The 71,829-nt window shown below is 47.1% G+C and overlaps 2 protein-coding genes across 2 annotated transcripts; one reads left to right on the top strand and one right to left on the bottom strand.

Annotated features, from left to right (window-relative positions):
* Nucleotides 1-28,269: 28,269 nt before the first annotated feature.
* LOC139540510 (serine/arginine repetitive matrix protein 1-like) lies at nt 28,270-29,894 on the bottom strand. The gene is made up of 2 exons (XM_071344396.1): nt 28,956-29,894; nt 28,270-28,899 (listed from the first exon to the last, which is right to left on the bottom strand). Exons 1-2 carry the CDS (start codon nt 29,892-29,894, stop codon nt 28,270-28,272), a joined length of 1,569 nt encoding a protein of 522 aa, XP_071200497.1.
* A 20,958-nt stretch (nt 29,895-50,852) lies between these two features.
* nppc (natriuretic peptide C) lies at nt 50,853-56,800 on the top strand. The gene is made up of 3 exons (XM_071342378.1): nt 50,853-51,087; nt 52,589-52,881; nt 56,353-56,800. The coding sequence occupies exons 1-2, from the start codon at nt 50,995-50,997 to the stop codon at nt 52,856-52,858; spliced, it is 363 nt and encodes a 120-aa protein (XP_071198479.1). The 5' UTR covers nt 50,853-50,994; the 3' UTR covers nt 52,859-52,881; nt 56,353-56,800.
* Nucleotides 56,801-71,829: the final 15,029 nt, after the last annotated feature.

The following is a 71,829-nucleotide window of genomic DNA, read 5'->3' as shown; positions in this document are numbered from 1 at the left end:
AGCTCTACCGGGTGATAAGGGGGAGATTGGTAGTGTTTGAGCAGCTTTGACACTGAACTATGATGACTGTGCAGAAACGAAGAGGCCTTGAGGAGCCGTCAGTCAGAGGACCAGGCAGGGGAGGTGTGGAAGATCCCCCTGGGAGGATAGGGCTGGGCAGGAGAGAACAGGGCGAAGACAGCAGGAGCCCTGGAGAAAATGGCCCGCCGCCAAAGAACACTTTGGTGGACCAGCGACTGACACAGCGACGGGCTGCCAGGACACACAGATTCCCTTTGGTTTAGGGTTTAGTGCCTTCTACAGGAGCCAGCCGCGTGATCTCACTCACACAGATCAGGATGCGAAGATCACAAACCTCGCTAAACACTCATGCTCACTGCTAGCAGTCATGAAGCTCTATATTGACAGGTAGGGTAAATAGATTGATTAAATGCTTTATGTAAGTGCAGATTTAATCTTTTTGGCTTCTGGTAAGGCGCTAGCTGATGTCTGACTGACAGCTTTGATGTCTTCGTGTGTTTTAGGAATGGTTGCTGCAAATGTAACCCAATTTGAAACAATACAAACTCCGCCTGTCAACGTATTTATCAGGACAGTAACCCATTTGCACTATTTCAAGAGGATTATCAACAGACGCTCTTGAACTGTAGTTTGAATCCAAGAGCTAATTGCAATACCACCGTAGACACAATGTAACACTATTAAATGTAGCACTATTTAATCCTATGGACTAGCACCCTGTTCAGAAGGTGTACTTGTACATTAAGCTTCCTCACGCTACGGTAACAGGACTTAGGCTCTATGGGCCATTCTGTCTCGGACAAGGCCATTTACTTATAAGAGCATAAGCACCACTAGCTTGAGGTCCCAGACTTAACTAAGTAGGATTAATCATGTCATTCAAACGGAGTAAAGTAACATTATGCTGAATATTGTCTTTGTAGATCATTCGTTTTTCTTAATAAGTATGATATTATTATGATGCATCACTTTGTCCTGAGTCAACCCTAAATAACTAAGCAATGTTCTATCCAAGAGCATCGTTCTTTAACCATCTGTCATATAATTATTCAACAGTCACTCCACTTAACAAATTATTAAAAGTTCTTCCACAAAAATGTTTCCATAGTAACAATAAACATTGCCCACATATGTTTGACTGAATCAAACCCCTAATTTAGGAAACTCTGTATTGTAAACATTACCTTTTACATAAATGATTGACATCATTGACAATGACATGAGCGTTAAATGAACTGCCAAAAAACACATCCTGCAGATCCAAATGAGTTGTCTTTGGCCTGTGTGCAAAATAACATTTTACATAACATATATATTTTTTTATATTAATTAATTATTTCACAATACATGTACAGCAGTGTATGGACACCCCTTCAACTGAGTGGCTTCGGCTATTTCAACCACACCCGTTGCTGACAGGTGTATAAAATTGAGCACACAGCCATGCAATCTCCATAGACAAACAATGCAACAGCCTTATCATGCTGAAGCATGAAGTGATGGTGGCGGATGAATGGCATGACAATGGGTCTCAGGATCTCATCACGGTATCTCTATGCATTCAAATATCTAACGATAAATGCAATTGTTTTCGTTGTCCGTAGCTTATGCCTGCCCATAACATAGCCCCATCGCCACCATGTGTGATGTGGTGCGGTAGGACCCAGGAGCAGAGAATGAAATCAGACGAGGAACCAGTGGTTTAGAATAAACTTAAATACTTTACTGGGTAAAACTTTGTCCCTGCTGTTGGAAAACAACAAACCCTATTACTCGATATTTCACTCAGGAGACAAATGCACACTGCAAATGAATCAAGCTTCTACAAAGGGTAACAGAAAACACACCTCTCTAAAAGGAAATCATAATTAGTAACTGAAAACAGTGTCATTATAGTCTCTAGGGCAGACTCTGCTGTCCTCTGGTGACAGGTGGAACCATGAAAGTACCCCCCCTTCTAGGAGCGTCTCCAGCAGCGGAGCCAGGGTGACCCCCAAGTAGTTGGTTGAAGTTCCGAACAAGTACCGGGTCCAGGATGTCCCGGGCAGGCACCCACGCCCACTCTTTGGGCCATAGCCCTCCCAGTCCATCAGGTAATGCATGGTAACCTGGACCCGACGAGCCTCCAGCAGACGGCGGACGGTGTAGGCCGGGCGGCTGTCAACCAATCGAGGGGGTGGAGGGCCAGGTGTGCGGGTGGAGAAGGGACTGGTCCTTACCAGCTTCAGACGGGAGACATGGAAGGATGGACAGACTCTCATTGACCTGGGGAGCTGGAGATGATAGGTGACCGGGTTGATGCAACTCAGGATCTTGAATGGTCCGACATAGCAAATGGCGAGCTTCCGAGATTCCACTTCTAAGGGAAGATCACAGGTGGACAGTCACACCCATTGACCTGATCAGAGGAGCTACTGGAGCCTTCAGTGCCGGTTTGCCTTGTGTTGTTGTTGTACAGAGGAGCGGTGCAAGGACAATTGTGAAGAACCCCCGTTTCGATCTCTTGTTCAGGAAACAGGGGGTGGGGGGGACCACGGTCCGAAACAATGTCCTTGGGGAGTCCGTGTAGTCGAAAGACATGGTTAATCATGAGGTCGGTTGTCTCCTTGGCCAAGGGCAAATTGGGTGGGGAGATGACATGGGCTGCCTTAGAGAAGCAATCGACGACCACCAGGATAGTTGCAGGTATGGAGGTAACCCCGTGATTAAGTCTAGGGACAGGTGGGACCAGGGCCGGTTGAGGATGTGCAGAGGATGGAGCAGGATCTGGGTCTGCCGGGTTAGGGCTGTGAGAGGCATTGCCAACGCACCAAAGTTGAGTATAAAACGTCAGTAAAAATTGGCAAACCCGATGTCCATTTGGATAGAGATAATGTGGCCCAGGACGGAGACTTGGGATACATGGAACTCACACCTCTCTATTTTGACGTATAGGTGACTCTGCAGGAGGCGTCTCAGGAATTGGCAGACATGCAGGAGGTGTTTTGGAAGCGTCTTGGAGAAGATCAGGATGTCGTCAAGGTAAACAAAGATGAAACGATTCAACATGTCCCGAAGAGTGTCATAGACCAATGCTTGGAAGACATATTCTTAGTGGCCACTAGGGGTGTTAAAGGCAGCTGGCTGCTGCGTCAGGAGCCGAGAGGGAGTAAAGTGGGGAGGGGTGAAGCCAGGTAGGAGCTCTATGGTGCAGTTGAGGGTCGATGAGGAGGGAGGGTGACGGTTTGCATTTTACTCAAGGCTTGCTGGAGGTCGACATATTCGAGAGGGAGAGTGGAGAAGTCTTGGGCTTCAATGGATGCAGGGGGGGGGGGGTGTGGCAAAGCTTGGTGGGGTCTTATGCATTTATTCTGGCGGTTCTTTCCCCAGTCTAGTAAGTGTCCCGTGGACCAGGAGAATAGGGGGTTATGTTGCACTAACCAGGGGTACCCTAGGATAAGGGGGATTTCGGGAGAAGTTATCAAAAGAAAGCTAAGAGTCTCTGAGTGGTTCATCCTGACCTGCAGTTGAATGGGCTTGGTCTGATTTTCCACCTGGCCGAAGCCGATAGGGCGTACATCGAGGGCTTGAATCTGCAGAGGGATGGGGCATTTCACGCAGGGGGATTTGTAATTTTCTGGTGAGGCCCTGATCAATTAAATTATCCGCGGCCCCCGGAGTCCAAGAAGACTTGAATTTGGTGCTGACGGTTGTCCCAGTGGAGGGTCGAAGGTAGTGACAGATGGTGACTGGGTAGCCTGGGAGTCCCTGCACAGCTCGTCAGGGTCTCCCCTTGTCGTGGCGAACCACGCCGTTTCCAATCAGCTCTGGGCATGTAGCACGAAGATGGCTGAGGCCTCCGCCATAGAGGCAGCAGCCTTCGTGCATGCGCCTGTTTCATTCCTGTGGGATCAGACGTGTGCGTAACATCTGCATGGCCTCCTCAGTGCTTGGCTTAGGGGGCTTGGGGTACTCGGGAAACCGGGATAATGGGGTGGTGTCAACTGGACGTTGTCTCACTCGATCTCGGATGCCGTTGTCAATCTTGATTGCCAGCATTATCAGGAACTCGAGGTCCTCTCCCAGTTCCCGAGAGGCCAGTTCATCCTTGATAGAGTTAGACAGATCCTGGTGGAAGGTGGTGACCAGTGCCTCTGTATTCCACCCACTGTCGGCGGTGAGGGTACGGGAATCATGGCGAAATCGGCCATTGGTCTGGCCCCTTGGCGGCGGTTGAATAGCCAGATCGACACTTCTCGTCTGCCGACTGGATGGTTGGAGACTCGTCGTCGAAACTCGGAAATGAAGGCTGATATGGAGCTGCAGGTTGGTGGCTGCTGTTCCCACACCTCCGTTGCCCACGCCAGGGTTTTGCCCAAGATTACAGAGACGATATAGGCTATCGTGTGGAACGAGGAGGGCTGTAGCTCGAACACCAGAGAGCACTGATTGAGGAACCTCTTGCATCTTCCCAGATGGCTGTCATACTGTTCGGGAGCTGGTATTTTGGGTTCCCGGTGCAGGTTCGCTGGGGGGTCTACAGCGTTGACTGGTGCACTGGGCACTGAGACTTGGGCAGTGGCTCCACCTGGGTTGGGGGTGTGCAGTGGTTGTAGGGAGTCGGTAAGTGCCCAGAGAGTCTCTGATATTTGGGAGAATTGTTCTTGCTGCCACCCCAGCAGTGCTCCTTGGTGGGTTATAACGTTCTTGATCTGGTCGATCTCTGCTGGGTCCATGTGGTGAGGTAAGACACAAGAGCAGAGAAGGGAACCAGGTGAGGAACCAGTGGTTAAGAATAAACATAAATACTTTGCTGGGGGAAAACTTCAAAAGTAAGTATAAAGTAAAACTTGGGAAAACAACAAACATTAAGACTTGATAACTACTCAGGAGACAAATGCACACAGCAAAAAAAAATCAAGCTTTTGCAAAGGGTAACAGAAAACACGCCTCTCTAAAAGGAAATCATAAATAGTAACTGAAAAAGCCTGAGTGTCATTATAGTCTCTGGGGTTTTCTCTGACAGGTGGAACCATGACACCATGGGGCACATTGTTCACAACGTTGACATCAGCAAACCGCTCGCATACACAATGCCATACACGTGGTCTGCAGTTGTGAGGCCGGTTGGGCGTACTGACGAATTCTCTAAAACGACATTGGAAGCGGCTTATGGTAGAGAAATGAACATTAAATTCTCTGGCAACAGCTCTGGCGGACATTCCTGCTGTCAGCAGGCCAATTGCACGCTCCCTCAAAACTGTGGCATTGAGTTGTGTGACACAACTGCACATTTTAGAGTGGTCTTTTATTGTCCCCAGCACAAGGTGCATCTGTGTAATGATCCTGCTATTTAATCAGCTTCTTGAAATGCCACACCTGTCAGGTGGATGGATTATCTTGTAAAATAAGAAATTGTTACTAACAGGGATGTTAACACATTTGTGCACAACATTATAGAGAAATAATATTTTTGTGTGTATGGAACATTTCTGGGATATTTCATTTCAGCTCATGAAACATGGGACCTGTTGCGTTCATATTTTTGTTCAATGTAGTTTTTAGCGTTCATAGGGCTCATAGAGTTATTAGCGTTCATAGGGGATCATAGAGTTATTAGTGTTCACAGGGGATCATAGAATCATATGGGATCATAGAGTTATTTGTGTTCACAGGGGATCATAGAATCATATGGGATCATAGAGTTTTTAGTGTTCATAGGGGATCATAGAGTTATTAGTGTTCATAGGGGATCATAGAGTTATTAGTGTTCACAGGGGATCATAGAATCATATGGGATCATAGAGTTTTTAGTGTTCATAGGGGATCATAGAGTTATTAGTGTTCATAGGGGATCATAGAGTTATTAGTGTTCATAGGGGATCATAGAGTTATTAGTGTTCACAGGGGATCAGAGAATCATATGGGATCATAGAGTTTTTAGTGTTCATAGGGGATCATAGAGTTTTTAGTGTTCATAAGGGATCATAGAGTTATTAGTGTTCACAGGGGATCATAGAATCATATGGGATCATAGAGTTTTTAGTGTTCATAGGGGATCATAGAGGTTTTAGTGTTCATAGGGGATCATAGAGTTATTAGTGTTCACAGGGCATCATAGAATCATATGGGATCATATAGTTTTTAGTGTTCATAGGGGATCATAGACTTTTTAGTGTTCATAGGGGATCATAGACTTTTTAGTGTTCATAGGGGATCATAGAGTTTTTAGTGTTCATAGGGGATCAGAGTTTTTAGTGTTCATAGGGGATCATAGACTTTTAGTGTTCATAGGGGATCATAGACTTTTTAGTGTTCATAGGGGATCATAGACTTTTTAGTGTTCATAGGGTTCCTAAAAAAATTACATTCATAGGGCTCAGAGGGTTTTTTTTAAGTCCCAGACTTTGTATTGGAAATGCATATTTGCAAGATTGTTCAGGATATCTATACAAATCTATATAAATATATTTGAGTTATTAATGGCAAATAAGGCGGCTTTATCCCGTTTGCGGGACACTGAGCCCCAAGAGGTTTTAATGGTAAATAAGGAGTCAGGAGAGCTTTAAGGTAATGTGCTGTCCAGGGGAGACAGCTGGCTGGTTGCTCTGTGAGGTAAGGCTGACTAATAGCTGGGTGGTTGTTCTGTGAGGTAAGGCTGGCTAATAGCTGGGTGGTTGCTCTGTGAGGTAAGGCTGGCTAATAGCTGGCTGGTTGCTCTGTGAGGTAAGGCTGACTAATAGCTGGCTGGTTGTTCTGTGAGGTAAGGCTGGCTAATAGCTGGCTGGTTGTTCTGTGAGGTAAGGCTGGCAAATAGCTGGGTGGTTGTTCTGTGAGGTAAGGCTGGCTAATAGCTGGCTGGTTGTTCTGTGAGGTAAGGCTAGCTAATAGCTGGATGGTTGTTCTGTGTGGTAAGGCTGGCTAATAGCTGGATCGTTGTTCTGTGAGGTAAGGCTGGCTAATAGCTGGCTGGTTGTTCTGTGAGGTAAGGCTGGCTAATAGCTGGATGGTTGTTCTGTGAGGTAAGGCTGGCTAATAGCTGGCTAGTTGCTCTGTGAGGTAAGGCTGGCTAATAGCTGGCTGGTTGCTCTGTGAGGTAAGGCTGGCTAATAGCGGGCTGGTTGTTCTGTGAGGTAAGGCTGGCTAATAGCTGGATCGTTGCTCTGTGATGTAAGGCTGGCTAATAGCTGGGTGGTTGTTCTGTGAGGTAAGGCTGGCTAATAGCTGGATGGTTGTTCTGTGAGGTAAGGCTGGCTAATAGCTGTCTGGTTGTTCTGTGAGGTAAGGCTGGCTAATAGCTGGATGGTTGTTCTGTGAGGTAAGGCTGGCTAATAGCTGGCTGGTTGTTCTGTGAGGTAAGGCTGGCTAATAGCTGGCTGGTTGTTCTGTGAGGTAAGGCTAGCTAATAGCTGGCTAGTTGTTCTGTGAGGTAAGGCTGGCTAATAGCTGGCTAGTTGCTCTGTGAGGGAAGGCTGGCTAATAGTGGGTAAGGCTGGCTAATAGCTGGCTGGTTGTTCTGTGAGGTAAGGCTGGCTAATAGCTGGATGGTTGTTCTGTGAGGTAAGGCTGGCTAATAGCTGGCTAGTTGCTCTGTGAGGTAAGGCTGGCTAATAGCTGGCTGGTTGCTCTGTGAGGTAAGGCTGGCTAATAGCGGGCTGGTTGTTCTGTGAGGTAAGGCTGGCTAATAGCTGGATCGTTGCTCTGTGATGTAAGGCTGGCTAATAGCTGGGTGGTTGTTCTGTGAGGTAAGGCTGGCTAATAGCTGGATGGTTGTTCTGTGAGGTAAGGCTGGCTAATAGCTGTCTGGTTGTTCTGTGAGGTAAGGCTGGCTAATAGCTGGATGGTTGTTCTGTGAGGTAAGGCTGGCTAATAGCTGGCTGGTTGTTCTGTGAGGTAAGGCTGGCTAATAGCTGGCTGGTTGTTCTGTGAGGTAAGGCTAGCTAATAGCTGGCTAGTTGTTCTGTGAGGTAAGGCTGGCTAATAGCTGGCTAGTTGCTCTGTGAGGGAAGGCTGGCTAATAGTGGGCTGGTTGTTCTGTGAGGTGAGGCTGGCTAATAGCTGGGTGGTTGTTCTGTGAGGTAAGGCTGGCTAATAGCTGGTGGTTGTTCTCTGAGGTAAGGCTGGCTAATACCTGGCTGGTTGTTCTGTGAGGTAAGGCTGGCTAATAGCTGGTGGTTGTTCTCTGAGGTAAGGCTGGCTAATACCTGGCTGGTTGTTCTGTGAGGTAAGGCTGGCTAATAGCTGGATGGTTGTTCTGTGAGGTAAGGCTGGCTAATAGCTGGATGGTTGTTCTGTGAGGTAAGGCTGGCTAATAGCTGGATGGTTGTTCTGTGAGGTAAGGCTGGCTAATAGCTGGATGGTTGTTCTGTGAGGTAAGGCTGGCTAATAGCTGGATGGTTTTTCTGTGAGGTGAGGCTGGCTAATAGCTGGCTAGTTGTTCTGTGAGGTAAGGCTGGCAAATAGCTGGATGGTTGTTCTGTGAGGTAAGGCTGGCTAATAGCTGGATGGTTGTTCTGTGAGGTAAGGCTGGCTAATAGCTGGGTGGTTTTTCTGTGAGGTAAGGCTGGCTAATAGCTGGATCGTTGTTCTGTGATGTAAGGCTGGCTAATAGCTGGGTGGTTTTTCTGTGAGGTAAGGCTGGCAAATAGCTGGATGGTTGTTCTGTGAGGTAAGGCTGGCTAATAGCTGGATGGTTGTTCTGTGAGGTAAGGCTGGCTAATAGCTGGATGGTTGTTCTGTGAGGTAAGGCTGGCTAATAGCTGGGTGGTTTTTCTGTGAGGTAAGGCTGGCTAATAGCTGGCTAGTTGCTCTGTGAGGTAAGGCTGGCTAATAGCTGGATGGTTGTTCTGTGAGGTAAGGCTGGCTAATAGCTGGGTGGTTTTTCTGTGAGGTAAGGCTGGCAAATTTCCCGGGGGTGACAATGGCGTCCCATAACTGCCCCTTTGCTGTATGTATGAGTGTGTCACCAAAACGGAACCGACCAGCATTGGCCGCTCCAACAGTCCGCACTGTTTTAGGAATCATCTGCAACTTCCCAGGCTGGCAGCAGGCCGCTAATGTGATGACAAATTACTGCAATAATTTGGGGAAAGCTCCTCCCAAATGTGATGGCAGCCCCATGTCTTGTAAAGTGAAGAACTCCGGGATTTTATTAGCGCCCACTTGCCTGGTCACTGAAAGGTTTCCCTTCCGTTCCTCAAGTATTTACTTTGTTGGAAAACCGCGTATTAAAGGAGCCAGGAGCAGGGTTTTTTTTCTCCTCAAATGTGGTTGTTGGACTCTGAATGAACGAGCTATTGTAGGACGAGCTACGAATGACTCATGGAACAAAGGGGGATGAAAAAAAAAAACGATCTATCCAACCATATGTGGTCATCGAAGATGAATTCAGCAGTCCATTAATGGAAAAGACACATTTTGGAAATGCGGGGAATGAATCGGAATAGAAATATCAAAATGGAGGAATAAAAATTGAAATATATCTTTGTAGAAGTGCCATTAGAAAAAATGTGATGTCTTTTTAATGTGAGATATAGCTCAATGTCATCTTAAAACGGTCTCATCTTACTTGTGTGTGTAAATTCTTTCATTGTGTATGAGAAAATGAAATACTATCCAAATGAACTACGCAGGGAGTGCTCCGGATTTGCCTCAGACAAAACCCCGACAAGTTGTCTTGGTATCGCTTTCCCAACATTCAGTCGGTTGAATTGTCACTTCTGTCACCTTTCCCTTTGACACTAATTACCTGTTCATACCTTCAAAGGAGGGCCACATGACTAAGAGCCCTTTGACAATATAAAGCATTGTACAAAAGCCACAGAATTAGAAGTGGAGTTGAAGCAAATCAGGATCAGGTTGACTTTCCTCTACTTGTCTCGCTTTCAAGTTTGCATGACATGGCTTTGATGTCAATACTTAAATTGTCCAGTTTTGTTAGAAACATACATTTGTCCCTGACACACACACACACACACATACATTTGACCCTGACACACACACACACACACACACACACACACATACATTTGTCCCTGACACACACACACACACATACATTTGTCCCTGACACACACACACACACACACACATACATTTGTCCCTGACACACACACACACACACACACACACACACATACATTTGTCCCTGACACACACACACATCGCAAGGTAAAGGGTCAATCGCAATACGGTGCCCCTGGAGCAGTTTTAGGGTCAAGTACCATGCTCAGAGGCACAACGGCAGTGAATGGTGCCTGGAATCAGAGTCCAGCAACCCTGTGGTTGCTAGTTTAGTTCCCACTTTATGCCTGACCCAGGATTGGAAACTGCGACCTCCCGGGTACTGGTCCGCTCTCTATCATATAGGCTACCTGTCGATCTAGCTGGTGCATGGCAGGTGACATTCAGAACCAAGCATTTCAACATTACATATACTGTAGCATATACTGTAAATCTAGAAATAGGAACCACTAAGATACACTTCGCATCACTGTCACACCCCACATCTTTATCATCGTCTTTACAGAGTGACATGTGATACTGGGTACTTGGACCAATCAGAGCAAAAGGTAGGCAAATAGTGATTCAGCTCCAACAAACAAATATATATAATTTACACTGAGTGTACAGTACAGTGTAAATGACAGACTGACCAGGTGAATCCAGGTGGAAGCTATGATTTCTTATTGATGTCGCTTGTTAAATCCACTTCAATCAGTGTAGATGAAGGGGAGGAGACGGGTTAAAGATGGATTTTTAAGCCTTGGGACAATTGCCCTGACGAATGGAGGGCAATAGGGGGAGGGGGTTCAACTCAATATTAGGAAGGTGTTCCTAATGTTTGGTATACTCAGTGTATTAAACAAAGATAATATGTAACGTAAAAAATAATATACATACATACATACATACATACACATACATACATACATACATACATACATACATACATACATACATACATACATACATACATACATACATACATACATACATACATACATACATACATACATACATACATACATACATACATACATACATACATACATACATAAAATGTATTTATAAAGCCCTTCTTACATCAGCTGATATATCAAAGTGCTGTACAGAAACCCAGCCTAAAACCCCAAACAGCAAGCAATGCAGGTGTAGAAGCACAGTGGCTAGGAAAAACTCCCTAGAAAGGCCAGAACCTAGGAAAAAACCTAGAGAGGAACCAGGCTATGAGGGGTGGCCATTCTTCTTCTGGCTGTGCCGGGTGGAGATTATAACAGAACATGGCCAAGATGTTCAAATGTTCATAGATGACCAGCATGGTCAAATAATAGTAATCATAGTACATACATACGTACCCATACGTACACATACATACATACATACACACACTACCGGTCAAAAGTTTGAAAACACCTACTCATTCAAGGGTTTTTCTTTATTTTTACTATTTTCTACATTGTAGAATAATAGTGAAGACATCTAAACAATGAAATAACACATATGGAGTCATGTAGTAACCAAAAAAAGTGTTAATACAAATCAAAATATATATTTTTTTTGAGAATCTTCAAATAGCCACCCTTTGCCTTGATGACAGTTTGCACACTCTTGGCATTCTCTCAACCAGCTTCATAAGGTAGTCACCTGGAATACATTTCAATTAAAAGGTGTGCCTTCTTCAAAGTTAATTTGTGGAATTTCTTTCCTTCTTAATGCGTTTGAGCCAATCAGTTGTGTTGTAACAAGGTAGGCAGACTGTACAGAAGATATCCCTATTTGGTAAAATACCAAGTCCATATTATGGCAAGAACAGCTCAAATAAGCAAAGCGAAAGGACAGTCCATCATTACTTTAAGACATGAAGGTCAGTCAATGTGGAAGATTTCAAGAACTTTGAAAGTTTCTTCAAGTGCAGTCGCAAAAATCATCAAGCGCTATGATGAAACTGGCTCTCATGAGGACCCCCACAGGAAAGGAAGACCCAGAGTTACCTCTGCTGCAGAGGATAAGTTCATTAGAGTTACCAGCCTCAGAAATTGCAGCCCAAATAAATACTTCACAGAGTTCAAGTAACAGACACGGGTCTAATGGACATTAGACCGGTGGAAATGTGTCCTTTGGTCTGGAGTCCAAATTGGAGATTTTTGGTTCCAACCGCCGAGTCTTTGCGAGATGTGGAGTGGGTGAACGGATGGTCCCCACATGTGTATTTCTGTCACGCCTGCTCCGGCTCTCCCTCTCTGGCGCTTGAGGGCGCCAGGCTACCTTTCATTACGCACACCTGTCACCATCATTAAGCGCATCAGCGCTCATTGGACTCACCTGAACTCCTTCGAGTTTTGATTGCCTTCCCTATATCTGTCTGTTTCCTCTGTTTCATTGTCGTTTCCGTATCCCCTGTCCAGACGCTGTCCGTATTCTGTATCTGTTTGTGGTTATTAAATGTTCACTCCCTGTACCTGCTTCTCGTCTCGTCTCCAGCTTCGATCCTTACAGACCTTGCTGACACCTCTAAAAGGAGAGGAAGGAGGGAGTTTTTGTTTTTTGTTTTGGTTAGTGACATCTGGTCCGGGTGCCGTCGCCGATGGAACCGGGGTTGCCTCAGCTAACTCGTTGGGCTTCCAAGCCTTAGCTGGCTCGAGAGGTCTTCTTGCCTCAGTTGGCTCGGCAGACGCCCACCCCACGTCATGCTTCAGCCGGCCCATCATGCTTCAGCTGGCCCATCAGGCTCCCACACCTCAGCCGGTTCGTCAGGCTCAAACGCCTCAGCGGGATTGTCAGGCTTTCCCGCCTCAGCCGGATCGCCAGGTTCCAAAGCCTCTGCCGGCTCGTCGGGCTTCTACGCCCCAGCCGGCTTGTCCAGCGCCCATGCCTCAGCCGGCTCATCAGGCTCGCCAAGGTGGGACGCCAAGTGGCGCCCCTATAGGCGAGGGTACTGTCATGCCTTCTCCCTCTCTGGCGCTCAAAGGTGCTAGGCTGCCCTTCATTACGCACACCTGTCACCATCATTACATGCATCAGCGCTCATTGGACTCACCTGGACTCCTTCACGTTTTGATTGCTTTCCCTATATCTGTCTTTTTCTTCTGTTTCATTCCCATGTCAGCATTCACCCCCCCCCCCCCCCGTACCTGTTTCTCGTCTCCAGCGTCGAGCCTCACAATTTCCAATCATAAAGCATGGAGGATGAGGTGTTATGGTGTGGGGGTGCTTTGACGGTGACACTGTCTGTTATTTATTTAGAATTCAAGGCACACTTAACCAACATGGCTACCACAGCATTCTGCAGCGTTACACCATCTCATCTGGTTTGGGCTTATCCACTATCATATGTTTTTCAACAGGACAATGACCCAACACACCTCCAGGCTGTGTAAGGGCTATTTTACCAAGAAGAAGAGTGATGGAGTGCTGCATCAGATAACCTGGCCTCCACAATTCCCCAACCTCAACCAAATTGAGATGGTTTGGGATGAGTCGAACTGCAGAGTGAAGGAAAAGCAGCCAAAAAGTGCTCAGCATATGTGGGAACTTCTTCAAGACTGTTGGAAAAGCATTCCAGGTGAAGCTGGTTGAGAGAATGCCAAGAGTGTGCAAAGTTGTCAAGTCCAAGGGTGACTATTTGAAGAATCTCAAACATAAAATATATTTTGATTTGTTTAACACTTTTTGTGTTAATATATGATTCCATATGTGTTTTTTCATAGTTTTGATGTCTTCAAAATGATTCTACAATGTGGAAAATATTTTAAAAATAAAGAAAAACCCTTGAATGAGTAGGTATTCTAAACCTTTTGACCGGTAGTGTACGTATATATATAACAAAGATAATATATTAAACAAAGATAATATGTAAAACAAAGATAATATATAAAACAAAGATAATAGCTAACATCAAGAAAATATTTTAATATCTTATTTTTAGACAAATACTGTCCTGATCATTCCTTAGGGTTGTCTGTAGCCTAATTCTGTCTTATAAATTTGCTGTTTCCCCAGAAATGTCAAAATATAAGGGTGACCCAGGGTTAAAATAAAAACATTTTTACTCACTGGGGGGGTCAATGTACATATAAAAATGAAAGATGTAATGTCTAAGGACGAGCTACTTTAAGGATATGTTGTAACCGCTCCCAACAACCTCTGAACTAAAAATCCAGGGCCCCAGGTGCCTCATGTGAGTGAACGTTCCATTCTTTTCTCAAAACAACTTACAGGGAATTCAAAGACTTGATAAGCTTAGTATTATTATTTTTTGTAAAAGCCTTTCAGTTTTACGCAGTGGAACATTTGTACATGTTTTTTGCAAGGAGGACAGACCAATCAGAATGCCATCAGAAGGAGTTGAGGCAACGTGCACCTATGTGGTTTTGAGGGTGCCACTGAGAGAGAAAATCTAATACTTTTACAGTGTTTTGAAGTGGGAGAAACTAATTTATACAAAATATTTGGCAGAGAGGACAGACCTGAATGGTCTTAGAATGATATTGGAGGCATCTACTCATGTCCAAATTCAATGTCTGTTCATTTGATCTTGGATAATTTGTCCTAGAAATGGATGCTACGGAGGCCTTCACTCAGATTCAATGGGCCTGCCGCATGACTGTATAAAATAATTATAAAAAGACATATACTGTACAGTTTTACTGTACAGAAAGTATATTAGGGCCCAGAGATACATTTAGAAAAGCTTTACATCAGGCAATAATGGACATTCTAAAAAAGTACAGTATTGCTGTGTATCTGCGTTCCTGTTCAAGACAGTGGTTGGAACAGAAAGCATTGCATGATATTATGAATTAGCTGACTGCGAGGAGAAGTAGCCTGTACTACTCCAGTAAGTATGATGTGCAAATGAGAGATCTTTTGATTATGACTGAACTGTATCTCCTAGATGCACATTAGCCTGTTCCCAGATCAGTTTGTGCTTTATAGCCAACTCCTATGGTCATTGCCAAGACAGCCTAAACAGATCTGAGACCAGGGTAGATGCATGTATCCACCTATGCTACTGTTGATAGAATGGACCATTCCTTTAAAAGGCACAATCTGGACGATAGAATGGACTGTTCCTTTAAAATGTGCAATCTGGACGATAGAATGGACTGTTCCTTTAAACATGTACAATCTGGGGGCCTCCCAAGTGGAGAGCAATTTCCAACCAGACCAGAGGTTTGAGGAGTGACGTGCTAGTTAGGTACACAATGCTGAAAAAGCGCCATATGCCTCTGATTTAGCGAAGGACTGTGACGTCAAGCTAGGTAGACCTGCATACAGGCCACACAGGTGTGTAATGACCAGTCTTGCGGTGGGAGAAACACACAACCGTTTTATTTACTTTTGAATCAGTCATTTGCACGTCACGCGATACACAATAAAAAAAAACGTTTGTGTTTCTTGCCGTAATTGTGAGTATTATTTAGACTAGAGTTTAGAGTTAAATTAACATACATTTGTACCGTTTCTTGTTTCATTGTGCTCAGGCACGACAGCGACTCTTCAGCCTCGGGATGCTGAGGAAATTCAGCCTATCCCAGAGGGCCTTCACAGTGCTCTACAGGAGTACCATCGAGAGCATATTGTCAGGCTGCATCACAGCCTGGTACGGCCGCGGACCACACGGTGCCTCAGAGGGTGGCACCCACAGCCGAACACACCATTGGGTGTTCAATGCCTGCCCTCCAGGACACCTACCACACCAGGTGTCGCAGGCATACTCTGCATACATTTGATCTACTATGTTACTAATTTCATATTTTACTATATTGTAAGTTGTTTATCGTTGAATATTGTTCCAGATCGATGCCATAATTCAACTCTATGTGAGATGGCTCCTCAGTGTCAAGGCTGGGTGAAAAGCTCTCTCCCTCTCTGCTTTAATCTTTGTTTCCACTCAAAACCAAACACTCCAGCTAAGATGACTGAGCATTTAGAATCTGGCGATAATTCAATAAGGCTCTCTTTTCAGCGAGGGCCCTTTTAAGACGAAGCCTCAAAGTGAGGAACACAGGTTTGCCTGCTCTTTTCCGTTTCTAGAATAACAGTGAGGTGGTAGTTTCTCCAGGGCATTGTGACTGGCCTCGTGATACCACCATTAGACTCTGTCAGAGTAATAAGGGAAAAGAGTAGTGCAAATACAAATGAAAATAAAAGTGTGACTCATTTCTTCTTTCTGACTTTGTCAAACTGCTTTTCATACTGCCGCTACCTAGTTCTCGAGTCACCGGTTTATGGGGGACTTCAATGTATGGGACCTTCACCCTCTGGTGACCTGTTTAGAGGAGGGAGACACCTTCACCCTCTGGTGACCTGTTTAGAGGAGGGAGACATTTTCACCCTCTGGTGACCTGTTTAGAGGAGGGAGACACCTTCACCCTCTGGTGACCTGTTTAGAGGAGGGAGACACCTTCACCCTCTGGTGACCTGTTTAGAGGAGGGAGACACCTTCACCCTCTGGTGACCTGTTTAGAGGAGGGAGACACCTTCACCCTCTGGTGACCTGTTTAGAGCAGGGAGACACCTTCACCCTCTGGTGACCTGTTTAGAGAAGGGAGACACCTTCACCCTATGGTGACCTGTTTAGAGGAGGGAGACACCTTCACCCTCTGGTGACCTGTTTAGAGGAGGGAGACACCTTCACCCTCTGGTGACCTGTTTAGAGCAAGGAGACACCTTCACCCTCTGGTGACCTGTTTAGAGAAGGGAGACACCTTCACCCTCTGGTGACCTGTTTAGAGGAGGGAGACACCTTCACCCTCTGGTGACTTGTTTAGAGGAGGGAGACACCTTCGCCCGCTGGTGACCTGTTCAGAGGAGAGAGACACCTTCGCCCTCTGGTGACCTGTTCAGAGGAGGGAGACACCTTCACCCTCTGGTGACCTGTTTAGAGGAGGGAGACACCTTCACCCTCTGGTGACCTGTTTAGAGGAGGGAGACTCCTTCACCCTCTGGTGACCTGTTTAGAGGAGGGAGACACCTTCACCCTCTGGTGACCTGTTTAGAGGAGGGAGACACCTTCACCCTCTGGTGACCTGTTTAGAGGAGGGAGACATTTTCACCCTCTGGTGACCTGTTTAGAGGAGGGAGACACCTTCACCCTCTGGTGACCTGTTTAGAGGAGGGAGACACCTTCACCCTCTGGTGACCTGTTTAGAGAAGGGAGACACCTTCACCCTCTGGTGACCTGTTTAGAGGAGGGAGACACCTTCGCCCTCTGGTGACCTGTTTAGAGAAGGGAGACACCTTCACCCTCTGGTGACCTGTTTAGAGGAGGGAGACACCTTCACCCTCTGGTGACCTGTTTAGAGGAGGGAGACACCTTCACCCTCTGGTGACCTGTTTAGAGGAGGGAGACACCTTCACCCTCTGGTGACCTGTTTAGAGGAGGGAGACACCTTCACCCTCTGGTGACCTGTTTAGAGCAGGGAGACACCTTCACCCTCTGGTGACCTGTTTAGAGAAGGGAGACACCTTCACCCTATGGTGACCTGTTTAGAGGAGGGAGACACCTTCACCCTCTGGTGACCTGTTTAGAGGAGGGAGACACCTTCACCCTCTGGTGACCTGTTTAGAGGAGGGAGACACCTTCCCCCTATGGTGACCTGTTTAGAGGAGGGAGACACCTTCACCCTCTGATGACCTGTTTAGAGCAGGGAGACACCTTCACCCTATGGTGACCTGTTTAGAGCAGGGAGACTCCTTCACCCTCTGGTGACCTGTTTAGAGGAGGGAGACACCTTCACCCTCTGGTGACCTGTTTAGAGGAGGGAGACACCTTCACCCTCTGGTGACCTGTTTAGAGGAGGGAGACATTTTCACCCTCTGGTGACCTGTTTAGAGGAGGGAGACACCTTCACCCTCTGGTGACCTGTTTAGAGGAGGGAGACACCTTCACCCTCTGGTGACCTGTTTAGAGAAGGGAGACACCTTCACCCTCTGGTGACCTGTTTAGAGGAGTGAGACACCTTCACCCTCTGGTGACCTGTTTAGAGAAGGGAGACACCTTCACCCTCTGGTGACCTGTTTAGAGGAGGGAGACACCTTCACCCTCTGGTGACCTGTTTAGAGGAGGGAGACACCTTCACCCTCTGGTGACCTGTTTAGAGGAGGGAGACACCTTCACCCTCTGGTGACCTGTTTAGAGGAGGGAGACACCTTCACCCTCTGGTGACCTGTTTAGAGCAGGGAGACACCTTCACCCTCTGGTGACCTGTTTAGAGAAGGGAGACACCTTCACCCTATGGTGACCTGTTTAGAGGAGGGAGACACCTTCACCCTCTGGTGACCTGTTTAGAGGAGGGAGACACCTTCACCCTCTGGTGACCTGTTTAGAGGAGGGAGACACCTTCCCCCTATGGTGACCTGTTTAGAGGAGGGAGACACCTTCACCCTCTGGTGACCTGTTTAGAGCAGGGAGACACCTTCACCCTATGGTGACCTGTTTAGAGGAGGGAGACACCTTCACCCTATGGTGACCTGTTTAGAGGAGGGAGACACCTTCACCCTATGGTGACCTGTTTAGAGGAGGGAGACACCTTCACCCTCTGGTGACCTGTTCAGAGGAGGGAGACACCTTCACCCTCTGGTGACCTGTTTAGAGCAGGGAGACACCTTCACCCTATGGTGACCTGTTTAGAGGAGGGAGACACCTTCACCCTCTGGTGACCTGTTTAGAGAAGGGAGACACCTTCACCCTATGGTGACCTGTTTAGAGCAGGGAGACACCTTCACCCTATGGTGACCTGTTTAGAGGAGGGAGACACCTTCACCCTCTGGTGACCTGTTTAGAGAAGGGAGACACCTTCACCCTTTGGTGACCTGTTTAGAGGAGGGAGACACCTTCACCCTCTGGTGACCTGTTTAGAGCAGGGAGACACCTTCACCCTCTGGTGACCTGTTTAGAGCAGGGAGACACCTTCACCCTCTGGTGACCTGTTTAGAGCAGGGAGACACCTTCACCCTCTGGTGACCTGTTTAGAGCAGGGAGACACCTTCACCCTCTGGTGACCTGTTTAGAGCAGGGTCTATAGTATGAAGAGGGAGACCCACAGACACATTCTCCTGTGGTGACAGTGGTGTATAATATTTTTATTTTTATTGTTTAACCTTTACTTAACTAGGCCACTGTCTTATTGGCAAGGACTAAATTACATGCCTAAACAGGCCCTAAACAGTGTCCTCTAATTGCTGGTCTAGGATCAGTTTTCCCCAACCCAATCTTAACCTTAAACATTAAATGTTAATCAACTGAACTTGCCCTGAACCAGTGCTTGAGATAATTTACATAGGCCTGTCTAGTCCATATTGTACTGTGTGAAAGTGGCATTGTCAGTTTAGGACATCTTAAGCATCTTTGTAGAGCCATGGGGAAGGGGAGGGGCCATGGGAAAGGGGAGGGGTAGAGCTATTACCCAAGGGAGGGGCCATGGGAAAGGGGAGGGGTAGAGCTATTACCCAAGGGAGGGGCCATGGGAAAGGGGAGGGGTAGAGCTATTACCCAAGGGAGGGGCCATGGGAAAGGGGAGGGGTAGAGCTATTACCCAAGGGAGGGGCCATGGGAAAGGGGAGGGGTAGAGCTATTACCCAAGGGAGGGGCCATGGGAAAGAGGAGGGGTGGGGCTATTACCCAAGGGAGGGGCCATGGGAAAGGGGAGGGGTAGAGCTATTACCCAAGGGAGGGGCCATGGGAAAGGGGAAGGATAGAGCTATTACCCAAGGGAGGGGCCATGGGAAAGAGGAGGGGTAGAGGTATTACCCAAGGGAGGGGCCATGGGAAAGAGGAGGGGTGGGGCTATTACCGAAGGGAGGGGCCAGGGGAAGGGGAGGGGTAGAGGTATTACCGAAGGGAGGGGACAGGGGAAGAGGAGGGGTAGAGTTATTACCGAAGGGAGGGGCCAGGGAAAGGGGAGGGGTAGAGATATTACACAAGGGAGGGGCCATGGGAAGGGGAGGGGCCATGGGAAGGGTAGGGATATTAAGATTAAGATGGCGCCGATGGAGACGGCAGCATCGCGACGAGCTCTTAGAAAACTTTGCAGTATTTTTTATTTTGTATGTACAATTTTTTACATTATTAGCTCAGGAAATGTTTTGTGTCATTACATACAGCCGGGAAGAACTATTGGATATTAGAGCGGCGGTAACTCACCAGAACTACCAGCATTACGACCAGGGATACGACTTCCGTGGAGCAGATCCTTTGTTCCCTCTCCCCAAAGCAATTTAACTTATTCCAAAGGTCGACCTAAAACATCGCACTCGAGGCGGCCTGCACACCACCCACCGCTTCCGAGTATATTACTAGCTAATGTTCAGTCTTTGGATAATAACGTTGATGAGCTTAGAGCAAGGATTACTTTCCAGAGAGACATCGGGGCCTGTAAAATACTTTGTTTCACAGAAACATGGCTCTCTCGGGATACTCAGTACAGGATTCAGTACAGGATACTCAGTACAGGATTCAGTACAGGATACTCAGTACAGGATTCAGTTCAGGATACTCAGTACAGGATTCAGTACAGGATACTCAGTACAGGATTCAGTACAGGATACTCAGTACAGGATTCAGTACAGGATACTCAGTACAGGATTCAGTACAGGATTCAGTACAGGATTCAGTACAGGATTCAGTACAGGATACTCAGTACAGGATTCAGTACAGGATACTCAGTACATCGCGCAGACAGAAATAAATATCTCTCCGGGAAGCAGAAGGGCAGGGGGGGGGGGTTGTGTTTCATGATTAACAACTCATGGTGTAATTCTAGGAAAAAGTAATTGTCACGCCCTGACCACAGTAAGCTGTTTTTTTCTGTGTTGGTTGGGGCGTGATAGTGACTAGGGTGGGTCATCTAAGTTTTTGTATGTCTATGTTGGCCTGATATGGTTCCCAATCAGAGACAGCTGTTTATCATTGTCTCTGATTGGGAATCATATTTTAGGTAGCCATTTTCCCCATTGTTAGTTGTGGGATCTTGTCTACAGTAAGTTGCCTTTGAGCACTCTAGTAGCGTCACGTTTCGTTTGTGCTTTTGTTGTTTTGTTTAGTGAGTTTCTCTTTATTAAAATTATGTGGAACTCTATGCACGCTGCGCCTTGGTCTCATCATTACAACGATCGTGACAGAAGATCCCACCAAAAATGGACCAAGCAGCGTGTACAGGAGGAGTGGAATTGGGAGGAGACCCTGGATGGAAAAGGACCCTGGACGCAGGCCGGGGAGTATCGCCGTCCTAAGGAGGAGATAGAGGCTGCGAAAGCAGAACGGCGACGATACGAGGAGATAGCTCAACGGAGCAAGCACGAGAGGCAACCCCAAGAAAAAAAATTGGGGGGGCACATTGAGCCAGTCAGGGAGTCGAGTGAGGAGCTCGACGCAAGATTCCTGAAAGAGGTGCTGGCATTGAGATCGCTGCAGTGTGGGCGTGCTGAGGTGTGTGTCATCAGCCCGGTGCCACCTGTACCGGTCCCACGCATCAGGTCTCCAGTGCACCTTCACAGCCCTGTGCGTCCTGTGCTAGCTTCCCGCACTTGCCGGGCTGGAGTGAGCATCCAGTCAGGAAGGGTTGTGCCAGCTCTGCGCTCTAGACCTCCAGTGCGCCTCCACAGTCCAGTACGTCCTGTGCCTCCTCTCCGCACTCGCCCTGAGGTGCGTGTCATCAGCCCGGTGCCACCTGTACCGGTCCCACGCATCAGGTCTCCAGTGCAACTCCACAGTCCAGTACATCCTGTGCCTCCTCTCCGCACTCGCCCTGAGGTGCGTTTCATCAGCCTGGTGCCACCGGTACCGGTCCCACGCATCAGGCCTCCAGTGCGCCTCCACAGTCCAGAGCTTTCGGCGACAGTTCCCAGTCCAGAGCTTCCGGCGACAGTTCCACAGTCCGGAACCTCCTGAGACGGTCCGCGGTCCGGAACCTCCTGAGACGGTCCGCGGTCCGGGACCTCCTGAGACGGTCCGTGGTCCGGAACCTCCTGAGACGGTCCGCGGTCCGGAACCTCCTGAGACGGTGAGTTTCTCTTTATTTTATTTATTCTCTTTATTAAAAGTATGTGGAACTCTATGCAGGCTGCGCCTTGGTCTCATCATTACAACGATCGTGACAGTAATTTTGTTCACCCGACCTAGAATACCTTACAATTAAATGCTGACTTTATTATCTCCCAAGAAAATTCCCCTCTGTCATCGCCAAAGCCGTTTACATCCCACCTCAAGCCGAAACCTCGACAGCCTTCAAAGAACTTCACTGGACTTTATGCAAACTGGAAACCACATATCCTTAGGCTGCATTTATTGTAGCTGGGGATTTAAAAAAGCAAATCTGAGGACTAGGCTGCCAAAATTTCACCAACATATTGACTGTCCTACTCGCGCTACTAAGACTCTCGACCATTGCTATTCAAACTTCCGGGATGTTTAAAAGGCCCTCCCCCACCCTCCTTTCGGCAAATATGACCCCGACGCCATCTTGCTTCTCCCGTTTTAAAGGCAGAAACTCAAACAAGAAGTGCCCGTGCTTCGTATTTTTCAACGCTGGTCTGACCAATCGGAATCAAAGCGTTGGGATTGTTTTGATCACATGGACTGGGATATGTTCCGGATAGCGTGAAAAAATTATCTAGACGCATACACGGATACGGTGCCTGAGGTCATAAGGAAGTGTATAGGAGATGTAGTACCCACTGTGACTATTAAAACCTACCCTAACCAGAAACTGTGGATAGACGGTAACATTCGCGTGAAACTGAAAGCGTGATCAACCGCATTTAACAATGGCAAGGCGACTGGTGACATGGCAGAATATAAACAGTGTAGTTATTCACTCCGCAAGACAACCAAACAAGCTACACGTCAGTATAGAGATAAAGTGGAGTCGTAATTCAGCGGCTCAGACACGAGACGTATGTGGCAGGGACTACAGACAATCATGGACAACAAAAGGAAAACCAGCCACGTCGCCGAGACCGACGTCTTGTTTCGGGACAGGCCCTCTGTGAAAGGCTTTCTTCGCACGCTTTGAGGATAACAGTGCCACCGACACGGCCCGCTACCAAGGACTGTGGGCTCTCCTTCTCCGTGGCTGATGTGAGTAAAACATTTAAAAGTGTTAACCCTCGCAAGGCTGCCGGTCCAGACGGCATCCCCAGCCGCATCCTCAGAGCATGCGCAGACCAGCTGGCTGGTGTGTTACGGACATATTCAATCTCTCCCTATTCTAGTCTGCTGTCCCCACATGCTTCAAGATGGCCACCATTATTCCTGTACCCAAGGTAAAGGTAACTGAACTTAATGACTATCGTCCCGTAGCACTCACCCCTGTCATCATGAAGTGCTTTGAGAGACAAGTCAAGGATCATACCTTACCTGCCACCCAAGAACAACTTAAATTTGCTTACCGCCCCAATAGATCCACAGACAATGCAATCGCCATCACTCACCTGGACAAGAGGAATACCTATGTAAGAATGATGTTTATTGTCTATAGTTCAGAATTCAACACCATAGTACCCTCCAAGCTCATCATTAAACTCGAGGGCCTGGGTCTGAACCCTGCCCTGTGCAACTGGGTCCTGGACTTCCTGAAGGGCCGCCCCCAGGTGGTGAAGGTAGGAAACATCACCACCACTCCGCTGATCCACAACACTGGGGCCCCACAAGGGTGTGTGTACCTCAGCCCCCTCCTGTACTCCCTGTTCACCCATGACTGCGTGGCCAAGCATGCCTCCAACTCAATCATTAAGTTTTCAGACGACACAACAGTAGTAGCCTTGATAACCAACAATGATGAGACAGCCTACAGGGAGGAGGTGAGGGCTCTGGGAGTGTGGTGCCTGGAAAATAACCTCTCACTCAATGTCAACAAAACAAAGGAGATGATCGTGGACTTCAGGAAACAGCAGAGGGTGCACCCCTCTATCTACATCGACGGGACCGCAGTGGAGAAGGTGGCAAGCTTCAAGTTCCTTGGCATACACATCACTGACAAACTGAAAATGGACCACCCACACAGACAGTGTGGTGAAGAAGGCGCAACAGAGCCTATTCAACCTCATGAGGGTAAAGAAATGTGGCTTGTCACCTAAAACCCTCATATATTTTTACAGATGCATAACTGAAAGCATCCTGTTGGGCTGTATCACCGCCTGGTACGGCAACAGCACCACCTGCATCCACAATGCTCTCCAGAGGGTGGTGCGGTCTGCCCAACACATTACCAGGGGAAAACTAACCGCCCTCCAGGACACCTACAGCACCCGATGTCACAGGAAGGCCAAAAGATCATCAAGGACATCTACCACCCGAGCCACTGCCTGTTCACCACGCTTTCAACCAGAAGGTGAGGTCAGTACAGGTGCGTCAAAGCCGAGAGACTGAAAAACAGCTTCTATCTGAAGGCCATCAGACTGTTAAACAGCCATCACTAGCACATTAGAGGCTGCTACCTATAGGCATAGACTAGGAATCACTGGCCACTTTAAGGAATGGAACAAGGGTCACATTAATAATGTTTACATATCTGGCATTACTCATCTCATGTGTATATACTGTATTCTACACTATTCTATGGTATCTCAATCACTAAATAATGCTTACATATCTTGCAATACTCATCTCATATGTACGTATATACTGTTTTTCTATACTAAATGTCCTCTCACTGTCAAATGCCTTAATTTTCAGCAAATTTAACATGTGTAAATATCTGTATGAACATAACAAGATTCAACAACTGAGACATAAACTGAACAAGTTCCACAGACATGTGACTTACAGAAATGTAATAATGTGTCTCTGAACAAAGGGGGGGGGGGGTCAAAATCAAAAGTAACAGTCAGTATCTGGTGTGGCCACCAGCTGCATTAAGTACTGCAGTGCATCTCCTCCTCATAGACAGTACCAGATTTGCCAGTTCTTGCTATGAGATGTTACCCCACTCTTTCACCAAGCCACCTGCAAGTTCCCGGACATTTCTGGGGGGAATGGCCCTATCCCTCACCCTCCGATCCAACAGGTCCCAGACGTGCTCAATGGGATTGAGATCCGGGCTCTTCGCTGGCCATGGCAGAACACTGACATTCCAGTCTTGCAGGAAATCACGCACAGAACGAGCAATATGGCTGGTGGCATTGTCATGCTGGAGGGTCATGTCAGGATAAGCCTGCAGGAAGGGTACCACATGAAGGAGGAGGATGTCTTCCCTGTAAGGCACAGCGTTTAGATTGCCTGCAATGACAACAAGCTCAGTCCGATGATGCTGTGACACACTGCCCCAGACCATGACGGACCCTCCACCTTCAAATCGATCCATCTCCAGAGTACAGGCCTCGGTGTAACGCTCATTCCTTCGATAATAAACGCGAATCCGACCATCACCCCTGGTGAGACAAAACCGCGACTCTTCAGTGAAGAGCACTTTTTGCCAGTCCTGTCTGGTCCAGCGACGGTGGGTTTGTGCCCATAGGCGACATTGTTGCCGGTGATGTCTGGTGAGGACCTGCCTTACAACAGGCCTTCAAGTCCTCAGTTCAGCCTCTCTCAGCTTATTGCGGACAGTCTGAGCACTGATGGAGGGATTGTGCGTTCCTGGTGTAACTCGGGCAGTTGTTGTTGCCATCCTGTACCTGTCCTGCAGGTGTGACGTTCGGATGTACCGATCCTGTGCAGGTGTTGTTACACGTGGTCTACCACTGCGAGGACGATCAGCTGTCCATCCTGTCTCCCTGTTGCACTGTCTTAGGCGTCTCACAGTACGAACATTGCAATTTATTGCCCTGGCCACATCTGCAGTCCTCATGTCTCCTTGCAGCATGCCTAAGGTACGTTCACGCAAATGAGCAGGGACCCTGGGCATCTTTCTTTTGGTGTTTTTCAGAGTCAGTAGAAAGGCCTCCTCAGTGTCCTAAGTTTTCATAACTGTGACCTTAATTGCCTTCCGTCTGTAAGCTGTTCGTATCATAACGACCCTTCCACAGGTGCATGTTCATTAATTGTTTATGGTTCATTGAACAAGCATTGGAAACAGTATTTAAACCCTTTACAATGAATATCTGTGAAGTTATTTGGATTTTTACTAATTATCTTTGAAAGACAGGGTCCTGAAAAAGGGACGTTTCTTTTTTTGCTGAGTTTATTCTACTGTATCTTAGTCCGTTCTGCTCTGACATCGCTCGTCCATATGTATATAGTCTTAATTCATTCCTACTTTGATTTGTGTGTATTGGGTATGTGTTGTGTAATTTGTTAGATATTACTTGTTAGATATTACTGCACTGTCGGAGCTAGAAGCACAAGCATTTCACTACACCCGCAATAACACCTGCTAATCACGTGTTTGTGACCAATAAAATTTTATTTGATTTGGGTAGAGGTATTACCCAAGGGAGGGACCAGGGTAAGGGAGAGTGAAGCATTACTCTCATTACTCTGGGTATGGCCAGTCACCTTAGCAAGGTTTTTACAGTAGAGGTATTACTCTGGGTATGGCCAGTCGCCTTAGCAATGTTTTTACAGTAGAGGTATTACTCTGGGTATGGCCAGTCACCTTAGCAATGTTTTTACAGTAGAGGTATTACTCTGGGTATGGCCAGTCACCTTAGCAAGGTTTTTACAGTAGAGGTATTACTCTGGGTATGGCCAGTCACCGTAGCAAGGTTTTTACAGTAGAGGTATTATTCTGGGTATGGCCAGTCACTGTAGCAATGTTTTTACAGTAGAGGTATTATTCTGGATATGGCCAGTCACCTTAGCAAGGTTTTTACAGTAGAGGTATTATTCTGGGTATGGCCAGTCGCCTTAGCAATGTTTTTACAGTAGAGGTATTATTCTGGGTATGGCTAGTCACTGTAGCAATGTTTTTACAGTAGAGGTATTATTCTGGATATGGCCAGTCACCTTAGCAAGGTTTTTACAGTAGAGGAAGCATTAGTCTGGAGAAGAGGAACGTGTCCCTCGCTTGTTAAAATGTCAAAAGAAAAGAAAATAGCTGAGAGAATGTTGAGAGAAAAAAACAGGTCAACATGATGTAAGAATAGGTTTGGAGAGAACATGGGTTGTGTTGTTGGATCAGCACCGTGTTTACGAGGCATATGCTGTTGATGAGTTTAAGGGAGTGTTCTCCTTCCATGAGAACCAGTGCGCTCCCGCAGTTCTCAAACTAGAACAAAGCTTTTACAGTAGGAAGGAGTGAAGCATCTGGAGATGAACCACCATGCTGGGATCACCAGTTTAATGGCGGCTAGGCCGGGAGGCCAGTCTAACCCTGATCACCAGTTTAATGGTGGCTAGGCCGGGAGGCCAGTCTAACCCTGATCACCAGATTAATGGTGGCTAGGCCGGGAGGCCAGTCTAACCCTCATCACCAGTTCAATGGCGGCTAGGCCGGGAGGCCAGTCTAACCCTGATCACCAGTTTAATGGTGGCTAGGCCGGGACGCCAGTCTAACCCTGATCACCAGTTTAATGGAGGCTAGGCCGGGACACCAGTCTAACCCTGATCACCAGTTTAATGGTGGCTAGGCCGGGAGGCCAGTCTAACCCTGATCACCAGTTTAATGGTGGCTAGGCCGGGACGCCAGTCTAACTCTGATCACTAGTTTAATGGTGGCTAGGCCGGGAGGCCAGTCTAACTCTGATCACTAGTTTAATGGTGGCTAGGCCGGGAGGCCAGTCTAACCCTGATCACCAGTTTAATGGTGACTAGGCCGGGAGGCCAGTCTAACCCTGATCACTAGTTTAATGGTGGCTAGGCCGGGAGGCCAGTCTAACCCTGATCACCAGTTTAATGGTGGCTAGGCCGGGACGCCAGTCTAACCCTGATCACCAGTTAATTGGTGGCTAGGCCGGGACGCCAGTCTAACCCTGATCACTAGTTTAATGGTGGCTAGGCCGGGACGCCAGTCTAACACTGATCACCAGTTTAATGGTGGCTAGGCCGGGACGCCAGTCTAACCCTGATCACTAGTTTGATGGCGGCTAGGCCGGGACACCAGTCAAACCCTGCATCTCTTGGCCCTGTACTCGGCATCAGGCTACTGGGAGTGTTCCCATGGAAAAGCCGTTAAACTGGCCGCGGGAATGAGGGATGAGGAACAAGTTTCCATCAGGTCTACAAGGCAACATGGATGTTCACATATTGTTGTGCCATGTTAAAACAGCCCCATAAATTGTAATACAGTGAAGCTTGAGGGCTTTTAACAGGTGGTTAAAACAGTCTGTAGGTGTTTTTTTAATCATTCATACAGGTGTGTGTGTGTCGGTTTAGCCTCAGGTTTTTTACGGATGTGTTTCGAGTCGACCTATAGGGTTGATTCGCTGGGGTTGTCTGTATTTCTGTTGTTGTTTTTGCGTCGTCAGTCTCCCTGTTGCCATGTAAAAGTAACTTGGTTCTCCTGTTGGGCGTGGCTTCTTCTCTGGGGCGTGGCTTCTCCTCTGGGTCTGGTTCTCCTCTGGGGAGTGGGTTCTCCTGTGGGGCATGGGTTCTCCTCCGGGGCGTGGCTTCTCCTCTGGGGAGTTGGTTCTCCTCTGGGTCTGGTTCTCCTGTGGGGCGTGGCTTCTCCTCTGGGTCTGGTTCTCCTCTGGAGCGTGGCTTCTCCTCTGGGTCTGGTTCTCCTGTGGGGCGTGGGTTCTCCTCTGGGTCTGGTTCTCCTCTGGGGCGTGGGTTCGCCTCTGGGTCTGGTTCTCCTCTGGGGCGTGGGTTCTTCTCTGGGTCTGGTTCTCCTGTGGGGAGTGGGTTCTCCTCTGGGGAGTGGGTTCTCCTCTGGAGCGTGGCTTCTCCTCTGGGGCGTGGGTTCTCCTCTGGGTCTGGTTCTCCTGTGGGAAGTGGCTTCTCCTCTGGGTCTGGTTCTCCTCTGGGGCGTGGCTTCGCCTCTGGGGCTGGTTCTCCTCTGGGGAGTGGCTTCTCCTCTGGGGAGTGGGTTCTCCTCTGGGGAGTGGCTTCTTCTGTGGGGCATGGCTTCTACTCTGGGTCTGGTTCTCCTCTGGGGCGTGGCTTCTCCTCCGGGGTGTGGCTTCCCTTCTGGGTCTGGTTGTCCTCTGGGGCGTGGCTTCTCTTCTGGGTCTGGTTCTCCTCTGGGGCAGGGCTTCTCTTCTGGGGCGTGGCTTCTCTTCTGGGCCTGGTTCTCCTCTGGGGTGTGGCTTCTCTTCTGGGTCTGGTTCTCCTCTGGGGAGTGGCTTCTCCTCCGGGGCGTGGCTTCTCTTCTGGGTCTGGTTCTCCTCTGGGGCGTGGCTTCTCCTCCGGGGTGTGGCTTCTCTTCTGGGTCTGGTTCTCCTCTGGGGTGTGGCTTCTCTTCTGGGTCTGGTTTTCCTCTGGGGAGTGGCTTCTCCTCCAGGGCGTGGTTTCTCTTCTGGGTCTGGTTCTCCTCTGGGGCATGGCTTCTCCTCTGGGGCTGGTTCTCCTCTGGGGCGTGGCTTCTCCTCTGGGTCTGGTTCTCCTCTGGGGTGGGGCGTGGCTTCTCCTCTGGGTCTGGTTCTCCTCTGGGGCGTGGCTTCTCCTCTGGGGAGTGGGTTCTCCTCTGGGGAGTGGCTTCTCCTCTGGGTCTGGTTCTCCTCTGGGGGCGTGGCTTCTCCTCTGGGTCTGGTTCTCCTCTGGGTCTGGTTCTCCTCTGGGGTGTGGCTTCTCCTCTGGGGAGTGGGTTCTCCTCTGGGGCGTGGCTTCTCCTCTGGGTCTGGTTCTCCTGTGGGGCGTGGCTTCTCCTCTGGGGGCGTGGCTTCTCCTCTGGGTCTGGTTCTCCTCTGGGGAGTGGCTTCTCCTCTGGGTCTGCTTCTCCTCTGGGTCTGGTTCTCCTCTGGGGTGTGGCTACTCCTCTGGGGGTGTGGCTACTCCTCTGGGTCTGGTTCTCCTCTGGGATATGTGTTCTGCCTTGCGTCATGGGCTGCGGCCTCACTTTTCCCATCCGCATCAACGCATTTTCTCTCCTCCGTATTTGTTTTCAAGCAGGATTTTCAGCTTTTCCTCATTACCAGCTAATCTTCAGAATGTTACTAAAACAAGAAACATATTAAAGGCCAAATAAATGGAAGAATGTGATATTCCCTCAATCAAATGTATATTCATAATAGTTCGCTCATAAATAGGTCGCTTCCTGTGAACACTGACTTTGTTTGTCGTGTTATGTTTTGCAATTTACTGTAGCCTCCTGAAAGAACAAATATTTTTGAGGATCTAGCCCACATCAAAGTAATTCTCAGCTCAAAATCCAGTGTTATACGCATTCATTTGCCTTTCTTTTAATAACTGCGGTCACAACCACTTGACAGATGATCTTTATCACAATCTCAGAGTATTATTCTACTGCGTGTGTAAACAGTAGCAACCAAACAGAGCCTTTCCCCAGTATTGACTGCGGCTATTGCTTGGTTAGTTTTCTCCTCATTTACCCTCTCTTGTGGGGATACAAACACTAAATCATTGTTCACTTCAAATATGGATTAATAAAAGAGCCAGCAACAATTTGAAAAAGATCCCAGACATCTTACCTGCTGTGAAATACTGAACAGCTTTTCTCGAAGACCCTTAGGCTTAGATATTAGATTGTGGCTTTGAGCTGGCACAATCATGCCAGGGAAATGTCAATCTTGTCTTTCTGAAAACATATATCACAATCTGGTGTTTGCCTTTTGATGTGTAAGATCATCCCTGTAATGATGAGCTTGTTGCTCAACACTGAGCAAGCAAGTTCTTGGCTATCCACGTATTGTGACTTGCAGAATTTCAGTTGCCATATATGTAAATATCCCATTGATATTGTCTTTGTTTTATACATTATTTTTAATTGTACATATTTTCTTTATTTTATATATTATGATTTATTTTTACAGCTATATCTTCATCTGTGATTATATATCTGTGCTAAAATGTCCTCTTTTCTATGTTGTTTGTGAGCCGCTTGTGCCACCCAAACCCTAAAACATGTTTTTTCCACATGGTTCTAAAACACAAGTGGCACACACTTTCTAGGCTTAGAAAAACATTACTTCGACCAACTATTTGTGGCTTTGCAGTGAACATTGCAATGCATGCTCTTAAAATGTTGGGGAAATGTTGACTTTTATTATTTTAAAAGCAAGTCAACAAGGATGATGATGATGATGATGATAATAATTAATGAATCTTTACTATTTGTTGCTTTTTTAATTATTATTACTAGAAGTAGTAGTAGTAGTAATACCCCCCTGGCACAGTGACATCGTTGGCATGTTAGTAATTTGTTACAGTTATTACAAAACTACTAAACACAAACCCCAGTAAGACCAGGCCACTAAACACAAACCCCAGTAAGACCAGGCCACTAAACACAAACCCCAGTAAGACCAGGCCACTAATCACAAACCCCAGTAAGACCAGGCCACTAAACACAAACCCCAGTAAGACCAGACCACTAAACACAAACCCCGGTAAGACCAGGCCACTAAACACAAACCCCGGTAAGACCAGGCCACTAAACACAAACCCCAGTAAGACCAGACCACTAAACACAAACCCCAGTAAGACCAGGCCACTAAACCCAAACCCCAGTAAGACCAGACCACTAAACACAAACCCCAGGAAGACCAGACCACTAAACACAAACCCCAGTAAGACCAGACCACTAAACACAAACCCCAGTAAGACCAGACCACTAAACACAAACCCCAGTAAGACCAGGCCACTAAACACAAACCCCAGTAAGACCAGGCCACTAAACACAAACCCCAGTAAGACCATGCCACATCTCTTGCAATCCAGAAAGCAAATTAATATTTGAACTGCTTTTATCCAAAAGGTTCATGTACTTTACTTATGTGCAAAGAATGGTTACAATTCAGAAATGCTTTTCCAACCTTAGCCATATGTTATACTACCATGCGGTAGTAGAGAGAACAGTCTATGACTGGGGTGGCTGGGATCATTGACAATTTTTAGGGCCTTCCTCTGACACCGCCTGGTGTAGAGGTCCTGGATGGCAGGCAGCTTAGCCCCAGTGATGTACTGGGCCTTACGCACTACCCTCAGTAGTGCCTTGCGGTCGGAGGCCGAGCAATTGCCGTACCAGGCAGTGATGCAACTAGTCAGGATGCTCTCGATATTGCAGCTGTAGAACCTTTTGAGGATCTTAGGACCCATGCCAAATCTTTTTAGTTTCCTGAGGGGGAATAGGCTTTGTCGTGCCCTCTTCACGACTGTCTTGGTGTGTTTGGACCATTCTAGTTTGTTGTTGATGTGGACACCAAAGAACTTGAAGATCTCAACCTGCTCCACTACAGCCCCGTCGATGAGAATGGGGGCGTGCTCGGTCCTCCTTTTCCTGTAGTCCACAATCATCTCCTTAGTCTTGGTTACGTTGCGGGATAGGTTGTTATTCTGGTACCACCCGGCCAGGTCTCTGACCTCCTCCCTATAGGCTGTCTCGTCGTTGTCGGTGATCAAGCCTACCACTGTTGTGTCGTCAGCATACTTAATGATGGTGTTGGATTCGTGCCTGGCCATGCAGTCATGAGTGAACAGGGAGTACAGGAGGGGACTGAGCACGCACCCCTGGGGGGGCTCCAGTGTTGACGATCAGCGTGGCAGATGCGTTGCTTCCTACCCTCACCACCTGGGGGCGGCCCGTCAGGAAGTCCAGGATCCAGTTGCAGAGGGAGGTGTTTAGTCCCAGGATCCTTAGCTTAGTGATGAGCTTTGAGGGTACTATGAGGTTGAACGCTGAGCTGTAGTCAATGAATAGCATTCTCACATAGATGTTCCTTTTGTCCAGGTGGGAAAGGGCAGTGTGGACTGCAATAGAGATTGCATCATATGTGGATCTGTTTGGGCGGTATGCAAATTGGAGTGGATCTAGGGTTTCTGGGAAATGGTGTTGATGTGAGCCATTACCAACTTTTCAAAGCACTTCATGGCTACGGACGTGAGTGCTACGGGTCTGTAGTCATTTAGTCAGGTTGCCTTTGTGTTATTGGGCACAGGGACTGTGGTGGTCTGCTTGAAACATGTTGGTATTACAGACTCAATCAGAGACATGTTGAAAATGTCAGTGAAGACACCTGCCAGTTGGTCAGCACATGCCCGGAGCACACGTCCTGGTAATCTATCTGACCCCGCAGCCTTGTGTATGTTGACCTGTTTAAAGGTCTTACTCACGTCAGCTACGGAGAGCATGATCACGCAGTCGTCCGGAACAGCTGATGCTCTCATGCATGCCTCAGTGTTGCTTGGGTCGAAGCGAGCATAGAAGTGATTTAGCTCGTCTGGTAGGCTCGTGTCACTGGGTAGCTACTAGCTGTACAGTCGGAGCTAACTGTACAGTCGGAGCTAACTGTACAGTCGGAACTAGCTGTACAGTCGGTGCTAGATGTACAGTCGGAACTAACTGTACAGTCAGAACTAGCTGTGAATGTTTGCCATCAGAATGCTACTGTATAGTGGTTAGAGAAGATTGAGTGTATCATTTGTATTTATTTATTAACACACTGGAACAGTTGTATCATGTCTGCAGATGCAAAATGTTCCAATCCAACACTCTTGCCAAACTGTCATGGTTCTGATGGACAATACTGTAAGATACTCAAGGAAACGGTTGAAAAATGTCAGCTCTTCCTGTAGAGGTACTGTATATGTCCATCCCAGCCATTAGTTTTACTTTCTGTTCTTTGACCATCCTCATCCCTTCTTTCAGGTTCACTGGAAGGCCTTGCATGATACACTGTAAAAGCCCCCACAAGGGGAGAGACAATAAAAGCACTTAGAAACCACTACCTAGTTCCCTAAATGGCCCTGCCTAATTCCATTAGGGTGCTAGCTGAGAACGTGAGGGATCCTGAAGAGGCCAACTAGGTAACTACTGTACTGCCTGTACCCTAAGGTCGTATGAGGCTTAAGCACATGGAGCAGTGGGTAGGAAGATAAAAACAAGACCAGGAAACACAACTCAGGCGTAGTGAACCTTCGGGTGACTTCTCCAGCAACTGTAGCGTGGGCTATGAGAAAGCGCCACAGGGTGATAGCGCTCAACCAGAAGTCAGAGTAATGTTGTCTCTTAGGACTGGCATACCAGTCAGTGTTTTTCTAGGGCATCAGTGTGTGTATTTCAAAGAGATACAACTATCTCTATGGTGTATAATATGTTGTTCCAACCTATTCAATATAGTATTAGACGTGGGATAAAGGAAAGATGGATTTGAGGTGAATCACAGTTTGAAATGGGTGTAGTTGCTATGATATGGAAGAAAAAGACAATGTCTGAACCCCCAGTCTGTTTCTGACCTGTACTTTGTATAAAATCCAATCAAAGCTACAAGATTTCCAGTAATTCATTTTTTATTTTTTTTTATTGCTCTCATTGAATATATTTGCATTCATCAAAATGTCATGAAATCCATTTGCTTTATTGTTTAACTCTTTTTTTTTTTGGTGGCTCATCTTTTCATTGTACGCACATTCATGGTATGTGATTTTAATGTTTCAAAAGTCATTTAAACTGAGCGATATAACGTTGCCACGAGAAGCAAAATGAACCAAAGATGTTAAAATGTCATGACTAGCCACTAGCCAGGCATCACGATTGCATCAGGTTCAACTAATCAGAATCAACTAATAAGGATTAACTAATTAGGTTCAACTAATCAGGATCAACTAATCTCAAATCAATTCTATTCATGCGATACTTCACACCTACTAAATGTGTTGCAAATAACATTACAGATGCTGAATCCTGTGTCATAAAGGCCACTTACAGATGGATAAACTGTTGTTTGCCTAAAAACCCTCCCGTTTCCCTCATGTTTGCTTATAAAATATGTTCAAATGTAACTGTGACGTTTGGTTATGGAATTAAACAGATCCACTTCTGGCTCTTCCATCCGTATCCTCACTGGCTTTCATGTGGAACTACCCCAATGAACCAATCAGCCCCCTCTTCTCCTTCTACCTAACCATGGCAGGCTGCCTCTCAGTGGCATCAGCCCCCTTCCCCCTAACCTCTCAGTGTCATCAGTCCCCTTCCCTCCTTCCCCCTAACCTCTCAGTGTCATCAGTCCCCTTCCCCCTAACCTCTCAGTGTCATCAGCCCCCTTCCCCCTAACCTCTCAGTGTCATCAGTCCCCTTCCCCCTAACCTCTCAGTGTCATCAGTCCCCTTCCCCCTAACCTCTCAGTGTCATCAGTCCCCTTCCCTCCTTCCCCCTAACCTCTCAGTGGCATCAGCCTCCTTCCCCCTAACCTCTCAGTGTCATCAGTCCCCTTCCCTCCTTCCCCCTAACCTCTCAGTGGCATCAGCCCCCTTCCCCCTAACCTCTCAGTGGCATCAGCCCCCTTCCCCCTAACCTCTCAGTGTCATCAGTCCCCTTCCCCCTAACCTCTCAGTGTCATCAGTCCCCTTCCCTCCTTCCCCCTAACCTCTCAGTGGCATCAGCCCCCTTCCCCCTAACCTCTCAGTGTCATCAGTCCCCTTCCCCCTAACCTCTCAGTGGCATCAGCCCCCTTCCCCCTAACCTCTCAGTGTCATCAGTCCCCTTCCCTCCTTCCCCCTAACCTCTCAGTGGCATCAGCCCCCTTCCCCCTAACCTCTCAGTGTCATCAGTCCCCTTCCCCCTAACCTCTCAGTGTCATCAGCCTCCTTCCCCCTAACCTCTCAGTGTCATCAGTCCCCTTCCCCCTAACCTCTCAGTGTCATCAGTCCCCTTCCCTCCTTCCCCCTAACCTCTCAGTGTCATCAGCCCCCTTCACCCTAACCTCTGTGTCATCAGCCCCCTTCCCCCTAACCTCTCAGTGTCATCAGTCCCCTTCCCCCTAACCTCTCAGTGTCATCAGTCCCCTTCCCTCCTTCCCCCTAACCTCTCAGTGTCATCAGCCCCCTTCCCCCTAACCTCTCAGTGTCATCAGTCCCCTTCCCCCTAACCTCTCAGTGGCATCAGTCCCCTTCCCCCTAACCTCTCAGTGGCATCAGTCCCCTTCCCCCTAACCTCTCAGTGGCATCAGTCCCCTTCCCCCTAACCTCTCAGTGGCATCAGTCCCCTTCCCCCTAACCTCTCAGTGGCATCAGCCCCCTTCCCCCTAACCTCTCAGTGTCATCAGTCCCCTTCCCCCTAACCTCTGTGTCATCAGTCCCCTTCCCCCTAACCTCTCAGTGTCATCAGTCCCCTTCCCTCCTTCCCCCTAACCTCTCAGTGGCATCAGTCCCCTTCCCTCCTTCCCCCTAACCTCTCAGTGGCATCAGCCCCCTTCCCCCTAACCTCTCAGTGGCATCAGCCCCCTTCCCCCTAACCTCTCAGTGTCATCAGTCCCCTTCCCCCTAACCTCTCAGTGTCATCAGTCCCCTTCCCCCTAACCTCTCAGTGTCATCAGTCCCCTTCCCTCCTTCCCCCTAACCTCTCAGTGTCATCAGTCCCCTTCCCCCTAACCTCTCAGTGTCATCAGTCCCCTTCCCCCTAACCTCTCAGTGGCATCAGCCCCCTTCCCCCTAACCTCTCAGTGTCATCAGTCCCCTTCCCTCCTTCCCCCTAACCTCTCAGTGGCATCAGCCCCCTTCCCCCTAACCTCTCAGTGTCATCAGTCCCCTTCCCCCTAACCTCTCAGTGTCATCAGTCCCCTTCCCCCTAACCTCTCAGTGTCATCAGCCCCCTTCCCCCTAACCTCTCAGTGTCATCAGTCCCCTTCCCCCTAACCTCTCTGTGTCATCAGTCCCCTTCCCTCCTTCCCCCTAACCTCTCAGTGTCATCAGCCCCCTTCACCCTAACCTCTGTGTCATCAGCCCCCTTCCCCCTAACCTCTCAGTGTCATCAGTCCCCTTCCCCCTAACCTCTCAGTGTCATCAGTCCCCTTCCCTCCTTCCCCCTAACCTCTCAGTGTCATCAGCCCCCTTCCCCCTAACCTCTCAGTGTCATCAGTCCCCTTCCCCCTAACCTCTCAGTGGCATCAGTCCCCTTCCCCCTAACCTCTCAGTGGCATCAGTCCCCTTCCCCATAACCTCTCAGTGGCATCAGTCCCCTTCCCCCTAACCTCTCAGTGGCATCAGTCCCCTTCCCCCTAACCTCTCAGTGGCATCAGCCCCCTTCCCCCTAAACTCTCAGTGTCATCAGTCCCCTTCCCCCTAACCTCTGTGTCATCAGTCCCCTTCCCCCTAACCTCTCAGTGTCATCAGTCCCCTTCCCTCCTTCCCCCTAACCTCTCAGTGGCATCAGCCCCCTTCCCCCTAACCTCTCAGTGTCATCAGTCCCCTTCCCCCTAACCTCTCAGTGTCATCAGTCCCCTCCCCCCTAACCTCTCAGTGTCATCAGTCCCCTTCCCCCTAACCTCTCAGTGTCATCAGCCCCCTTCCCTCCTTCCCCCTAACCTCTCAGTGGCATCAGCCCCCTTCCCCCTAACCTCTCAGTGTCATCAGCCCCCTTCCCCCTAACCTCTCAGTGGCATCAGTCCCCTTCCCTCCTTCCCCCTAACCTCTCAGTGTCATCAGCCCCCTTCACCCTAACCTCTCAGTGTCATCAGCCCCCTTCCCTCCTTCCCCCTAACCTCTCAGTGGCATCAGCCCCCTTCCCCCTAACCTCTCAGTGTCATCAGCCCCCTTCCCCCTAACCTCTCAGTGGCATCAGTCCCCTTCCCTCCTTCCCCCTAACCTCTCAGTGGCATCAGTCCCCTTCCCCCTAACCTCTCAGTGGCATCAGTCCCCTTCCCCCTAACCTCTCAATGTCATCAGTCCCCTTCCCCCTAACCTCTCAGTGTCATCAGTCCCCTTCCCCCTAACCTCTCAGTGTCATCAGGCCCCTTCCCCCTAACCTCTCAGTGTCATCAGCCTCCTTCCCCCTAACCTCTCAGTGTCATCAGCCCCCTTCCCCCTAACCTCTCAGTGTCATCAGCCCCCTTCCCCCTAACCTCTCAGTGTCATCAGTCCCCTCCCCCCTAACCTCTCAGTGTCATCAGTCCCCTTCCCTCCTTCCCCCTAACCTCTCAGTGTCATCAGCCCCCTTCCCCCTAACCTCTCAGTGTCATCAGCCCCCTTCCCCCTAACCTCTCAGTGTCATCAGTCCCCTTCCCCCTAACCTCTCAGTGTCATCAGCCCCCTTCCCCCTAACCTCTCAGTGTCATCAGTCCCCTTCCCCCTAACCTCTCAGTGTCATCAGTCAAATTCCCCCTAACCTCTCAGTGTCATCAGCCCCCTTCCCCCTAACCTCTCAGTGTCATCAGCCCCCTTCCCCCTAACCTCTCAGTGTCATCAGTCCCCTTCCCCCTAACCTCTCAGTGTCATCAGTCCCCTTCCCCCTAACCTCTCAGTGTCATCAGTCCCCTCCCCCCTAACCTCTCAGTGTCATCAGTCCCCTCCCCCCTAACCTCTCATTGGCATCAGTCCCCTTCCCCCTAACCTCTCAGTGGCATCAGCCCCCTTCCCCCTAAACTCTCAGTGTCATCAGTCCCCTTCCCCCTAACCTCTGTGTCATCAGTCCCCTTCCCCCTAACCTCTCAGTGTCATCAGTCCCCTTCCCTCCTTCCCCCTAACCTCTCAGTGGCATCAGCCCCCTTCCCCCTAACCTCTCAGTGTCATCAGTCCCCTTCCCCCTAACCTCTCAGTGTCATCAGTCCCCTCCCCCCTAACCTCTCAGTGTCATCAGTCCCCTTCCCCCTAACCTCTCAGTGTCATCAGCCCCCTTCCCTCCTTCCCCCTAACCTCTCAGTGGCATCAGCCCCCTTCCCCCTAACCTCTCAGTGTCATCAGCCCCCTTCCCCCTAACCTCTCAGTGGCATCAGTCCCCTTCCCTCCTTCCCCCTAACCTCTCAGTGTCATCAGCCCCCTTCACCCTAACCTCTCAGTGTCATCAGCCCCCTTCCCTCCTTCCCCCTAACCTCTCAGTGGCATCAGCCCCCTTCCCCCTAACCTCTCAGTGTCATCAGCCCCCTTCCCCCTAACCTCTCAGTGGCATCAGTCCCCTTCCCTCCTTCCCCCTAACCTCTCAGTGTCATCAGTCCCCTTCCCCCTAACCTCTCAGTGGCATCAGTCCCCTTCCCCCTAACCTCTCAGTGGCATCAGTCCCCTTCCCCCTAACCTCTCAGTGTCATCAGTCCCCTTCCCCCTAACCTCTCAGTGTCATCAGTCCCCTTCCCCCTAACCTCTCAGTGTCATCAGTCCCCTTCCCCCTAACCTCTCAGTGTCATCAGCCTCCTTCCCCCTAACCTCTCAGTGTCATCAGCCCCCTTCCCCCTAACCTCTCAGTGTCATCAGCCCCCTTCCCCCTAACCTCTCAGTGTCATCAGTCCCCTCCCCCCTAACCTCTCAGTGTCATCAGTCCCCTTCCCTCCTTCCCCCTAACCTCTCAGTGTCATCAGCCCCCTTCCCCCTAACCTCTCAGTGTCATCAGCCCCCTTCCCCCTAACCTCTCAGTGTCATCAGTCCCCTTCCCCCTAACCTCTCAGTGTCATCAGCCCCCTTCCCCCTAACCTCTCAGTGTCATCAGTCCCCTTCCCCCTAACCTCTCAGTGTCATCAGTCAAATTCCCCCTAACCTCTCAGTGTCATCAGCCCCCTTCCCCCTAACCTCTCAGTGTCATCAGCCCCCTTCCCCCTAACCTCTCAGTGTCATCAGTCCCCTTCCCCCTAACCTCTCAGTGTCATCAGTCCCCTTCCCCCTAACCTCTCAGTGTCATCAGTCCCCTCCCCCCTAACCTCTCAGTGTCATCAGTCCCCTCCCCCCTAACCTCTCAGTGTCATCAGTCCCCTCCCCCCTAACCTCTCAGTGGCATCCGCCCCCTTCCCCCTAACCTCTCAGTGTCATCAGTCCCCTTCCCCCTAACCTCTCAGTGTCATCAGTCCCCTTCCCCCTAACCTCTCAGTGTCATCAGTCCCCTTCCCTCCTTCCCCCTAACCTCTCAGTGGCATCAGTCCCCTCCCCCCTAACATCTCAGTGTCATCAGTCCCCTTCCCCCTAACCTCTCAGTGTCATCAGTCCCCTTCCCCCTAACCTCTCAGTGTCATCAGCCCCCTTCCCCCTAACCTCTGTGTCATCAGTCCCCTTCCCTCCTTCCCCCTAACCTCTCAGTGGCATCAGTCCCCTTCCCCCTAACCTCTCAGTGGCATCAGCCCCCTTCCCCCTAACCTCTCAGTGTCATCAGTCCCCTTCCCTCCTTCCCCCTAACCTCTCAGTGTCATCAGTCCCCTTCCCCCTAACCTCTCAGTGGCATCAGCCCCCTTCCCCCTAACCTCAGTGTCATCAGTCCCCTTCCTTCCTTCCCCCTAACCTCTCAGTGTCATCAGTCCCCTTCCCCCTAACCTCTCAGTGGCATCAGCCCCCTTCCCCCTAACCTCTCAGTGTCATCAGTCCCCTTCCCTCCTTCCCCCTAACCTCTCAGTGTCATCAGCCCCCTTCCCTCCTTCCCCCTAACCTCTCAGTGTCATCAGCCCCCTTCCCCCTAACCTCTCAGTGTCATCAGTCCCCTTCCCCCCAACCTCTCAGTGTCATCAGCCCCCTTCCCCCTAACCTCTCAGTGTCATCAGCCCCCTTCCCCCTAACCTCTCAGTGTCATCAGTCCCCTTCCCCCTAACCTCTCAGTGTCATCAGCCCCCTTCCCCCTAACCTCTCAGTGTCATCAGCCCCCTTCCCCCTAACCTCTCAGTGGCATCAGTCCCCTTCCCTCCTTCCCCCTAACCTCTCAGTGTCATCAGTCCCCTTCCCCCCAACCTCTCAGTGTCATCAGCCCCCTTCCCCCTAACCTCTCAGTGTCATCAGCCCCCTCCCCCCTAACCTCTCAGTGTCATCAGCCCCCTTCCCTCCTTCCCCCTAACCTCTCAGTGTCATCAGCCTCCTTCCCCCTAACCTCTCAGTGTCATCAGCCCCCTTCCCCCTAACCTCTCAGTGTCATCCGCCCCCTTCCCCCTAACCTCTCAGTGTCATCAGTCCCCTTCCCCCTAACCTCTCAGTGTCATCAGTCCCCTTCCCCCTAACCTCTCAGTGTCATCATCCCCCTTCCCCCTAACCTCTCAGTGTCATCAGCCCCCTTCACCTCCCCCCTAACCTTTAGAGCTGCATCCCCCTCCCCCCCTTCCCCCTAACCTTTAGAGCTGCATCCCCTCCCCACCTTCCCCCTAACCTTTAGAGCTGCATCCCCCTCCCCCCCTTCCCCCTAACCTTTAGAGCTGCATCCCCCTCCCCCCCTTCCCCCTAACCTTTAGAGCTGCATCCCCTCCCCCCCTTCCCCCTAAGCTTTAGAGCTGCATCCCCCTCCCCCCTTCCCCCTAACATTTAGAGCTGCATCCCCCTCCCCCCCTTCCCCCTAACATTTAGAGCTGCATCCCCCTCCCCCCTTCCCCCTAACCTTTAGAGCTGCATTCCCTCCCCCCTTCCCCCTAACCTTTAGAGCTGCATTCCCTCCCCCCCTTCCCCCTAACCTTTAGAGCTGCATCCCCCTCCCCCCCTTCCCCCTAACATTTAGAGCTGCATCCCCCTCCCCCCTTCCCCCTAACATTTAGAGCTGCATCCCCCTCCCCCCCTTCCCCCTAACCTTTAGAGCAGCAGCCCCTCCCCTCCTTCCCCATAACTTTTAGAGCTGCATCCCCCTCCCCCCCTTCCCCCTAACATTTAGAGCTGCATCCCCCTCCCCTCCTTCCTCCTAACCTTTAGAGCTGCAGCCCCTCCCCTCCTTCCCCCTAACCTTTAGAGCTGCAGCCCCTTCCCCTCCTTCCCCCTAACCTTTATAGCTGTAGCCCCTCCCCTCCTTCCCCCTAACCTTTAGAGCTGCATCCTCCCCCCTAACCTTTAGAGCTGCATCCTCCCCCCTAACCTTTAGAGCTGCATCCCCCTCCCCTCCTTCCCCCTAACCTTTAGAGCTGCATCCCCCTCCCCTCCTTCCCCCTAACCTTTAGAGCTGCAGCCCCTCCCCTCCTTCCCCCTAACCTTTAGAGCTGCAGCCCCTTCCCCTCCTTCCCCCTAACCTTTAGAGCTGCATCCTCTCCCCCCTTCCCCCTAATCTTTAGAGCTGCATCCTCCCCCCCTTCCCCCTAACCTTTAGAGCTGCATCCTCCCCCCCTTCCCCCTAACCTTTAGAGCTGCAGCCCCTTCCCCTCCTTCCCCCTAACCTTTAGAGCTGCATCCTCTCCCCCCTTCCCCCTAACCTTTAGAGCTGCATCCTCCCCCCCTTCCCCCTAACCTTTAGAGCTGCATCCTCCCCCCCTTCCCCCTAACCTTTAGAGCTGCATCCCCTCCCCCCCTTCCCCCTAACCTTTAGAGCTGCATCCCCTTCCCCTCCTTCCCCCTAACCTTTAGAGCTGCATCCTCCCCCCTTCCCCCTAACCTTTAGAGCTGCATCCCCCTCCCCTCCTTCCCCCTAACCTTTAGAGCTGCATCCTCCCCCCTTCCCCCTAACCTTTAGAGCTGCATCCCCCTCCCCTCCTTCCCCCTAACCTTTAGAGCTGCAGCCCCTCCCCTCCTTCCCCCTAACCTTTAGAGCTGCAGCCCCTTCCCCTCCTTCCCCCTAACCTTTAGAGCTGCATCCTCTCCCCCCTTCCCCCTAATCTTTAGAGCTGCATCCTCCCCCCCTTCCCCCTAACCTTTAGAGCTGCATCCTCCCCCCTTCCCCCTAACCTTTAGAGCTGCAGCCCCTTCCCCTCCTTCCCCCTAACCTTTAGAGCTGCATCCTCTCCCCCCCTTCCCCCTAACCTTTAGAGCTGCATCCTCCCCCCTTCCCCCTAACCTTTAGAGCTGCATCCTCCCCCCCTTCCCCCTAACCTTTAGAGCTGCATCCCCTCCCCCCTTCCCCCTAACCTTTAGAGCTGCATCCCCTTCCCCTCCTTCCCCCTAACCTTTAGAGCTGCATCCTCCCCCCTTCCCCCTAACCTTTAGAGCTGCATCCCCCTCCCCTCCTTCCCCCTAACCTTTAGAGCTGCATCCTCCCCCCTTCCCCCTAACCTTTAGAGCTGTAGCCCCTTCCCCTCCTTCCCCCTAACCTTTAGAGCTGCAGCCTCCTCCCCTCCTTCCCCATAACCTTTAGAGCTGCATCCTCCCCCCCTTCCCCCTAACCTTTAGAGCTGCAGCCCCCTCCCCCCCTTCTCCCCAACCTTTAGAGCTGTAGCCCCTTCCCCTCCTTCCCCATAACCTTTAGAGCTGCATCCCCCTCCCCTCCTTCCCCATAACCTTTAGAGCAGCAGCCCCCTCCCCTCCTTCCCCATAACCTTTAGAGCTGCATCCTCCCCCCTTCCCCCTAACCTTTAGAGCTGCATCCCCCTCCCCCCCTTCCCCCTAACCCTTAGAGCTGCAGCCCCCTCCCCTCCTTCCCCATAACCTTTAGAGCAGCAGCCCCTCTTCCCCTCCTTCCCCCTAACCTTTAGAGCAGCAGCCCCTCCTTCCCCCTAACCTTTAGAGCTACAGCACAGTGCAAAATCCCCCAAATGTAATAAACTGTTATTTATAGGACCGTAACAGCCTTGTAGTTTGTCTTTCACAAACCCCAGAGGAGGAACCGAGACACTCAATCCTCACTGAGACACTTATTGATGCAGCGGCAGAGAAAGACTACTGGAAAGGAGAACGCACCCCTACATTGCCCTCCCCTGGCAGCATGTGCATAGCTTCCTGCAGCAAACCAGTTTTGGGTTCATCATTTTATTTTGGCCACATGAAAGCTGAAAACTTGAGCATATAAATAGTTTTTTTTGTGGTGAAGAAAAAAAATGTTAATAATCAAACTCAACCCAAGTCTTCGTCATAATGTCATTGGAAAAAATCTGTAACATCATTAAAATATATACGCAAAGAGGAAGAAGAGGACAAGAAAAACGTATGACATCACATTTGCAGCATGGCGAAAACATGTGTCCCTCGCTTGTTAAAACGTCAAAATAAAATAGCTGGTGAATTATTATTTATTTATTTTATAGATATATATATATTTTTTACCTTTATTTAACTAGGCAGGTCAGTTAAGAACAAATTCTTATTTACAATGACGGCCTACCCCGGTCAAACCCTAACCCGGACGACACTAGACCGCTGCGCCACTCGGGATAAAAATGTTGAGAGAAAAAAAAACCAGGTCAACGTGAGGTAAGAGTAGGTTTGGAGAGAACATGGGTCGTGTTGTTGGATCAGCACCGTGTGTAGGAGTTTGACGGAGTGTTCCCCTTCCGTGAGAATCAGTGTGAGTTCCCCCAGTTCTCACACCGGGAAGCCGGAAGAGTGAGTGGGATTTTCCAGAAGGAGCAACCGCTGAAACCCTCCATTAGTTCATAGGAAGACTGAGTGTGGCCTGCGTCTGTCCGTCCAAAGCGCGGGAAACAAAAAAATGGCTTCTGTGGCTTGCTCTAGGGCCATCGTGGCCACTGAAACTGCAAAGGAGCATGGGATATGTAGTTGAACCAGTCCATGTTGAACCATGGTCCAGAACCCCTTCGATTGATTCCCTGCCTCCCACTGTCTCCTCGTGATGGAGCTGACCGCTCAGAAATGTAGCCCTCGTTCATGTAGATGAACACCACAAGTCCGCTCTTATTTCTCACGTGCCGGCAGAGAGTATTATAACCCCTCCAGTTGGCGCATGACGATAGGCGACTATGAGCGTTTCCACGCCACCTGTTGACAGGGAATATTCACCTCTGATCGGCCTGGTTCCAGACCAACCTTCTCTTTTTCCACAATGGGCCTTTGTCATAGACAACGTTTGGCAGGTATTCAGGGGGTATGCCCCTGAAGCATCACCGACCACGGTGTGTTACCCAAGCCGTGGCCAGGAGCACTGTCTGAATCCATCAGAGTCCACCTTCAGAGCCGATTTACACTGTATATGCGGATTCACCTTCGGAGTCAGTTTACACTGTATATGTGGATTCACCTTCGGAGCCAATTTACACTGCATACTACATGTGGATTTTTGTCAAGAGACCGAGTGTTTGGACCTGGTTCAACCTGGACTGATTCAACCTGGACTGGTCCAACTTGGACCTGGTTCAAACTGGACCTGGTTCAACCTGGACTGGTTCAAACTGGACCTGGTTCAACCTGGACTGGTTCAAACTGGACCTGGTTCAAACTGGACCTGGTTCAACTTGGACCTGGTTCAACCTGGACTGGTTCAAACTGGACCTGGTTCAAACTGGACCTGGTTCAACCTGGACCTAGTTCGACCTGGGCTGGTTCAAACTGGACCTGGTTCAACCTGGGCTGGTTCAAACTGGACTGGTTCAAACTGGACCTAGTTCAACCTGGACTCAGGGGTAGACGTAACATAGTAGATGTAAATCTATGAGACCAGGCTGCCTGGTTGGGTGTAATTGGTGACAGCTTTTCTCATTCAGGGTGGTATGGATGGGGGCTCTGTCTAGCTCCAGCCTGGGTTTCAATGAGGGAGAAAGAGTGGGAGAGAGAAGGGGGGGGGGGGGGGCATGCCAGAGTGAAGTAGATTTTCCTCTCTAGTAGTGAGTAAGATGGTGACAGGGCCAGGTTATTTTCAGTATAGCTGAATACTGTTTAGCTGAATACTGTATAGCTGAATAATGTATAGCTGAATACTGTATAGCTGAATAATGTATAGCTGAATACTAAATATACTTAGGTGGCAGTGGTAGCTTCAAGGTTAGAGAGATGGGCCAGTAACTGGATGTTTGTCTGTTTGTGTCCCAGGGCTGACAGGGAAATCTGGTTGGAGGAAGCTGGCAGCTGGAGGGTTGCTGGCATCAGAATCTTCAGGTGCCACCTACTGCGGTGTGCCCTTCAGCGAGGCACGTAACCCCATAACCTGCTCCGAGGGCACTGCTCTGCGGCCGAGACTGTGCTTCCAGCCTCGTCTGTGTGCATGTATGAAGTCCAGGGGGTTAGGGATAATGCACGAGAGAAAGAAGATATTGGACATTTAGGTTGTATTGGGTTGAATTGGGTTGAATTGGGTTGTATTGGGGTTGTATGGGGTTGTGTTGGATTGGGGTTGTATTGGGTTGTATTGGGTTTGTATTGGGTTGTATTGGGGTTGTATTGGGTTGTATTGGGGTTGTATTGGGTTGTATTGGGTTTGTATTGGGGTTGTATTGGGGTTGTATGGGGGTTGTATGGGGTTGAATTGGGTTGTATGAGGTTGTATTGGGTTTATATTGGGGTTGTATTGGGTTGTATTGGGTTTATATTGGGGTTGTACTGGGTTGTATTGGGGTTATATGGGTTGTATTGGGGTTGAATTGGGTTGTATGAGGTTGTATTGGGTTGTATGCGGTTGTATTGGGTTGTATTGGGGTTGTATTGGGGTTGTATTGGGGTTGTATTGGGTTGTATTGGGTTGTATTGGGTTGTATTGGGTTGTATTGGGGTTGTATGGGGTTGTGTTGGATTGGGGTTGTATTGGGTTGTATTGGGTTTGTATTGGGTTGTATTGGGTTTGTATTGGGTTGTATTGGGGTTGTATTGGGGTTGTGTGGGGGTTGTATTGGGGTTGTATGGGGTTGTATTGGGTTGTATTGGGGTTGTATTGGGTTGTATTGGGTTTATATTGGGGTTGTATTGGGGTTGTGTGGGGGTTGTATGGGGGTTGTGTTGGGGTTGTATTGGGGTTGTGTTGGGTTGTATTGGGTTTATATTGGGGTTGTATTGGGGTTGTGTGGGGGTTGTATGGGGGTTGTGTTGGGGTTGTATTGGGGTTGTATTGGGTTGTATTGGGGTTGTATTGGGGTTGTATTGGGTTGTATTGGGTTTGTATTGGGGTTGTATTGGGGTTGTGTGGGGGTTGTATGGGGGTTGTGTTGGGGTTGTATTGGGGTTGTGTTGGGGTTGTATGGGGTTGTATTGGGTTGTATTGGGGTTGTATTGGGGTTGTATTGGGTTGTATTGGGTTTATATTGGGGTTGTACTGGGTTGAATTGGGTTGTATTGGGTTGAATTGGGTTGTATGAGGTTGTATTGGGTTTATATTGGGGTTGTATTGGGGTTGTATTGGGTTGTATTGGGTTTATATTGGGGTTGTACTGGGTTGTATTGGGTTGTATTGGGTTTATATTGGGGTTGTACTGGGTTGTATTGGGGTTATATGGGTTATATTGGGGTTGAATTGGGTTGTATGAGGTTGTATTGGGTTGTATGAGGTTGTATTGGGTTGTATTGGGGTTGTATTGGGGTTGTATTGGGTTGTATTGGGTTGTATTGGGGTTGTATTGGGGTTGTATTGGGTTGTATTGGGGTTGTATTGGGGTTGTATGGGGTTGTATTGGGTTGTATTGGGTTGTATTGGGGTTGTATTGGGGTTGTATTGGGTTGTATTGGGTTGTATTGGGGTTGTATTGGGGTTGTATTGGGTTGTATTGGGGTTGTATTGGGGTTGTATTGGGTTGTATTGGGGTTGTATTGGGGTTGTATTGGGGTTGTATTGGGGTTGTATTGGGTTGTATTGGGGTTGTATTGGGTTGTATTGGGTTGTATTGGGTTGTATTGGGGTTGTATTGGGGTTGTATGGGGTTGTATTGGGTTGTATTGGGTTGTATTGGGGTTGTATTGGGGTTGTATTGGGTTGTATTGGGTTGTATTGGGGTTGTATTGGGGTTGTATTGGGTTGTATTGGGGTTGTATTGGGGTTGTATTGGGTTGTATTGGGGTTGTATTGGGGTTGTATTGGGGTTGTATTGGGGTTGTATTGGGTTGTATTGGGGTTGTATTGGGGTTGTATTGGGTTGTATTGGGGTTGTATTGGGGTTGTATTGGGTTGTATTGGGGTTGTATTGGGGTTGTATTGGGGTTGTATTGGGGTTGTATTGGGGTTGTATTGGGTTGTATTGGGTTGTATTGGGTTGTATTGGGGTTGTATTGGGTTGTATTGGGGTTGTATTGGGGTTGTATTGGGGTTGTATTGGGGTTGTATTGGGTTGTATTTCATTGTAAAAAATAAAGAGGTCTTATTGTCACATACACTGGAGAGGTAGAGTGAAATGTGTTGTGTTAAGTGCCTTGCTTCCCCGGTGAGTTTACCCATGCACTGACTAGGGCTCTACCACTCTCAGGACTAAGACCCTACCACTCTCAGGACTAAGACTCTACCACTCTCAGGACTAAGACTCTACCACTCTCAGGACTAAGACTCTACCACTCTCAGGACTAAGACTCTACCACTCTCAGGACTAAGACCCTACCACTCTCAGGACTAAGACTCTACCACTCTCAGGACTAAGACTCTACCACTCTCAGGACTAAGACTCTACCAGTCTCAGGACTAAGACTCTACCACTCTCAGGACTAAGACTCTACCACTCTCAGGACTAAGACTCTACCACTCTCAGGACTAAGACTCTACCAGTCTCAGGACTAAGACTCTACCACTCTCAGGACTAAGACTCTACCACTCTCAGGACTAAGACTCTACCAGTCTCAGGACTAAGACTCTACCACTCTCAGGACTAAGACTCTACCACTCTCAGGACTAAGACTCTACCACTCTCAGGACAATGACTCTACCACTCTCAGGAATAAGACTCTACCACTCTCAGGACGAAGGCTCTACCACTCTCAGGACTAAGACTACCAGTCTCAGGACTAAGACTCTACCAGTCTCAGGACTAAGACTCTACCAGTCTCAGGACTAAGACTCTACCACTCTCAGGACTAAGACTCTACCACTCTCAGGACTAAGACTCTACCACTCTCAGGACTAAGACTCTCCCACTCTCAGGACTAAGACTCTACCACTCTCAGGACTAAGACTCTACCACTCTCAGGACTAAGACTCTACCACTCTCAGGACTAAGACTCTACCACTCTCAGGACAAGGACCCTACCACTCTCAGGACTAAGACTCTACCACTCTCAGGACTAAGACTCTACCACTCTCATGACTAAGACTCTACCACTCTCAGGACTAAGACTCTACCACTCTCAGGACAAAGACTCTACCACTCTCAGGACTAAGACTCTACCACTTTCAGGAATAAGACTCTACCACTCTCATGAATAAGACTACCACTCTCAGAACTAAGACCCTACTACTCTCAGGAATAAGACTCTACCACTCTCATGACTAAGACTCTACCACTCTCAGGACTAAGACTCTACCACTCTCATGACTCTACCACTCTCAGAACTAAGACCATTGTAAGCAACATGGACCACATGGGTCAGGAGAATAATCCCAACAGAAAGAGAACTGTCAATTTACCCTCAACCTGAATGAAAATGATGACTGTTACCGATCTTTAAGACCAGAGACAATATCAGATGATAGGTAAATAATAAATACAGTACGCAATAGTAAATACCGTAAGCAACAATTAATACAGTAAGCAATAGTAAATACTGTAAGAAATAATAAATTCACAAAGCAATAGTAAATACAGTAAGGAAAGGACTTATTTTTGGGAATGAATGCTTAGTCCTTTGGTATTTCGAGAGAGCAAATAGTGCCACTCTGTGGTCTAAAACAGAAAGTGCTTCAACAGAATGCGCCGTAGGCCACCTCTCCAAAGTTGATCATATTGCTCGTCGATGGAACTTTTGCCTTGTCCACCCTTGCAATGTAGGTCGAGCAAAGTGGTATAAGTGTTTCACATCTACAGAGCATCATTTCTTCGCAGCATTTGCAATCGACAAACATGCATTGCTGAAGTCAAGCGCGCGGCAACATGCTCTTAAGAGAAACGCGCACTGCAGATGTCGAAAGATAACGTGTTTCCTTCATGACAAAGTGTTAGAGAATCATTTAAAATGTCTGTTTCTGAATTACATCCCTGACATGGGTATCAGATTTGACCATGGTTCATTTAATGTGCCTGTGCCTAACCGGGAGGACGCATAGGCAAACGGAGCATCTTCACCTGGGCTCCGCTATGTTATCTCTGTCGCATCAGTGATGTTTGTGGGGTCTGACACGCTCGACAAATCGAATGAACCATAGGCTTTTGATCGTGACTGACGGGTTAGAGTACACGTTATAGGGACAGCAGGCACACACAAACGTAATGCTTGTAGTTGCATGGGAATCGCACGGCAGATTAAACCCATACATAGCCCCCAGGTCGATGCCCAGATGGATGCATTGATAAAAAAGTAAATGAGCATCAGTATTGTCTAATATCTACCAATTACTGACAATAACCAAGGAAACAGCCTATCAAAGAGCGCATTTTAGGCTACAATTCTACAGCAGGTCCACACGACGCACAACCCCCCAACGTTCAGTTTCAGTCTCATTTACAAGGAGGTTGGAGCCGTTGTAATTGCCTAGATCTTTTGAATTCTAGTTTTAGAGACTCGTGTTTTAAAGTTGCGCATTATTCATTATTTTTTTTCACATGTTGGTGCACAGGCTGAATAGACCAATTTGTTATTATGAGTATATCAATAGAAAATACAGCTGACTAACAAATACATAATTCCAAACAAAAATACACATTTATTTACCAAGACAGTACATCTTTTGGAATGGTGTTTGATACATTTCCCCCCCATCAATTTGGTAATTCTGCGTTAATGAGTGGGTTTTATCATTCCCCACAAAATATGTTGCATTTAACAAGTCAGGTCTTGATTTCTTTGGAACTCATTGTCCAACCTCATTTCCTCGCGGTGGGTGGTTGGCATTTTAATATAGTATCATGTGTCTGCCAATGCCACACTGCTACACTTCTGAATTACATATCATTTCTCCTTTTCAAGCAAAGCAATTAAAGTACTGTTTTGGTGGCAAACCAGTCGTAGTGGTGCATGGTGAAACAGTAATGTAATTGTTTTTTTTGTTTTATTTCATTAATTTAAGCCATAATGACCAGTGTAGGTATCATTTTAATTCATAATTTAGCATGACGCGCTCCTCAATAGATTACGCAGGTAGGCCTATGCAGGAAAAAAAACGAAATTGGCAAGGTACAAGAGGGAGGGGGAAGGAAGACCATTACGCAGGTTGTCATGACATCACCAGCGGCTGGCTATAAAGCCGTGAATAGTAATTCGTAGAGTTAGTGTAGCACTTGGGAAGCTTGGAGTAAAGACCGACGCAGAGACAGAGAACCAATTGGTTAAACAACCAATATCATTTATCGTATACTGAACTTCGCCAAAGAGGAATCCTTTACAACAACAAAAAACTTGTCAGAATGAACATCTCACATTTGGTGGCATGTGGACTTATGATCACCCTGCTTTCACTGCGGACAGGGGCGAAGCCTCTGACACCGGCGCAACAGAAGGTGAGGTCACTTCATTGATGTGAGCGCTGTAATTTGTGAGTGGAATGCGATTCTTTGGAGAACTATATTTGCATGGTGCGCAGCTATAGCCTAACTAATATGAATCACATTACGGTGCCCTAAATAGCATCAACAACAGATGCAAGTGTATAGACTACTGGGAATGTATATCTTGGTAGGCAGACTATCACTGGCCATATATCATATATATATAACCTATGCTATACTATATACTATACTAAGACCATTGCATTTACATTACACCGCTCATATTGAAGATGGAGGTCTGTATCTTATCGTACACATAGGCTATTACTGGAAGGAATGGCTTGCTTTTTTAGTTTTAAAAAACGATCAGGGCGATATATGGATAGATACTGTGTTCTACGGCGAACCTACAGCCACTTAGGCTACTTAATTGCATAAGGTTGACTATATTCATGCCGGTACCCAAGCGCGCATCTTGAGAAGCGCTCGAGTGGACATAGGATACGAGGACACAGTGACCTTTACATGTAGACTACCCAAATTAGCTTTTGCGCGTCCTACATGTAACATACATGTTGACTTAGTAGGCTATTGAAGGCAACCAATCTTACATTTCTTTGAAAAAGTGTTTTTTAAACCAGAAAACATCCCTTTCCCACCAGTTGAAAAGGCGCATCTGCCATCGAGAGAATCATAGCGCAAATATTTCAACGACAAAAAGCGTTGTGATGTCCTTCAATCAACGTGGAAAACTGATTGGATTTGCAAAAAGTCATCAATGTAAGGGAATTTAGTAATTGTTTTACCCAACTTTAAACCTAAATACAATGACATGGTTAAAAAAAAATCACGTTTAATTCAAGTTAGTTGACAACTAAACCAAATGTAAATCAAAACAAGACATTGAACTGACGTCTGTGAGGAGTGGGTATTCTACTGCATGCGCACCTGTCTCTCCAGCTGCATCCGATAATCCCCGGGACTGGGAGACTCTTTTCTGACCCGTGTTTATCGCTTTATTCAACGAATGTGCAATAGGAAAGGCTACACACTGTTTCCCATGTGTTAAAAGCGCAACTGTAGCCCATGACCACACACAAATTCAGGATTTGGTTTCAAAGAACGGGCCAATTACTTGCAGCATTTTATGTGATTTCTATTCAGTAGCTAATTTAGTTGCTACACGACGAGTTCTGACCTGTCTTTTGGTTCTTCCCGACGCGAGTCAAGTGTAGACAGCACTGACATTACTAGATTTAGCCTATAATTGAGGAAATGTTTGATATGGAACATAAATACATTTATAAGGCCAGTTGAAAACAAAAGTGTTGGGAAAAGTGCAGGATAGTGAGTTTACTGCTTGCCGAAGTAGGCAAATGATGTCCCGAATACGCAGATTTGTCGTTATTCAGAATCATTCCCAGATGCGCAATCTGCTGACAGGTGCTTACACAAGTCGTTTCCATAGAGAATGTATTATCTAAAGCGGGTGTCTCTTGTTTCTGTATCCCAGTCTCTCAGAAGTTTGCTGGGGGAGGAACTGTCGGAGTTCATGGCATCGGGCGAGAGAGAGCAGAGGCTGGAAAAAGTACGCTCCCGGGTACGCTTGCTGCGAGACCTGCGCATGGACACTCGCGCCAAGGCCATGTGGGCGCGACTGCTGAACGACCAGCCCAGCGCACGGAGACACAAATCAAACACCAAGAAAGGGTCCGCGGCCCGGAGCGGCTGCTTCGGACACAAAATGGACAGGATAGGCACCATTAGCGGCATGGGCTGTTAGAGAAGGCATATCAAGACTTGTTGGTAAGTAACCTAAGCTCTCACGCTATCTCCCTTTCTCCATGCGCAATTGCACATCCTGTGATTAAATCAGGAGGAACGTACATCACCACCACTTTAAGATGGAAGATAAAAAGGCGAATGATATATATATTAAAGACCATTGGAAAACAACCTAATTTGAGGACAGTTCTATACTACAAAGTCCCCAATGTAACTCCTGTGAGAATTTCAGATGAGTCACCCATAGACTACAGACTGTGAAAGCGTTGTTTTTAATTTTGTTTTGTTTAAAACATTTATTTAACCTTTATTTAAGGATAAATGTATGCTCGTTGAGGTGATGAGGTGGCCCCTTGTGAGCATGTCAGACTGGCAACATGTTGCAATTTATCAACCTGGACCGCACACAGACCTTTCAGGGGGCAGGTCCTCAAAATAAAAAAAATACGTTCATCATTCATTTCTCGATATTCATAAAAAATCAAGCTAGCTCACTAGCAGAGTTACATTCATCAACATCAGTGATCCGCTGATAGCCCACCCTCTTGCCGATGTAAACCATGCGTTTAGGGGGCACTGTAACTACCTTGCATTTGTGATGAAATTGTTGCGGAAATAAATAGGCCTATGGCTCAAAAATGTTGTGACTTATCTTCAATGCTCTCCAATTCTTAAATAACGACTTCATAATATAGCCTAGTATTCATACTATTTTAACTCGTAGTGGCTCGTTAGCTAGAGTCTAGACTACCAGACACACACCGAAGAAGGGATGGAGTTGGATCGGGAAGGTCGTAGATGCAGCGGTTCCTCCTCTCTTTGTCTCTCTGCCTCTCTCTGTTTCGCGTAGCAGCCAACCAGATCCAATATTGATGATTATGTAAATCAAGTGTTATTCAGTGTCAATCAAATGTTATGCTGCTGTGGCAGTATTGTTTGATATTTAAACTAAGTAGCTAGCTACACACGATCACACGATGCGGTCACCGCATCTCAAGCCATGCAGATTCTGGGCATGCGCGCTCCGTACAGGGCATGCCACCGACGGGTAGGGGTCGGCGATCTTGACGACGTCACGACTAATTGCGGGCAGAACAACAAAGACAAAACTGTAGACAAAAAAAATAAAATATTCCACCACGAATAAGGGCACTTGGCGCGTGGGAGGGCAAAGGGACAGGTGCTCGACACAGGTAGACTCCTATCACTTGGCGCGTGGGAGGGCAAAGGGACAGGTGCTCGACACAGGTAGACTCCTATCACTTGGCGCGTGGAGGGCAAAGGGACAGGTGCTCGACACAGGTAGACTCCTATCACTTGGCGCGTGGGAGGGCAAAGGGACAGGTGCTCGGCACAGGTAGACTCCTAACACTTGGCGCGTGGGAGGGCAAAGGGACAGGTGCTCGACACAGGTAGACTCCTATCACTTGGCGCGTGGAGGGCAAAGGGACAGGTGATCGGCTCAGGTAGACTCCTATCACTTGGCGCGTGGAGGGCAAAGGGACAGGTGATCGGCTCAGGTAGACTCCTATCACTTGGCGCGTGGGAGGGCAAAGGGACAGGTGCTCGACACAGGTAGACTCCTATCACTTGGCGCGTGGAGGGCAAAGGGACAGGTGATCGGCTCAGGTAGACTCCTATCACTTGGCGCGTGGGAGGGCAAAGGGACAGGTGCTCGGCTCAGGTAGACTCCTATCACTTGGCGCGTGGAGGGCAAAGGGACAGGTGATCGGCTCAGGTAGACTCCTATCACTTGGCGCGTGGGAGGGCAAAGGGACAGGTGCTCGGCTCAGGTAGACTCTTATCTGTGCACGACACATACCTGACCTCAAACTTCAGAGTTTGGATAAATCCTACAGGCTAATCCTTTTGGTTTAGGCCTACTGACTAACACAAACACATCTTATTAAGACTGCATTAGGAAGAAGGATAAGGATGGACCTACAAATGCATCTGCTTCTTGGTTGAAATCATGAACAATCAACTCCAAATGGACTTTTACAAGCAGTCCATCTATGTGCTATATGCATTTCCTGTGTGGGACAGTGGGAGATAGAATTAGAATGACAAAAGCCCCGTAGAATGAGATCACGAATCCCCTCTTGAAATGTTTCAAGTCTGTAGGAAGCGACTTGAAGTCCATACACATTGCAGAACATCGTCATAAGTAATCATAGCTGTTGGCTGAAGGCCTAATGGGTCAGATGTGAACACGATGAGGACATGTCAATGACTTCATAATTGTCCCACAATCCAGTCTGCTTTATCAATGACCTTTGGCCTGACAATAAGATCTATAGTAGATCTCAGTGTCAGGCCAAAGGCCGTTGATAATGCAGAATGGATTACGGGACAATTATGAAGTCATCGACCAGTCTCTAGTAGGTAGGGAGAGGAACAACTACACCGAGAGGGAGAGAGAGCAGGTTCCTCTCTTTGTAGATGGACACACTCACAGAAAACATCTAACACACATTACCACACACAGCACCCTAGGAGGAATGTTCCAGGAAACCCTTCCTTTTTGCTCAGATAGAAAAAAAGCAGAACATTAAAGGGGCGGTATGCAGAATGAGGCAATTGGGAAACCAGGTGAAACGCGTTAGCGCGGGTTGCTTGGCCTTCATGTGGTTGTGTGTGGCTAACAGTGAAATCCTGCCGCGGGGGGGCTGGTGTGGCGCCTTGCGTACGCTGTGGCTCACAGCGTGTCTATACAGTATGTGACTACGTGTGTGTGTTTCTTGGGCAGACACCTCACTTCCTCCCTTTACTAACTTTAATGTGAGAAGTGAGAGATGAGAGGAGTATTGGGCGGTCAATTAAGGATTGTGTGAGAGGCAAGGGCTTGACTGTGGATGGTCGGAGCAGAGGTGTGCATTGAGACTGTTTAGTTAGAGGGTTTGTTTAAGTGAGGCTGACAGGTTAGAGGGTTTGTTTAAGTGAGGCTGACAGGTTAGAGGGCTTGTTTTAGTGAGACTGACAGGTTAGAGGGCTTGTTTTAGTGAGGCTGACAGGTTAGAGGGCTTGTTTTAGTGAGGCTGACAGATGATTCGCTTTATTTTGTGTCCATATCTATATCCAGGTTTCTGTGAACAGGTCCATCTATTTAGAGGTTTCTGTGAACAGGTCCATCTATGTAGAGGTTTCTGTGAACAGGTCCATCTATGTAGAGGTTTCTGTGAACAGGTCCATCTATGTAGAGGTTTCTGTGAACAGGTCCATCTATGTAGAGGTTTCTGTGAACAGGTCCATCTATTTAGAGGTTGCTGTGAACAGGTCCATCTATTTAGAGGTTTCTGTGAACAGGTCCATCTATTTAGAGGTTTCTGTGAACAGATCTATATATTTAGAGGTTTCTGTGAACAGATCCATCTATGTAGAGGTTTCTGTGAACAGGTCCATCTATTTAGAGGTTTCTGTGAACAGATCTATATATTTAGAGGTTTCTGTGAACAAATCCATCTAACCAGGTCTTTTCTTCTTTCTTCCCAGAGCATTCAGACGATGGGTTCGGACAACTTGGATTAAGTTGGTCGTCGCCTGAGGAAAATTACCTAAAAGTGACCGATTTTTGGTACGAAAAGCCACCATGACCAACATATTCAAGGACTGAGACAACAATGATAAAACCAACCCATATGTATAACATAAAGACCAACACACAATACAAAATGGCGGATAAGGGTGGGTAAAACTAGAAACCGCAAAGCTGTATATTGTTGCTGCTGCTGTACATTCGTGTACTTTCATTCCGCATAAATGTATTTATGTTTTAAAAACTATTTATATGTTTATAAAAGAGATATTTATAAATATGAGTTTTATTTATGCAACATTTTGAAATGGATGCAAACTGCAGGTCAATTCTGTTTGTAACCTTTTTTTTGTCCTAAACAGTTGTAAATGTTTTCAAAATGATAAAAAAAAAACATTCCATGCACTTACGAGTCTCCTTCCAGTTTCTGTATATGGGGAAAACATGTCTAGGGCTCTATTCAGTGGGAGTCTGAGGCTTAGTTCCGTGATAGTGGACCGCTTACATAGGCCAACAAATCTCTTCATTGTTGTTGCTGTTGTAAATTCTAACTTTTTAAGAGTGGCAAGTGAATGGACAGAGAAATACAAGAACATAAACTGTTAGGCAAGACCAAATGCAAATATAGATACTGTATACATGTTTCCTCTGAACAGTTTCCTCATCAGAGTCAACCGTTGTTTCTTGAACTGCAACAGCTTTTAACATGGCAGGCTGGAGTGCTTGGAGATCATCATTAATCCTCATGAAGGTCACGTATGGATGCAGGGGAGCCCCTTTTTTACAATCATGTAAATGTGTATATTCATTGGAACAACTACAGCAGAGGTATCCTTAATCACCTGGATGTTGATCATTAGGGCACAAAACGTTTTGAAATGTTTTTACAATGGAAAAACGAAAATGAGCATTTCTTATTGGGAAAAGTCCAGGAAGTCCCTCCCTATTTCAATCCGTTCTCTTCCATTTGGTACTTATTGAACACAACCCTGCAACCAGCTCTAGATAAACAACCATTTCTTTGAACAAAGGCAAGTGTTCAGCAGTGTGATATTTTAACACAGGAGGGCAGCAGTGAGCAAATGTGGAATTCCCCCCAACTGTACAGGTGCATGAGCTGTATGCCAGTGAAGCAAAGCTGAGCTAAGGCAATCAGAGAGCACTGAAAAATGATAACATCTAGCTCCCTGCAGCACCTTTAGCACTGAAGGGATTTCAGAATATGAAGCCCATGTGGTAGCTGGGAGACAGGGTAGTCTATTGACAGAAACATTTAAGGCGTATGATATAGAACATGTAAAAATGGACAGCCCTTCAAAGAATATATAGCAATACATGTGATCAATTTACTGTATTTACCATAATGCTTGATGTAATAAACACCATCCGCCCATCTCACGGTCTCATCTCGCGGTCCAATATTTTAGTAAGAGACTACATAGGAATCCATGTGTTTGTAACAGTATAACTTTAGACCGTCCCCTCGCCCCGACACGGGCGCGAACCAGGGACCCTCTGCACACATCAAAAACTGACACCCACGAAGCATCGTTACCCATCGCTCCACAGAGCAACGGGAACCACTACTTCAAGGTCTCAAAGCGAGTGACGTAACCGATTGAAACGCTATTAGCGCGCACCACCGCTAACTAGCTAGCCATTTCACATCTGTTACATGTTGCAGAGAAGTCACTAAAAGACAGGAACGTGGAGGTTCTGTGTAAGAGTGACACTCTGCCCTAATTTGATTTGTTCCTATCTAAGAGGAAAGGGAATACATGGGAAAAGGACATCATATTCTTGTTTAATGAGCTGCGCCTCAGTCTTTGCCATGGTCTTGTTTCTAGGATGGTATTGGAAATTGTAAGACCTAAATTAATTTAATTTCTCCACTCAGAGGAATAATAATGTGTTAGTGGATGGTCATGGGTTTGTGTAATGGGGCTCAGCCTAATTGGGACTCAACCTGCCTCATAAGACTTGTCTGTAATGACACCTTATTCAAGTTTCCAGTTTTATTGTCACGTGCACAAGTACATTGAAATGCCTCTTTTGCAAGCTCTAAACCCAACAATGCAGTAATCAATACCAGTAATAAAAAATATTACACTACAAAGTAGAACAAAAACACACAAGAAATAGAAATAAGAAGAACACGAGAAAGTACGTACAGTGCCTTCGGAAAGTATTCAGACCCCTTGACTCTTTCCACATTTTTGTTACGTTACAGCCTTATTCTAAATTTGATTAAATAAATAAAATCCTCTCCACACAATACCTCATAATGATAAAGCAAAAACATTTTTTTTTAGAAATTTGAGCAAATGTATTAGACATAATAAACAAATACTGTTCTGGCCCCTGTAGTTGGGTTTGAGGTCCTTTAGGCGATCATGTAATTCCATTGTTGACCACTTGGGGGCCACTGTCCTGTGTTGAAGTGTGTTGTTCGTTTAATGTGCTGAACCTTGTAAAAGAAGAATTGTTTACATTCCCGAAATGGTGAAAGTCACTCTGTGGAGCTGCAGACGTTATCAAACTCCATCCTTCTTGCTATCATTTTGTAGAAGCATTGTCTGTAAGTAAAATTAATCATAACATATTTGGCATTCAATTCATGATGATATTTTGTACAGATTATTGTTTTAATGAGATTTATGAATCTTGATAGCCACATGGATATCTGTTCATATACTTCCGATTTAATGCATAATGCTGCATATTTCTGTGTTTATGAACATGTATACAAATACAATGAAGCCTAATATTCAGCTAGCATACAATAAGTCATACTCATTGTTATTTTCATTCTATATTTCAGTTTTACTAATTTCAGTCACTATTACTGTACCTACGAAGCGGGGCAATAAATTATCCTTCAACACAACAGTAGCTGTACCGGTTTTATCTGTCTGCTAAGTTTAAGAAGGGGACTCTTTTGCGAGGGTAGAATAAATAGACAGGATTGTGTCGAGGAACAGATCTGGGAAAGGGTACTAAAACATTTCTGCAGCATTGAAAGTCCCCAAGAACACAGTGGCCTCCATCGTTCTTAAATGGAAAAAGTTTGGAACCACCAAGACTCTTCCTAGAGCTGGCCACCCGGCCAAACTGAGCAATCAGGGGAGGGCCTTGGTCAGGGAGGTGACCAAGAACGCGATGGTCACTCTGACTGCGCTCTATAGCTTCTCTGTGGAGATGGGAGAAACTTCCAGAAGGGCAACCATTTCTGCAGCACTCCACCAATCAGGCCTTTATGGTAGATGGAAGCCACTCCTCAGTAAAATGCACATGTTTTGAGTTTGCCAAAAGGTACCTAAAGGACTCTCAGACCATGAGAAACAAGATTCTCTGGTCTGATGAAACCAAGATTGAACTCTTTGGCCTGAATGCCAAGCATCACGTCTGGAGGAAACCTGGCACCATTCCTTCGGTGAAGCATGGTGGCAGCATCATGCTGTGGGGATGTTTTTTAGTGGCAGGCACTGGCAACTCTTGTACGGACTCGGGAGAGGCGAAGTTCAAGAGCAACCCAGCCAAGCTGCACTGCTCAGGGATGCAAATTAGACCGTTTTGAATCCAAAATAGGTGACCTATGTGATTCGTGTAGATCCGATGAGAAAAGTTTGGAGGGGGGGGTTGGATCACTACTGGCTGTAAGCGAATGAATGATGCGCGTTTGGAGCAATACTGGCTGTATCCAAGGCTCAGCCAATCGTTGACATAACAACAGAATGCATTGCGCCCAGCCCGCCACAGGAGTCGCTAGTGCACAATGGGACAGTAACATTCCGGCTGGCCAAACCCTCCCCTAACCCGGACGACTCTGGGCCAATTGTGCACCGCCCCATGGGTCTCCCGGTCGCGGCCAGCTGCGACAGAGCCTGGACTCGAACCAGGTTCTCTAGTGGCACACCTAGCACTACAATGCCTTAGACAGCTGCGCCACTCGGGAGGCCCTGAAAGAAAAAACATTTAATACATTTTAGAATAAGGCTGTAACGTAACAAAATGTGGAAAAGGTCAAGGGGTCTGAATACTTTTCAAAGGCACTGTAAGCTGCTAAATAAACTTCAGTTAGTGCTAAATACGGCTGCTAGAATCCTGACTAGAACCAAGAAATTTGATCATATTACTCCAGTGCTAGCTTCCCTACACTGGCTTCCTGTTAAGGCAAGGGCTGATTTCAAGGTTTTACTGTTAACCTATAAAGCGTTACATGGGCTTGCTCCTACCTATCTTTCCGAGTTGGTCCTGCCGTACATACCAATACGTACGCTACGGTCACAAGACGCAGGCCTCCTAATTGTCCCTAGAATTTCTAAGCAAACAGCGGGAGGCAGAGCTTTCTCCTATAGATCTCCATTTTTATGGAACAGTCTGCCTACCCATGTGAGAGACGCAGACTCGGTCTCAACCTTTAAGTCTTTACTGAAGACTTATCTCTTCAGTAGGTCATATGTTTGAGTGTAGTCTGGCCCAGGAGTGTGAAGGTGAACGGAAAGGCTCTGGAGCAACGAACCGCCCTTGCTGTCTCTGCCAGGCCGGTTCCCCTCTCTCCACTGGGATTCTCTGCCTCTAACCCTGTTACAGGGGCTGAGTCACTGGCTTGCTGGTGCTCTTTCATGCCGTCCCTAGGAGGGGTGCGTCACTTGAGTGGGTTGAGTTACTGACGTGATCTTCCTGTCTGGGTTGGCGCCCCCCCTTGGTTTGTGCTGTGGTGGAGACCTTTGTGGGTTATACTCGGCCTTGTCTCAGGATTGTAAGTTGGTGGTTGAGGATTTCCCTCTAGTGGTGCGGGGGCTGTGCTTTGGCAAAGTGGGTGGGGTTATATCCTTCCTGTTTGGCCCTGTCCGGGGGTTTCTTCGGATGGGGCCACAGTGTCTCCTGACCGCTCCTGTCTCAGCCTCCAGTATTTATGCTGCAGTAGTTTATGTGTCGGGGGGCTAGGGTCAGTTGGTTACCTGGAGTACTTCTCCTGTCTTATCCAGTGTCCTGTGTGAATTTAAGTATGCTCTCTCTAATTCTCTCGTTCTCTCTGAGAACCTGAGCCCTAGGACCATACGTCAGGACTACCGGGCATGATGACACCTTGCTGTCCCCAGTCCGCCTGGCCTTGCTGCTATTCCAGTTTCAACTGTTCTGCCTGCGGTTACGGAACCCCTACCTGTCCCAGACCTGCTGTTTTCAACTCTTAATGATCGGCTATGAAAAGCCAACTGAGATTTATTCCTGATTATTATTTGACCATGCTTGTCATTTATGAACATTTTGAAAATCTTGGCGCTCTCTAATTTTCTCCTTCTCTCTTTCTTTCTCTCGGAGGACCTGAGCCCTAGGACCATACGTCGGGACTACCGGCCGTGGTGACTCCTTGCTGTCCCCAGTCCGCCTGGCCTTGCTGCTATTCCAGTTTCAACTGTTCTGCCTGCGGTTATGGAACCCCTACCTGTCCCAGACCTGCTGTTTTCAACTCTTAATGATCGGCTATGAAAAGCCAACTGAGATTTATTCCTGATTATTATTTGACCATGCTTGTCATTTATGAACATTTTGAAAATCTTGGCTCTCTCTAATTTTCTCCTTCTCTCTTTCTTTCTCTCGGAGGACCTGGGCCCTAGGACCATGCGTCGGGACTGCCGCCCGTGGTGACTCCTTGCTGTCCCCAGTCCGCCTGGCCTTGCTGCTATTCCAGTTTCAGCTGTTCTGCCTGCGGTTATGGAACCGCCACCTGTCCCAGACCTGTTGTTTTTCAACTCTTGATGATCGGCTATGAAAAGCCAACTGAAAATTATTCATGATTATTATTTGACCATGCTTGTCACTTATGAACATTTTTGAACATCTTGGCATAGTTCTGTTATAATCTCCACCCGGCACAGCCAGAAGAGGACTGGCCACCCCTCATAGCCTGGTTCCTCTCTAGGTTTCTTCCTAGGTTTTGGCCTTTCTAGGGAGTTTTTCCTAGCCACCGTGCTTCTACACCTGCATTACTAGCTGTTTGGGGTTTTAGGCTGGGTGTCTGTACAGCACTTCGAGATATTAGCTGATGTACGAAGGGCTATATAAAATAAAATTGATTGATTGATTGACTGTATATAGGGGGCCACTCAACAGTGTGGGAGTCAAAACCATCAGTTTAGAATTTCCTGTCTTGTACTGAGTAAATGTAACAGTTTAGGGGGAGGAGTGGGGGATGAGTAAGGGAGGAGGCGTGGGGGATGAGTAAGGGAGGACGCGTGGGGGAAGAGGGTGTAGTAAGGGGAGGAGTGAGTGGGTGGGTGGGGGAGGAGTGAAGGTCAATCTGGTTGTATTGCCATAGGATCACCGCCTGGTATGGCAACTGCTCGGCATCCGACCGCAAGGTGCTACAGAGGGTTGTGCGTATAGCCCAGTACGTCACTTAGGCCAAGATCCTGCCATCCAGGACCTACAGTGGCTTGCGATAATATTCACCCCCCTTGGCATTTTTCATATTTTGTTGCCTTACAACCTGGAATTAAAATCGATTTTTGGGGGTTTGTATCTTTTGATTTACACAACATGTCTACCACTTTGAAGATGCAAAATTATTTTTATTGGGAAACAAACAAGAAATAAGACAAGAAAACAGAACTTGAGCGTGCATAACTATTCACCTCCCAAAGCCAATACTTTGTTGAGCCACCTTTTGCAGCAATTACAGCTGCAAGTCTCTTGGGGTATGTCTCTATAAGCTTGGCACATCTAGCCACTGGGATTTTTGCCCATTCTTCAAGGCAAAACTGCTCCAGCTCCTTCAAGTTAGATGGGTTCCGCTGGTGTACAGCAATCTTTAAGTCATACCACAGATTCTCAATTGGATTGAGGTCTGGGCTTTGACTAGGCCATTCCAAAAAATTTAGGGTCATTGTCCTGCTAGAAGGTGAACCTCCATCCCAGTCTCAAATCTCTGGAAGACTGAAACAGGTTTCCCTCAAGAATTTCCCTGCATTTAGCGCCATTCGTCATTCCTTCAATTCTGACCAGTTTCCCAGTCCCTGCCGATGGAAAAACACCCCCACAGCATGATGCTGCCACCACCATGCTTCACTGTGGGGATGGTGTTCTCGGGGTGATGTGAGGTGTGGGGTTTGCGCCAGACATAGCGTTTTCCTTGATGGCCAAAAAGCTACATTTTAGTCTCATCTGACCAGAGTACCTTCTTCCATATGTTTGGGGAGTCTCCCATATGTCTTTTGGCAAACACCAAATGTGTTTGCTTATTTTTTTCTTTAACCAATGGCTTTTTTCTGGCCACTCTTTCGTAAAGCCGAGCTCTGTGGAGTGTACGGCTTAAAGTGGTCCTATGGACAGATACTCCAATCTCCGCTGTGGAGCTTTGCAGCTCCTTCAGGGTTATCGTTGGTCTCTTTGTTGCCTCTCTGATTAATGCCCTGCTTGCCTGGTCTGTGAGTTTTGGTGGGCGGTCCCTCTCTTGGCAGGTTTGTTGTGGTGCCATATTCTTTCCATTTTTTAATAATGGATTTAAAGGTGATCCGTGGGATATTCAAAGTTTCTGATATTTTTTATAGCTCAATCCTGATCTGTACTTCTCCACAACTTTTTCCCTGACTTGTTTGGAGAGCTCTTTGGTCTTCATGGTGCAGCTTGCTTGGTGATGCCTCTTGCTTAGTGGTGTTGCAGACTCTGGGGCCTTTCAGAACAGATGTGTGTATATATACTGAGATCATGTGACACTTACATTGCACATAGGTGGACTTTATTTAACTAATTATGTGACTTCTGAAGGTAATTGGTTGCACCAGATCTTATTTATGGGCTTCATCGCAAAGGGGTGAATACATTTGCACGCACCACTTTTCCGTTTAGAATTTTTTTGAAACAAGTTCTTTTTTTAATTTCACTTCACCAATTTGGACTATTTTGTCTATGTCCATTACATGAAATCCAAATAAAAATCTATTTAAATTACAGGTTGTAATGCAACAAAATAGGAAAAACACCAAGGTGGATGAATACTTCTGCTAGGCACTGTATATACTAGGCGACCCAAAAAATTGTCAAAGACTCCAGTCACCCAAGTCATAGACTGTTCTCTCTGCTACCGCACGGCAAGTGGTACCGGAGCGCCAAGTCTAGGACCAAAAGGCTCCTTAACAGCTTCTACCCCCAAGCCATAAGACTGCTGAACAAATAATCAAATGGCTACACGGACTATTTGCATTGACCCCACCCTCCCCCATTTGTTTTTACACTGCTGCTACTCGCTGTTTATTATCTATGTATAGTCACTTTACCCCTACCTACATGTACAAATTACCTGGACTAACCTGTACCCCCGCACACTGACTCGGTACTGCGTGTGCCGCGCTCGGAGGATCCCCTTTTTGTAGCAGTGACATTTCAGCAAACACAGAAGTACCTGGAGTGTGAACCCAAAGCATTGAGGTTAGCCTACATCATCCTCAGTAAATACAGAAGTACCTGGAGTGTGAACCCAAAGCATTGAGGTTAGCCTACATCATCCTCAGTAAATACAGAAGTACCTGGAGTGTGAACCCAAAGCATTGAGGTTAGCCTACATCATCCTCAGTAAATACAGAAGTACCTGGAGTGTGAACCCAAAGCATTGAGGTTAGCCTACATCATCCTCAGTAAATACAGAAGTACCTGGAGTGTGAACCCAAAGCATTGAGGTTAGCCTACATCATCCTCAGTAAATACAGAAGTACCTGGAGTGTGAACCCAAAGCATTGAGGTTAGCCTACATCATCCTCAGTAAATACAGAAGTACCTGGAGTGTGAACCCAAAGCATTGAGGTTAGCCTACATCATCCTCAGTAAATACAGAAGTACCTGGAGTGTGAACCCAAAGCATTGTGGTTAGCCTACATCATTCTCAGTAAATACATGAAGTGTAGTAGTCTGCATATCCAATCAAATGTCACTAATAGATAATAAATTATAATCTACAGTATAGATCATTTTACCACTCCTCTTCTCCCCTCCTTGGAAAACTCATATTTCCCTTGGTGTATTCCAGTGGATGCTGCTGAGGGGAGGACGGCTCATAATAATGGCCGGAACGGAGCGAATGGAACGGCATCAAACCATGTGTTTGATGTATTTGATACCATTCCGCTCCAGCTATTACCACGGACGCGTCCTCCCAAATGAAGATGCCACCAACCTCCTGTGGTTTATTCCACATCCAGTTCTGTCATTGTCATTCTCACCAACGGCAGGAGCGTGTAGGGTCAACATTTACCACAAGTCATTGGATCTCTGTACTTGATGTTATTAAACAACAAGCAAATGGAAGAGTTGAGTGTTGGGACTGTGAGGATGAGCCGATTCTTTCTGTGGTACTCTCTACATGTGATCATAGCTGCACAGAATCTCTGACTCCCCACTGTAAGTTCTGGTGTACAACAGGGGGGAAAACGATGGCTTTCTCTCTCTCTCCCCACCCCTGCCCTACCCTCTCCTTCCTCTGTTTTAGCTGAAGGCCTGTCTGCCCTTACAAAATAAACACGTCAAATTTCTAGTGTGACGTGAAAATCATATTTTCACAATTTTGAGCTTACATTTCACATGTGAAACCATATTTTCATATGTATTAAATGTAGAGTTAACACCACCTTTTCACATGTAAGAAGAAAAACATGTTTTCACCTCATGTGAATTGTACGGTTTCACATGTTAAAAACTCACGTAAGAAAACGTCACGTGAAAATTTCACTTCCACATATGGAATTGCAAGTTCACATGTGGTGGTGAAATAGTGTTATTCTCCTCACATGTGAAAAAGGGGTGGTGTTAACATGATTACACATGGAAATGCAAAATCTGTAATTCCATTCTGTAAAAAGGTAACTTATTATACTCAGGCTAAATCAATCACTAATTTCTGAGCCATTCAGAGTGTTACTGCTGCAGGTGCTCGCCTCTCTTCATCCATTGGTCAGTGACAGTTGGAAGTGAAGAGAACAGAGAAGCTAGAGAGCTTCGTGTCACGTTCCTGACCTGTTTTCTTTTGTCTTGTATTTATTTAGTTGGTCAGGGCGTGAGTTGGGTGGGTTTGTCTATGTGTGATTTTCTATGTTGGGATTTTGTGTTCGGCCTGGTATGATTCTCAATCAGAGGCAGCTGTCAATCGTTGTCCCTGATTGAGAATCATACTAAGGCAGCCGGGGTTTCACGTGTGTTTTGTGGGTGTTTGTTCCTGTGTCAGTGTTTGTGCCACACAGGACTGTTTCGGTTTTGTCACGTTTGTTGGTTGTTTTGTATTTTGAAGTGTTTTGTTGACTTTCATTAAATAATGAACACTAACCACTCTGCGTTTTGGTCCTCTCCTTCTGTCAGCGAGGACAGCCGCCACAGCTTCATGTCTCCTTATTTATCCTGTTTAACATGTTCAAATTAGCGATGTCAGAGGTCATCATGTTAACTTAAGTTAACATTTTGTAATTGTAGTGCACAATTTTTTTTATATAATGGCATTGTATAGAAAGTGTTCAAAATAGACTGAAAACATCCAACATACATCATCTAGACAGCTAAAAGCAATGCTATGTCAATGGAGGTAAATGTAGTCTTTTCACATTCTTGACCTTTGATCTTTGTGACTGTGCAGTCTGATGCTGGTTGTGTCTGATCTGTATAATGAGTAAAGGTATTTTTCATTAATTTTTTATTGTTGTCTGTCTGTTTGTCTATTTTTGTATCTTTATGTTATTTATTTGTTTCTATTGATTTTGTTTTCTGGTATGATTTATGTGTATTTTTCTTACTCTCTAAAAGCCACAAAACAACAACCTAAAACAAGTTGACTTTGAGGTATTATTTAACTCGGCAGGTCAGTTAAGAACAAATTCTTATTTACAACGATGGCCTACACCGGCCAATGTACACATTAAATGTGTACATGACACTGCAACAAAATTTCCCCATGGGGACAATAAAGTAAGTAAGTAAACCCAGACGACGCTGGGCCAATTGTGCGCCGCCCTATTGGACTCCCAATCACGGCCGGATGTGATGCAGCCTGGATTCAAACCAGGGACTGTAGTAATGTCTCTCGCACTGAGATGCAGTGCCTTAGACCGCTGCGCCACTCGGGTCTAAGACACTGCATCTCAGTGCGAGAGGCGTCATTTATTTATCAATTTAGCTGATATGGCAAAGCGTTACTTTGGACAAAATCAAACGGCAATATTCTTGTAATTATTTTTGTGTAAAAAAAAAATCGTACATTACAGCTCAATTTCAGCAAATTATGAAATTGCCATTAATCATGATTGCTCATAGCAAATCTTGCAATAAACTCGATCTAATTAATTAACAGCCCTAGTTGACATTAAAATGTGAAAATGCACATGTGAACGTATAGCGGTCTTTTTTCGGTCATGGTTGCTCATGGTCAGGTGATGCGGTAGCCCCTCCTGTGACGACAAAGTTAGTGTTGTCCCTCTGGGTGTATTGGAATCCCGCCAGTTACAAAAGCACATATGTAAAACTTATATCCAGTGGTGTAAAGTACTTATGAAAGTATTTCATAAGTCGTTTTTGGGGGTATCTGTACTTTATTACATTTTAAGAAAATTGTGGAATGGGCAAAGAAAACCCCTGTCTGCAAAGTAAAAGAAAATGTAATCAACCACAGATTGCTATACGCGAAATTAATAGAAATTTGTCGTCCTAGAGACAGATTACCAATATCGCCTTCCACCTGGCTACGGACACAATTAAAAGGTTTAGACAACAGACTGAAAGATTTTAATTGGCTTGTTTTACACAGACGTCTTCCGGTCCGATCAACATTATATGATCATAATTTGACCCTGAATAAATTTTGTCCCAGGGACAATTGTTTCGCAATTGAAACAATTCCCCATGTTTTATGGGAATGTTCTTTTGCCAAATTAGTTTGGAGAAAAATTTAACTATTTTTTGAGATTTAAAAAAAACATTGATTATGAAGGGGTAGCCAAACTTGAACTAAAAAATGTGGAAAGGGTGCAATTATTAGCATTAGTGACTGGTGTCCCTTATCAAGACTAAACTTTGGGAGGCCAGATGTGGTGCGGTCAATGACACCCTCAAGTGGTCACCAACGGGATTAGTTCAATTTATAAAACAGGACATTTGGAAAAGAATACAATTTGAAATAGATAAGTGGGGCATTGTATCAGTAAAACAGAAATGGAAAGGGATTTACCCTTCATTGTTAACGTTTTTAGAACCAATTGAAATGTAGGCTAAGCCTTTGTACATATTGGATATACACTGAGGTTTATTCAGAGTTCACTTTGGTATATGTATATGTTTGTATTTATAGAATTATTTGTATTGTTTTTTGGGAGATTGTTAGAGGCATGTTAAACTTGAATGTAATAATACTGGTCAGGTTCTGCAGAACAGCACTTTGTTGAGGCGTTTTGCTATTGTTATATTGTTACACTACTTTTTGATACTGTTTTTATGAATCCATGTTATGTACAACGTAATGCACTGATTTTGTAATTGTATTTGAATGTGAAATGAAAATACAATTTATTTTTCAAAAAAATAAAAAATAAAATAAATCTGTACTTTACTATTTATACTTTTGACAACTTACTTTTACTTCACTACATTCGTAACGAAAATGTGGTACCTTTTACAGAATACATTTTTCCTGACACCCAAAAGTACTGAGTGTTGGAGTGTGCCCCTGGCTATCCGTAAATAAAATAAAAAATAGAAAATGATGCCGTCAGGTTTGCTTAATATAAGGAACTTTTACTTTAGATACGTAAGTATATTTTAGCAATTACATTTACTTTTGATACTTTAGTTCATTTAAAACCAAATACTTTTAGACTTTTTCTCAAGTAGTATTTTACTGGGTGACGTTCACTTTTACTTGACTAATTTTCTATTAAGGTATCTTCACTATTACTTAAGTATGACAACTGGGTACTTTTTCCACCACTGCTTATATCACATGTGAAATGTTGGGAAACCACGTGTCACGTGTCTGACTCATGTAAAAATGTCATGTAAATGTGAAAACATGTGAAACTAAGTTTTATTTTTTACATTTGCCATTTTTCACGTGTTTTTTGTTTTTTGTTGTTGTAAGGGTGTGGATGCTGGTAGCGTGTAGCATCAGTGTTCATCAGTGTTCAACTTGTCTGTCTCTGCGTCAAATGTGGCAGAACCCTACGGCGCCCATCTCTGCTGGTCATTCGGCGATGACAACGACACTGATCACTCTTAAAAACTTGCCCGTCGGTCACTGGTGAGTATGTACAGACAGTATGTCAATGTGTTAGATATAATTCAATGTAAATACATGTGTGAGGGAGGGATGTTCAAACTAAATGTTAAAGTGTGTTGAGAATGTTCAAATCAAATGTTTCATACAATTTTTATTTTTTTTATCAAATGAGTAAAGATACAAATGTGTCATAAATAGGGCAAAAGCACATGTCACAATTCTTGTTAACAGGATTGTACAGCACATTATATTTGCTAAATGGGTCCTGATATAAACTGCTCTCATCTGTCACGTCCTGACCTTAGAGATCCTTTTTATCTCTCTGTTTTGGTTGGTCAGGGCGTGAGTTTGGGTGGGCATTCTATGTCTGGTGTTCTATGTTGTCCTTGTGTTGTATTTCTGTGTGTTTGGCCTGATATGGTTCTCAATCAGAGGCAGCTGTCTATCATTGTCTCTGATTGAGAATCATATTTAGGTAGCCTGTTCCCACCTGTGTTTGTGGGTGGTTGTTTCCGGTTTAGTGTTTGTTTCACCTTTCAGGACTGTTCTTTTGTCGTTTTTGTTTAGTGTTGCGTATTTAATTAAAGAATATGAACACTTACCACGCTGCACCTTGGTCCTCTTCTTCTCCTCCAGACGACAAGCGGTACATCATCGTTATCTCTGTGACGCTGGCCGTCTACTGCTGCAAGGTGGTCAACAGCTGCAACAGAGATGCTGGCCCATGTTGGCTGGATGTCCTTTGGGTGGTGGACCATTCTTGATACACATGGGAAAATGTTGAGCGTGAAAAACCCAGCAGCGAGCAGTGTGTCAAGAAGCAGTGCACCTTGGCAGTGTCGTTCTTTTGGAGGACGCATGGCTCTCGACCTTCGCCTCTCTCGAGTCTGTACTGGAGTTACAGCGATGGGACAAGACTAACTACCAATTGGATATCACAAAATTGGGGAGAAAAGGGGGGGGAAAGTACAGCATTTAAAAAAATATATAATAATAATCCAAAGCAGATCAGGAAAACCTGACCTTTATGCTTTTATTGACCTATTGACCTTGGAGATGGCATCTTTTCCACCAGATGTAACACTGCTCTGGTTGACCTCAAGATGGCCGAGATTAGCTCTCAGTGATGCAGAACTGCTTTGATATGTAAACATTTTGATTGAATCAAGTGTTGTGTCTGATCTTTGAAGATCTTTTCTGAGATGCAATGCCTTTGGAGGTAGCCGCGCTACCATCTAGACATAACTGGAGAGGTTCACTCAAGAGAACCTTGGAGACGTTCAAACATATTTTCACATGTTGTTGGGGACCTTGACAAGGAGAGGTCCTTCAGCTGAGACAGAAAACAGAACCTACAAACCGATGACCTCAGTGGAGGCTGCTGAGAGGAGAAAGGCTCATAATAATGGCTGGAATGGAGTAGATGGAATGGTATCAACCACATGGAAACCACGTGTTTAATGTGTTTGATAGCATTCCATTGACTCCGTTCCTGCCATTATTATGAGCCGTCCTCCCCTCAGAAGCCTCCACTGGTTGACCTCCACGTACACATCAGATACTTTCCTACTGTGGAGAAGCAAGGTACATTTCTTGGCACCAGAGCTCAAACGCTTGCCACTTATACAGCCCTCTCGTGGAGGGCACCCTTGCAGACTGAATGGTAGCAATAACATTCAGAGGTAAAATCAGATTTGCCCTCCTGGGGGCCAGGCCCATAGGAACCAAATCTCTGGCCTCACTTAACAAACCTGCCTGTGCGCCTTGGACAACAGGACCCTGCGCAACGGGAGTTGCCGCTGGTCCCCGCCTAAAATTCAAATGATCTTCGCGAACCAAGGCTGCAGGGGCCAACGAGGAGCCACCTTCTCCAACGTGGGCTGAACCAGAACCACTGACGGGAATCCGGAAAGGAGGGTCCAAGACCACTGGTGTGCCACAGCGTCCGTTCCCAACGGGACACTCGGGTCCCTCATTGAGAAAAATAGATGACGCTAGGCTTTTTTCTCGCGATGCACGTCGGCCCTGCCGAAAATGCACCATACCTGGGAGTTCACTCAAGTGTGTAGCCTCCACTCCTGAAAGAGAGGGCACCACCTGAATAAAAGATCTACACCTGAGTTGAGGCAAGCGGGGACATGCGCCGCCCGAACGGAGCGAGCCAAAGTTAGGAGGGAGAGAGACGAGT

Source organism: Salvelinus alpinus, chromosome 15 (assembly GCF_045679555.1).
Source record: "Salvelinus alpinus chromosome 15, SLU_Salpinus.1, whole genome shotgun sequence".
NCBI lineage: Eukaryota > Metazoa > Chordata > Actinopteri > Salmoniformes > Salmonidae > Salvelinus > Salvelinus alpinus.
This window is presented reverse-complemented; position numbering and strand designations above follow the sequence as displayed.

What these genes read in the sequence shown, in the direction of transcription:
- nppc (XM_071342378.1), top strand. Translation starts at nt 50,995, where the DNA reads ATGAACATCTCACATTTGGTGGCATGTGGACTTATGATCACCCTGCTT. An exon ending in TGACACCGGCGCAACAGAAG is followed by an intron (nt 51,088 to 52,588) that starts GTGAGGTCACTT and finishes TCTGTATCCCAG; the next exon opens with TCTCTCAGAAGTTTGCTGGG.
- LOC139540510 (XM_071344396.1), bottom strand. Translation starts at nt 29,894, where the DNA reads ATGCGGATGGGAAAAGTGAGGCCGCAGCCCATGACGCAAGGCAGAACA. An exon ending in AGAGGAGAACCAGACCCAGA is followed by an intron (nt 28,900 to 28,955) that starts GTAGAAGCCATG and finishes CCCACTCCCCAG; the next exon opens with AGGAGAAGCCACTCCCCAGA.